The sequence below is a fragment of the Nansenia antarctica genome (genome assembly GCF_963989245.1).
Source record: "Nansenia antarctica genome assembly, chromosome: 4".
Taxonomy (NCBI): Eukaryota; Metazoa; Chordata; class Actinopteri; order Argentiniformes; family Microstomatidae; genus Nansenia; species Nansenia antarctica.
Window position 1 is genome coordinate 64,650,440 of NC_137689.1, and position 72,089 is coordinate 64,722,528.

The 72,089-nt window shown below is 45.1% G+C and overlaps 1 protein-coding gene across 2 annotated transcripts; it reads left to right on the forward strand.

Annotated features, from left to right (window-relative positions):
• Positions 1-25,068: 25,068 nt before the first annotated feature.
• tmem38b (transmembrane protein 38B) lies at positions 25,069-35,951 on the forward strand. Of its 2 annotated transcripts, none has more exons than XM_080527885.1 (6): positions 25,069-25,444; positions 30,860-31,016; positions 32,451-32,635; positions 32,817-32,904; positions 34,340-34,457; positions 35,180-35,951. In XM_080527885.1, exons 1-6 carry the CDS (start codon positions 25,321-25,323, stop codon positions 35,465-35,467), a joined length of 960 nt encoding a protein of 319 aa, XP_080384011.1. In that variant the 5' UTR covers positions 25,069-25,320; the 3' UTR covers positions 35,468-35,951. The 2 variants fall into 2 exon arrangements, with proteins under 2 accessions (XP_080384011.1, XP_080384012.1); XM_080527886.1 differs by lacking the exon at positions 25,069-25,444 and adding an exon at positions 30,633-30,702.
• Positions 35,952-72,089: the final 36,138 nt, after the last annotated feature.

The window sequence follows — 72,089 nt, forward strand, 5'->3', positions numbered from 1 at the left end:
ACCCTAGGGACTGGTGTGTTTTCTCAACTGCCACCCTCCTCCAAAGTGATTTACAATCATCACAATCTTCACATTCTTCAAACAGGACATGGATTTGTTTTATCAAAACGATTCCAACGAGTCTCGTCTTTCTCCACAATCTGATATCCTATCAGCTTTCGGCTTCCTTATTTGTCCATAGAGGTTGAAATGACTGCAGCATACAGTACTGTAAGTCTAGTGTCAGGAGGTTGGGCCTCCACACGTCTTTCTATTAGTTTGCTAATGTTTTCACCTGACTATGTTGCTAACATAGCGCTTTTGAAAGGGTATGTTTTTTTTTAGGGTTTGAGGAGGGTACACAGTACAGTGTATGTCATAATTTCTTGTATAGAACGGGTCAATCTAAAACATATGAATGGAAGCATACTAGACATCCGGTCTGGATCAATATCTTAGATATTCCATAGTGAATGTGTCATATTGATGTTGACAACAGAGGAGGGTGTATATTTGAACATATTGAGTTTTTGAGGAGGGAATATCTCATAATATTTTACGCACTATTAACATAATATGTGAACACTATAATCACTGTGTTTTACAGAACACAGTGATTATAGTGTTCACATATTATGTTAATAGTGTGTTTGCTTGGAGACGCTTCGCTTGTGTTGCCTCACACAGGTGTAGCTCATTCACTGACATTCACTGATTCTCACTGATAATGTTATTTACTAAAATTAGCATTTTTACAATCCTAATGCATACTAATACTGCTTCTTGTTCTTTGTTGGGTCTTAATTAGCTGCGTGTGTGTGTAGTAGCCTGCGGCGCTACATGCTGTTCCCCCTCGGGTCTGTCTCTGCCCTGGTCGGAGAAGCCCTGAATCATCACCATCTGGTACTGGGCCTCTGGAATTACACATGACCTTGGAATAACGCTGAGGTGGTAGATACAGCCCTCATAGGGAATACATACACCAGTCAGTGTATACAGTACATACATTATACACATATATTGTATACATCAGTGGAGGCTGGTGGAGGGAGAAATGTACGGAGGGGCTCATTGTACGGAACGGAATGAGGAATGGTATCAATCGCACACGTTTGACACCATTCCTCATTCCTGCCTACACACTTTGCTAGGTGATTGTGTAGAAATAGAGGTGGAAATCGCAGGACGTAGTTCATTGTAATGCATGAACCGTTGTGATCGATACCGTTCCTCCTTCCGTCCCATGCATAACAATGAGCCTGTCCTCCGATTTCTACCTCCTCCAGTCTCCATCGGTATACATCAGATAATGATCTGTTATTAACTTCCCTCAGGTCTCAGCTTTACTTACAGAAGACCCTCCTCTGCTCATTAAACAGCCAGAGCATGATATGCTTGGATTATTAAAGTATTGAGTGCATGCAGTGGTGCATATACTGCACCCTAAAGAGCTTTCCTGTTTGTTTGAGAAAGCAGCACCTCTCAAATAGCTGATTCTGACTACTGAGCATCAAAACTTTGAATTATTCAAACCATCTTCTGCAAAAATTAATATTTCTCTGAGCAAGCGTGAAACTGTCACCTGGGGGAGTCAGGATTTTGATATAGATGGCTGTGGAGGTCTACTCCCAGGAGGGGCGGGTTTATATCCATCCTCCCTCTATTTCTCTAGTCTAGTTTAATTTCATAGAGGTCGTCTTCTTTTCCAAGTGAAGTTATATAATAACTTCTGCGGTGAGTTTGTGCTGAACGTTTTATAGGCTCCTTCTAGAGGTGATGATTACCTCTACATTCCGTTCTGATGATGTCACTGGGAGAAATGCCGGAAAATAGGATGATGCTCCACAATGTTTTTCTATACACAGAAACAACAAAAGCATCCCGCCCCGACTGGCCACTCACATGAAAGCAATGCACGAGAGGCATGCAGTCAGTGGTCAAAGATGAAGCCGTGTAAGCAGTATCTTTCACAGTGTCAGAGTTGAGGATGAGTCACATCTTTGTCATATTGACCATCCAACAACAACATGGGGGTCAACCCTTGTCTGGGAGATAAAAGGGAATGAGTTTTAGGGGCGCCACGGCCCTTGGGGGGGGGGGGGGTCAAACCCATGTGACATGTGACTTCTGACCCCCTCTTTATACGAGGGGTCAGGAGACTCACAGTCATGTTATAGATAACTCCATCATCACTTAACTTTGATCTGTTTCCCTACTCTTTATGTGTGATTTACTACCTGGATATCAACCAATACCAACAGCCATGAATGGAATAACAATTACCGTACATATCAGCATGGATTCAACTTGCTTTTTCACACTGTGATAAACAAATAGTAAACCTTCAGATGAATCACCAACACCTAACTCTTTCATCTCCGAGCAGAGTATCCTGAGGTCTTAATAAATCAACAAAACAAACCAGAGATGAAAGAGAAAGAGAGAGAGAGAGAGAGAAGGGAGAGAGGTAGAGAGAGAGAGATAGAGTGAGTGAGAGAGAGTGAGAAAGAGAGTGAGAGAGACACGCCGCACACAAAGAGGGAGAGAGACATTGCAAGTTATGATATCAAAAACAGACATCTATACAACATGTCCTTGTGAGCCGTGCAATTATGTTTCATGCATGCTGGGACGGCTGTGAGCTGCAGGCAGACAGCCAGCCAGGCACATGAAACGCAGGCCTTAAGGGGGCCTCTGGGGGTCTGTGGGGTCGACTGGCAGGGGACCAGGGCATGGAGGTGAGCCGCAGCCCCAGAACCCTGCTCCTCAAAGCCCCAGCCCCAACCACCAATGGAAGCCCCAGAGATGCATTCCTAGGGATCATGGGGCTTATTCAAACTATCCCCGGTCATCCCTCGTACTCATTATTGTACTGTAGGGGCTTTATTTTGGACGTTTTTTAAAAGTACATAATGCTCAAAGATATGTGCAGCTCTAAGCCGACGCGGATAGGATACTCATCTGCCTGTCTGTCTGTCTGTGCTCTTCGCTGTGCCAGTGTCTGCTCTCCCCACCTTTTGAAGACTGAAGACTTTTTGAAGTTTTCTCTGAAGTGTTCATTAAAAAGTGATGGTGATGCTTTTCCCAGGGCACGTGAAAGGATCGTGCGGAGGAACAGTGAACCTATAGTAGACGGAAAAGGGGGGGGAAGAGGGGGAGAATTATGTGATGGGATTGACAGCATAATCTCAGGTTCTCTCTCTCTCTCTCTCTCTCTCTCTCTCTCTCTCTCGTTGTAATGTACAACACCTCTCTCCCTTCCTTTGTTTCACATCTTTCTCTCTCTCTCTCTCTCTCTCTCATAGCTTTTTTACAAGTGTTAGAAACTTGTATATAGTTCATAACCAACCTCATCTGTACACAGTGATGCTCTCAGCTCTACTTGATGAGAAACCAAACATCCTTCTTCTCCTCCCCAGGAATGGCCTGGCCTGCAACCTGATTCACTGACTGGTCCCCCATGCCGCCCCCCCCCCACCCCCCAACACACACACACACACACACACACACACACACACACACACACACTCCTCCGTGCTCCTTGTGTGTCACAAATAATATATGCAGGAATTCTCCGGGAGAGATAAAGAGATTCCAGGGACTTCTCTCTCCCTTCCTTTGTTTCACATCAGATTTTTTCCCACATATGCTCGCTGTTGTGTTGTCCTCAAAGGGCCTGAATGATTGTTTGGAAAGACATGGTATCTTCCTCTATTATTCTGTGGGTCTATGAGTCAGCCATGCCTGGGTTCTCTCTCTCTCTCTCTCTCTCTCTCTCTCTCTCTCTCTCTCTCTCTCTCTCTCTCTCTCTCTGTCTTTCTCTCTCTGTCTTTCTCTCTCTCTCTGTCTTTCTCTCTCTCTCTCTCTCTCTCTCTCTCTCTCTCTCTCTTTCTGTCTGATCCCCTCTCTCTGTCTCTACCTCTGCCTCTCTCTCTCTCTCTCTCTCTCTCTGCAGTTTAATGAGGTAATTACTGTGCTCTTTCGGTGCATTATTCCAGTGTGCGGTGGTGAATATGTTTCTGTCTGAGTGGTTGAGCTCCCTACCTCATTCTCTTTCCTCCTCTCCCTCCCCCTCTCTCTCTTTACGTCTCTCTCTCTCTCTCTCTCTCTTATTACATCCCACTCTCTCTCTCCACCCCCCTCACTCTCTCATACATGACCAATTCCCATACATACATTCATGACATACAGGTCTCATCCCTTCATGCCTTACTTCCTTAATGGAGGTATGACTCACCCTGATCACTCCCTCTGGAGAGACTCTCACTCAGACCATTATGGTGGGAAGACACGTTTAAACGTGAAGTGATATTATAGAACAGTACTTCGTCAGATATATAGGAAGAAACCTGACGGCGCTTTGATATTTTAACACATTCGATTTCCAGTATGACACTCGTATGTATAAACGTCTGACCTCTGTGGAATTGGATGTTTCCCAGAGTAGCACAGAGATCGACGACTCACTCTATTCTATGGATGCGGGGAATGTGGGGCCGTATGGGGTGCATTGCTTGCTAATCCTTTTATATACATCACTGTATGTGTGTGGGGTCACAGACATAACCCCTCTGACAATAGCCTTTTGTGTGCTTCCAGTAACACCAAGCGCTGGTGGTGAGTTAACTTAATTGGCTATGCTCTGTGTGAGTGTGGCTCAATGCATGGCTCACTAGGGTGGTTGAGCCATGGATTAGTCATATAGCCACATGTCTCGCCCTTCGGGGATAACAGGGCCAGTGGAGAGCTCTGTAGGGCTTCAGAAGTGTGTGGTCGCACAAAATCACTAGGCCTTTATCCCCTCCCCAATTTTTATTTTTTATGGGGGTAGGGTGTTGTTGTGACTAATGGTGCCACAAACCCATAGAGGAGAACAGTAGTGAATGCGATTTGATACACGCCGTTTATGTCTCAGTTACGGTTATATCCATATGGCCATGATGTCAATACTGTGTAACAATCCAGTACAAACTAGCAATCTGTCATGAAGGCCTGTGGCAACAGGTCCTAAAGTAAACACACTCTTCACACCATCAGCATTTCATATCAACCGGTAGCGCTTAAACAAACACTCACTCAATGTGATCTAGAGATGTTTTCACATCAAAGGCGGAAGAAGTAGCTTGCCGGGCGTCGTTCAAACATTGCCCTATGCAGAATGACAGAGGGGCCACTATCTCTGCCTCCTCTCCTCCTGAGGCCCAGAAATAGCAGTTAGAGCACTTAAGACCCCCTGAAGGAAGCAGTCAGTATCAGACAGGACGTGCTTGACTGTGGGCCTCCTCTTCCATCTTTCCCCCCAAGACACAAACGGTCCAACTGACGCTGGAATGTAACTAAGAAGAGTCCCCGCTGTTTATTGTTTTTTAACGTGAAGCAGCTCAGCTCAGACGACAGGACAGGGGGAAGAAGACACAGGTAGACAGTGAGAACGACCCCCCCACCCCCCGTCCTCTGTCTGAGAGGTGGAGCTCCCTCCCTCTTTCTCTTTCTGTCTCCCTCTCTCCCTTTCTCACTTTCTATCTCCACCTTTCTCTCACCCTTCTCTCTCGCCATTTTGTTTGTTTTCAAACTAATTTTGGTCTTCTTCACACAGCAAAAAAACTGAACATTTGGACACATTTAACCTTCGTCGTGGATTCTGTTTTCCTAATCGACTCTGCAATGCCACAGATGTTCTCCAGAGATGTCTGGCGGAGGCCAGTGCTTTTGACAGTCCTTGTTCTTAGTTGAAAGGACTGTTGACATGCCAACCCCTTGCTCATTATGTTCCCTTCCTGTTTGTGTGGCACTTAGGAGGACACAAGCGGAATGAGCAACTGACCCTGTCCCTATGTGTGTGCTGGCACACTGCACTGGTACTCAGGGGAGGCTGGTGGAGGTAGAGATCGGAGGACGGGCTCATTGTAATGCGTGGAATGTAATAAGGAATGGTATCAAACACAGCATTCCATGCATTACAATGATCAAATACGCGCCATTGTAATGCATGGAACAGAATGCTTGATACCATACCTGATTCTGTTCCAGGCATTACAATGAGCCTGTCCTCCGATTTCTACCTCCACTAGCCTCCCCTGCTGCTACTGGACGCCAGTGGTCCTCTCAGCTCAACTGACAAAGCTGCTCCACCAATAGGTGGACCAGTTTAGGTGACCAGTTTCAGTCCCTAGTCTCAAGATAGCCATCAGATGATGTTGGCAAGGCAGCAAAAATAATATTCCATGGTATTAACTGCCTCCTCAGATTTTGCCACATTAATGGAACTAAGGGCTCAGCAAGAGTATTTCCTGTCTATTTGTGTGTGTGTTTGTGTGTGTGTGTGTGTGTGTGTGTGTACATGAGTGCGAACGTGTGTGTTTGTGTGTGTTTGTGTGTGTTTGTGTGTGTGTGTGTGTTAGTGTGTGTGTGTATGCAAGAAGAGTGAGGATATCCTCATGCATGCACAACATGATACACCACGACACACACTTAGGTGTGAACATGTCAGGAAGCGACAGTCCTGAGGATGCTTCCAGTGATCTCCAGCAATGTCTCTCTTTGGAAGTTTCAGCGAGTCTTTTCATAAAACATAAAACGTTGCCAGTACTTAACAACATAATTCCATGCGGCGCCGTTGTTCCTGATGAATACTGCATTCCATTGTGTAAACCCTCCTGTTCTGGTACTGCCAAGACCCAGATATGATAGGAATGTGCACGTGAGAGAGCAACCCTCTAGGGGGAAAACTCTCCTTGTCTCCTTCATGCTTAAAGGTCTACATGACTGAGTCATGGCATGAGATGGAGAACCATGAAGGGAAAGGCAAGTACACACAGAGACAAAATGGCTGCCAGTGCCAATCTACCACCCTCAGCTATGCCCTGGAGGTCTCACCTGCACAGTATGTCAGCCTGTTAGCGTGTAGCGATGCCTAGCAGACAGCTGTTTCTCTACCTGTTAGAGTGCAGTCATCACGCGCACCTGAACATGAACAACCATCTCCCCCTATCAAAACTGGTGAATAATTGCAGGGTTGGTTGTGGTTGGTAGTCTCTCTGTGACTTACAGTAGGGCCACTGGGTGCTGATGGAGTGGTTACCCGACCGTCAATCTTCAGGTTGACGAGGTGTGATGTGCTGGCGTGTGTTGATGGTGTTTCAACGTGGATGAGGCTTAGGGGTGTGGACACCTGTAGGAAAATACTGAAAGATATCAGTTTACAAAACTTGTGTTTGAAGGAGTGTGTGCTAATGTGAAACTGCTGAAGGCGGTATGAACTGTATGTTTCTGCCTGCTAACATAACATTATTGCCCTGACTCAAAGCCTGGCATTGACAAACTGGGGCCAAGCCTGACATGTGAGGGGCCAAGCCTGATATGTGATTGGCCATGCCTGAGATAGGTAAGACAGACAATACCTGGGAGGTTTCACCAGAACATTGTACAGTACAGAGACACGTTGCACTGAGCGTGTGCAGATGACATTGTTTTCTTTAAAAGCTCCTTGTCTGGCCTGCGGAGTTAGCGGGTGTGATAGGCAAAATCACTCTTCACTCTCTCTCTCTCTCTCTCTCTCTCTCTCTCTCTCTCTCTCTCTCTCTCTCTCTCTCTTTCTCTCTCTTTCTCTCTCCATGTGATACACAGCAGAAGAAGCATATGACCCTCCAGGGAGGAAAAGAGCATATGTCATGAAAGTGCCATAAATCATTTATTGTCTCTGACAAATAATAATAGAAGGCTCTCACCTCCTGAGGGTGCCGGATGATGTCAGCCAGTTTACCTGATTTTGTTTGTTTTCCCAAGGCAGGAGACACTGACAGAGTCACTGACAGAGAGAAAGAAAGAGAGAGAGGGGGGGGGGGGGGGGAGAGGGAGAGATGAAGAGGTAGAGAGAGAGAGAGAAAGAGAAAGGGAGAGAGAGGGGGTAGAGAGAGAGAGCAAGAAAGAGAGAGAGAGTGTGAGAGAGAGTCAGAAAGAGAGCAAGAGAGAGAGAGCAAGAAAATGAGAGAGAGAGAGAGAGAGAGATTTTATTTTTATTTTTTAAATAAGAGATAATGCCTGATAAGTGACAACAACAAAACAAGGCCAGGGAAGAAGGAGCTCTGTTCATTCCCAATCAGCCTTGACATGGAGGGGGCTGTTACGCAACCAAACAGGAGGCACAGGATGTCTCTCCGTTTCATTGTCAGCTGGCCGACCTTTACAGAGAGAAGCACTGTACCGTTTCGTAGGGGCCGACTCCTTTTACATCTTATATGAGGAGATTGTATGGGTTGCAGGATTAAGCTGCAGCTGAAGACACGTACTATGGATAGAGAAGCCTTGGATGTGATTGGCCAAGCCTGACATGTGATTGGCCAAGCCTGACATGTGATGGTCCAAGCCTGACATGTGATTGGCCGAGCCTGAGATGTGATTGGCCAAGCTTGACATATGATGGAGATTATTTGAGACAAAAAGATGAGTTCTGCAGTTGCAGCATACTAAATGTGGTGGAAATCACGTATAAAGCACATTGAAGGCTGATTGAATAGCTGCAACAGTATAGTCATTATGCACTTTAAGCTCTAGATGTTATCAATGATATAGGAAAATAACATGAACAACCTTCTTTTTTACGGGAAGAGATAAGGGCTCTCTCTTACCAAATGAACATTATCAGCCCTTCTAAGAAATGGAACCCTCCCTAGATTGCTCCAGATCCTGGCCCACAACTTCCTGTTTCCCTGTGTGTAACAAACAAAGGCCTGAGGCTGTGGCGGCATGACTGCAGGGCCTCTTCGTTAGAGCTCACGACGCTCTTCCTGCCATTCATAGGCCTGCACAGACCTTTACCCACTTCCTTCCTCCCAGCAATTAGACGCCAGCGCTGCTCAGGCCCTCCAGTTCCGCTCAGCTCACCACTCTCAGCTCTCATCAGACCTCTCAGTGTTTCTATGAGATGTCTTGATGACACCCCTGAATGTTTCCATTGTCTAAGCCTTGAGAGAGGACTGGCTGAGAGGCAACTGGAGTGAAGTAGGGGCTAGGGTAGGTTGGACAGTGTTGGAGTGAGGTAGCTAGGATAGGTTAGACAGTGTTGGAGTGAGGTAGCTAGGATAGGTTGGACAGTGTTGGAGTGAGGTAGCTAGGGTAGGTTGGACAGTGTTGGAGTGAGGTAGCTAGGATAGGTTGGACAGTGTTGGAGTGAGGTAGCTAGGATAGGTTAGACAGTGTTGGAGTGAGGTAGCTAGGGTAGGTTGGACAGTGTTGGAGTGAGGTATGGGCTAGGGTAGGTTGGACAGTTTTGGAGTGAGGTAGCTAGGATAGGTTAGACAGTGTTAGAGTGAGGTAGCTAGGATAGGTTGGACAGTGTTGGAGTGAGGTAGCTAGGATAAGGTTAGACAGTGTTGGAGTGAGGTAGCTAGGGTAGGTTGGACAGTGTTGGAGTGAGGTAGCTAGGATAGGTTGGACAGTGTTGGAGTGAGGTAGCTAGGATAGGTTGGACAGTTTTGGAGTGAGGTAGCTAGGATAGGTTGGACAGTTTTGGAGTGAGGTATGGGCTAGGGTAGGTTGGACAGTGTTGGAGTGAGGTAAGGGCTAGGGTAGGTTGGACAGTGTTGGAGTGAGGTAGCTAGGATAGGTTAGACAGTGTTGGAGTGAGGTAGCTAGGATAGGTTAGACAGTGTTGGAGTGAGGTAGCTAGGGTAGGTTGGACAGTGTTGGAGTGAGGTAGCTAGGGTAGGTTGGACAGTGTTGGAGTGAGGTATGGGCTAGGGTAGGTTGGACAGTTTTGGAGTGAGGTATGGGCTAGGGTAGGTTGGACAGTGTTGGAGTGAGGTAGCTAGGATAGGTTAGACAGTGTTGGAGTGAGGTAGCTAGGATAGGTTAGACAGTGTTGGAGTGAGGTATGGGCTAGGGTAGGTTGGACAGTTTTGGAGTGAGGTAGCTAGGATAGGTTAGACAGTGTTGGAGTGAGGTAGCTAGGATAGGTTAGACAGTGTTGGAGTGAGGTAGCTAGGGTAGGTTAGACAGTGTTGAAGTGAGTTATGGGCTAGGGTAGGTTGGACAGTTTTGGAGTGAGGTAAGGGCTAGGGTAGGTTGGACAGTGTTGGAGTGAAGGGGGGTGAGGACGCTTTGTGGGTTTAAAATGAACTTGAAAACACTAGAAATGGCTGAACTTGACTGAATTACTTTATGACCTCCAATTGGACCAAGGGTAAAATTGTGAAACTTGCATCTGATATCCACATAGATAATGATATCCACATAGATAATGATATCCACATAGATAATAAAAAACGATAATAATGATATGTTGGCCTTCATCACAATGTTGTGGTTTATATGCATGTTGTCAGGTGATACTGATACATATTGATGATATATCAATATGTAAATAAGGCCATGTAAATCAAGGATAAATATAGGACATATACAGTCATCAATGCTGCCCTCTTAGTGGACTCATAGTGTGTCCCATACACCCCATCTGTGTGTATGCCCATGTGTGATAGCCTTCCTATGAATTTGTCCCAGTTACAGTATACTGTATGTATTATGTTACGGTACATGTGGGAATATGGTACATGTGGGAAAGACTAGGGTTAGGGTTAGGTGCTACGTCGACTTGGTACATGCTGGCATGTCTAACCCTAACCCTAACCTTAACCCTAACCCTAACCCTACCCCTAACCCTAACTCTAACCTTAACCCTAGCACCCTAGCACCTAACCCTAACCCTAGTTTTCCCACATGTACCGTATTCCCACATTTACCGTAACATATATATATAAGGGCTGATATTATTATATATACAGTATAACTATGGAGCCTTGAGTCTGTGGAAATGCCCCAGAGAGAGTTGTTGGAGTCTCCCATGAGCGCTGACTCAGCCTTTCCTGATCTCTCTCCTGATTGGCCCAAAGTGTGTGACACTGTGAATATACTGTTAAAGATATCCTGAATCACAACATCAGACCGGAACGTGGGGTTGGGGGGGGGGGGAGAACTACTCAGGTGGTGCAGCCAACTTCCCTTTGGTGTTTATAGATTGGATGGGATTTCAGTAGGGCCTTGAACCTGATACCCAAGGTCTGGCTGGCTGGGGAAGACAGCAGGGGAGGCTCTGCTGTATCATGCATTCTTCAGAGTCACCCTATATGTCACACTATATGTTGTCTCGTCTAAGCCATTGCACCAAAACAAAATATCTTCTTCTGTATCAAAGCGTATCTATTACTCCTATGCTAGTAGGAACATTTGTATTTGAATACCCAATCAATATTAGTTGTTGGTCAGAGTGGTGTGTACCCGATAAAGTTGCCCCTCATTTATGCCAGTTCTCCCCAAAAGAACGATAGAACCGAGAAACTCAGTTTAGATTGAAGAAGAAGAGATTGGAAGAGGCATTATGGGAGCAGGATAGGCACAGAGATTTGTCTCAGAGGCTTTATCTCCATCGTTCAGGACTTTATGGGCTGGCTAAGTAGTAAAATCCACTCAGGGACCCATTTGTTCTGACATCCCAGCCCAGTGCAGCCAGCCACCTGCAAGACATAAATCAAGGCCTGTATCCTGCAACCAACCAGGCCAGACCAGGGAGGGAGGGAGGCCCTTCTGCCCTGCCCTGTACCCCCTGTCAGCTGCCAGCCAGAGGGGGATCCTCCTCTACCCTACCCCCAGGTCCCGTTCGGCCTACCCAGGGGTTCCAGTTTCAAACCGCCAAGGCAGATATGCTTTGATATATGGGATATGGGAGCACTGAGGCTTCCGAGGCTAAGAAGCGAGGAGACCCTCTGCCTCTCTCTCTTTCTCTCTCTCTCTCTCTCTCTCCCTCTCTCTCTCTCACTCCCTCTCGCTCTCCGTGTTGTGATTTACGCCTGGCTGCTGGGGATGTCAGAGATGAGAATCAGCCGTCCACAGAGTAGAGACAGAGCAGAAATAGACAAACGGGCCGCTGTCTCATCTCTGTGTCCGAGAGCTCTTCTGTCTGGGAGGGGGAGACTGATGACATCTATTTTGGAGCGAGAGGGTACAAGCATGTCACGCATGTGTCACAATTTTTGGGAACAGTTCATCTGCAATAATACTGGGATTATCTGGGCTATTTTACAGCTTTGTCTGTCGCTGCCCTCCTAAAGCTGTCAAGACTCCCTGAAGGGGAGGCCTTTGGGGGTATGCAGCCTTTTAGTGTGTAACTCTATGTGTCTTTCCCATTTGATTGATTTGAATGGACATTTGCACACGAATGGACACACGCACACGCACACGTACACACACTCGCATACGCATTCGCAGACACACACGCACACGCACACGCACACGCACACGCACACACACACACACACACACACACACACACACATACTCAGACAAGTCTGTGAGAAAATGTGTGGAGCACTGATGTTCTGACATGTCTGGACATGTCTGAGGGGAATGTGTAGTATGGAGAGAGAGTGCTCTGTCTATCACAACATGAGCCTCTACCTTGGCCCCATCACCGTGGGAAACAACACCCTGAGGGGGGGTTTCACCAGGCAGACATCAGTCCAGATCAACAACCCCGGAGGGTCACGGTGACCCTGTCCACAGGTATGCATCTGGACAGATAAGGCGTGGGGGCGGGAGGGGTGTATGTGTGGAGAGGGTGGGGGGCTGAGGGCCAATAAGTGGTGCTTTGTGTCTAACGTTCCTCATCAGTGAGCTCACACACAGTGAAAGTGCGTAATCAGGAGTAATTATCCTCAAACACAAAGAGTCAAGATCAACATTCCAACTCAGCAGGACACCTGGTCGACTCAATGGATGGAACGGAGGAATCACTCTTGGCAGGATATGCGCCAGAGGCTTCACCTAATTGTCCTCCCGCAGTTATTACAAACAACAGACAACAAGCAATATAAACAAAGCCTTTTGAGCCTGGAGAAGAGTGGGAACTAAAAGTGGAATCAACAAGCATTTCATTTGAACGTACCATTTGATTGTGTTTATTGTAAGCCATCAATCCACATGCAATACACATCCGACATTCCTGAGTCAACCCTTTCAGGCATTTCTAGGACAACCGATTCAGCTATGCCAGATATGCATCAGTTAGCCCTTGGTTTCAGATGGTGCCCGTATCTTTCCAGGAAGTACCAAACAAACCCCCTAGTTTTCCCAGCACTCTTTCTCTCCCCTCCTGTGAACCAGCTAGCTTCATGGGTATTTCATTCCCTCAGTCAAGGCCAGAGACAGAGTAGCCAACAGATCTGGCAAGCTCGGAGAGGATTTGGATGTTTCAGCTGACCTTTGGTCTTCTACCTCTTTGCAAATCTGGACGAGAGAAAAAGGGAGCGAATGCGGGTCCAAAACTGTCTCTCAAGGGAAAGTGGACAGAATGACAGAGAGAAAACTGAGAGGGGGAGAGAGAGAGAGAGAGAGAGAGAGAGAGAGAGAGAGAGAGAGAGAGAGAGAGAGAGAGAGAGAGAGGGGGGGAGAGAAAGATGGAGAGAGAGAAAGAGAGACGGTGGGAGACGGAGAGAGAGAGATAGAGTTCGAGAGAGAGAGAGAGAGAGATCAAGGAAACACTACTCTGAGGAGTGAAAGAATGCGCAGTTCCCTCTCAGCTCAGTAGCCCCCCGGGCCCCAGGGACTTTCAAAGGGACACATTCACAGGACGGTTTATCTGATTCTCAAAGCAATTTCTCCAACCCGATCCTTTCAACCCTGCGCAAGCACAGCAAATCCTGGGATCTATTCAAGAGGAATTCATAAATTAAAAACCCAGAGCCGCTCGTTTAATCAATAGAGGGAAAGACTACTGTCTTTTGGATTTGGCTAGCTCTCCATCCTAAATCTAAACCAACAGTTGTAGAAAAGAAGAAAAAACAAAAATAAGTCAGAAGGATATTGGTTAAATCAGATATAAAGGTCCTAACAATTTACTTTCACATTACAGAGGCCTGTCATCTATTTCAAAGTTGCAAACATACAACTGCTAAAACAGCAAGCTAAAACAATCACAAAAACAATTATACATTCTACATTCACTCTTATACCTGTCTAGTACCATTGTTTTTAATCAATAAACCATAAAACATCTATTTTTGGTATTGTCCATCAGTGCTCACTTTTAGATTTAGGTCCAGGAATGGTTGTTACGGCAGAATATCATATTATATACAAATAGACCCACTAATAGGGAAATATGATTGTAATTGCAAGGGGAAATAGTCATGGTAATATACTGGGAAAGGTGGGTTGATCTGTGGACATTGAACGTTTGGAATGAATATGGAATAGATAGTCAATTGGCCGATTCACTTGTGAACCCTATACAAGCAGTGATGGGAATTTGTATCTATATATATGCGTTGTAAGTGTATTTACCATGCCAAGTGAACAGCTGTGCATTAAGTAGAATTCATAGGATTTTTGGTCAGGGACTTTTTGAGCTATTTGACCAAAGTCAGGAAAAGAAGAAGAAGAAGAAGTAAGCCACCAATAACAATACTGTTCCTACTAAAGTGGCAAGAACAAAGACGTGCATCTTTATGCAGTTAGGTTCGTCCACATGCATCTTCCCACTGCTTCCTCCTCTTCCGCTCATTCACTGACCTTGTCATTGCTTCTATGCTGTATATTGATTCCATTCAGCTTAACATTATATATCGTTCACAAATAGCCTACACAGACAACTTTACTCTGGTTCATATCACTTAACATACTCTATAAATATATTGAAAACATATAACTCCCATGTCTGATTAACAATGCATCTTAGCACTACAATGTGTTACCATGTTGAAGCATTTCCAGATATCTAAAAAAAAACAGGCCTTAGCTTAAAGCTAAGGCTAATGCTAATATAGCACTTTAAAACTCATCTTCTCATGGCCGCTTTACCTGATTCAGTCAGATGGGGGTGGCATACTATGCTAGGCTTGCAGAATACAGTGTAAGCACATGGTAGTGAAATGATTGACATAAACTATACAACATGGTCATTAACTGGGGAAGGTTAATCCACAATGCATTTTCGTATTTACGCTTAGTGTATATTATCATCATAGCATAGTAGTGCTAATGTATATCAGGCCATAATTAGGTGACTGGTACCTTACAAGCCTGTGGTACTAGGGTACTTCATAATATCATAGCTTAGTATATCATGAGTTCAACTTGGCCCATATTAGGTCTACCCCCCTGTCTGTAGGTCTACCCCCTATCTGTCAATCTACAACTTGTCTGTAGGTCTACCCTGTGTCTGTCAATCTCACCCCATTTATGGTTATGGGGCATATCTGTAGGAACACGCCCCATTGTCGCTTGCGGTTATATTTTTGGTTGTTATTTTATTTTTCATGTCCTCCATTGAGGGGAGAGTTGGGGGAATTAAATAACACATTGTTTTTAATTAATTAAAAGTTACTCTCTGTCATTACCCAGGTGGAAGACAGACCATTACTCCACGTGCGTAAGGACAGAAACGGTATGTTGTTATGTAATTACAACACAATTTCTATATAACAACGTGGTGTTACTTGCGTGATCACAGCGTTAATAAAAACCAGAGCTGGATCCCTGTTGTAGGAGGCATCTGGTCTCACATGAGAACCGACCATGAGCTCAGGGAGGGGCATAGTCAACATAGGATTCACCTTCTCTTTCTGAGGACCTACAGGTTAAAGGTCACAGCATACTTGACCTCTCTGCTGCTTGAGTGCATAAACTTTGCCCCCCCCCCCTCCCGTTCTCCTCTCGCTTCATCAGCACCTCAAGTGTAAAGTGGGGTTTATTTATGGAGCTGTGCTCTGGGTTCATGAGGACTCAGAGACAGCAGTAAGTGTTAAAGGGAAATCTGGGCCCTCTGTGGCCGTGAAAACCCCCAATGGAAACCCCACTTCCATACCCCAGTAGAGAGCTGTGAAATGTCACGCTGTGAGTATCTATTACATTGAGCTGTTTGTGCTAGTTAATAGCTATCTTCCGTGGCATACTTGGCTATCCAGACCACTAAAATAGGATTCTGAGATGTAAAGTGAACAGGTGATAACTGATATTTGCTTCGATTAGTTTTGATCTGTCTGTCCTGCTTACTGCTACGACCTGACAACAAGATGGTAATGAATCAGAATCAGAATTGCTTTTATTACATCAATGTACGGGTACACAGAGTAACATTCTTAGGTTCAGGTTCTTCGACATTGGCATTGCAGCAGAATACAAAATCAACAATAATAGAATAAAGCAGAATACAAAATCAACAAAGTCAACAGTCAACAATAGCAGCAATAGGAGCAATAGCAGCAGAATACAAAATCAGCAATAATATAATAAAGTAAAATAAGTAAGGTAAGGTAATAAAAAATGTTTAACGAGGTAGTAAGGTGATGGGTAACATCTCCTGTAACGACCAAGAGAAATCAATACACAAATACCACGGCCAAACGGAACATGAGTGGGAAGCTATTGCTTTGAAACACTTAACCCACAAAGCAGATTTTCTCAAGGCCATTATGCGCCGTAGTACTGTGAACATGTTCTGTGTAGCTCCTTTAATGTCATGTTAATAACAGACATTCATCAATGGCCTCCAGTGTGAGATATATAGTACAGTACAATGAACTAGGGTGAGGGTTAGAGTTAAGGTTAGGGTTGGGGTGGGACTAAGCAAAGAAAGGGGGGCTTCACATTAAAACAACAGTAGCATGCGAGGGTTTGGTGCTCTTGAGGGCTTATTGAAGAGTGCTTCCCCCAGTCCCCCCACCCTCTGGCTATGACAGGAGCCACCACCTCCGGACCTCAGGCTGTGTGTCATTAAACTGGCCTGGTTGTCATTAAGGCTCTGTCCACTAACAGCCCCTCTCCTCCACCACAGTATTCCCCCTGTGGTTGACTGCTCCCCTCCCTGGCCCAAAGACCAGGGCTCCACCCAAGACTGGAGACACTGGTCGCTGCTCTGCCCCCCACTGCCTGCACCATAATAGGACCCTGTGGAGGCTGGCAGAGAAAGAGAGAGAGCAAGAGCAAGAGAGAGAGAGAGAGAGAGAGAGAGAGAGAGAGAGAGAGAGAGAGAGAGAGAGAGAGCAAGAGCAAGAGCAAGAGAGAGAGCAAGAGAGAGAGAGAGAGAGAGAGAGAGAGAGAGAGAGAGAGAGAGAGAGAGAGAGAGAGAGAGAGAGAGAGAGAGCAAGAGCAAGAGCAAGAGAGAGAGCGAGAGAGAGAGAGAGAGAGAGAGAGAGAGAGAGAGAGCAAGAGCAAGAGCAAGAGAGAGAGCGAGAGAGAGAGAGAGAGAGAGAGAGAGAGAGAGAGAGAGAGAGAGAGAGAGCAAGAGCAAGAGCAAGAGAGAGAGCGAGAGAGAGAGAGAGAGAGAGAGAGAGCAAGAGCAAGAGCAAGAGAGAGAGCGAGAGAGAGAGAGAGAGAGAGAGAGAGAGAGAGAGAGAGACAGAGAGAGAGAGAGGGAGAGAGAGACAGAGAGAGAGAATCAGAGAGAGAGAGAGAGAGAGAGAGAGGCAAAAAAAACATTCTTCTTCTATCACAACGACTGCCAATGGCCGCTGGCCTGAACTAGATTACTTTACCTGCTACGACTGACTGGTGGATTGATGATTCAAGTACTTAGCCAAATGTATTGATTGTAAGTCGCTTTGGAATAAGGTGTAAATGTAGAGAGAGAGAGAGAGAGAGAGAGAGAGAGAGAGAGAGAGAGAGAGAGAGAGAGAGAGAGAGAAAGAGAGGGAGATAGAGAGAGAGAAAGAAAGAGAGAGAGACAGTGAGCCAACTTTGTGAGTCGACAGTTCCTGGTGGTGACACCCACACACACACCGGAATTCCTCAGCATTCCCAGCTTTTCCTGATTCCGCCCAGCAACAGCCTCTGCATCCGGAGCGGGAAGCATCTCCTGCCGCCTCAGACGATAAGATATAGAACAATCACAACACTTACAGACTGTTCCCAACAGCTTTTCCCATTGCAATTACTGGGAGAAAAATAATAGTTGTTCGTGTGGAGATTGGAAACATACTATTCCATGGTACATGTATTACAGTAACTGTAATCGTTTTCCAAATCTACAGCGGTCCGTTTCTCTACTCCATCTTGTAATTAGTGGAGGCTGACGACGTCAGTCGCAGGGACCCGTGCGTTCGCTGTGTGGTTTGGCTGAGGGTGGGAGGGTGTGGAGGAGAGCCACCACACACACTCCTGTGGGTCTGGTGTCGTGGCGGAGGTTACAGTATGTCTGTGTGTGTGTGTGTGTGTGTGTGTGTGTGTGTGTGTGTGTGAGTGTGTGAATGTGTGTATGTGTGTGTGTGTGAGTGTGTGAATGTGTGTGTGTGCATATGTGTGTTTGTGTGTGTGTGTGTGTGTGTGTGTGTGTGTGTATATGGGTGGCACCGGGCATGAAGGAACATGGGTGATTGCTTTTTCGCCCTTTTTTTGCTGAAGCCGAGCCCCACATCCACATTCCTGTAACGGAGGAACAACACTGAGTCATGCGTGTGACCTCTACGTCTCCTCCAACCCCCCCCAGGGTCATGTGGGGCTGCTGGGGGAGGGCAGAGCAGGATGCTGGACTCTCTGACATGGACAGACTCATGGAGCAGGAAGGGCCCCCAAAGGAATCTGCATCTGCTGGCTGCTAGCTTTAAGTCAATTAAAGCTCATCAGATGAGTGGAACTTGGCTGAGAATTATGGGTGTTAATCAGGGAGGGGGAGTGAGAGAGGGGGAGAGAACGAAAGAGAGAGAAAGAGAGAGAGAGAGAGAGAGAGAGGGGGGGGGGTAACTGAACCTGAACCCTCTCAACCTTTGCTCATCATTAGGGCAGCAGTGATGTTTTTATATAAACAGGGCTTTAAAGCAGAAAAACCTTTTGTGTGGACCCTGTTGCGTAGCTATGTTAAGGAAGCGTGCTGTGCCTGAGAGCTATTCATAGGCCGGTATGAGTAAGGTCTGTTTCAGCCACCCGTTTTAAGCCCTACTTTTCCATGGCTTGTCGTATTCGGTCTTCTTAACCACGAAAAGGGACGTTGGTCTGAGAGAGTTTGAGGTCAGGTTTTGTTTTAACCTTGCTCTTTGTAGGGATTAGTGTGAAGGGAGCGTGTGACAGGGCATGAGTCACCAGGCTGGTGCAGCAAGCAAATAACTGGCTGTAGGCTATTTGTAATGCTCTCATTGGAGAGAGGTGGAGTGCTTTTTTATAGTCTGCCGAGAAGCCTTCTGGGGCGGAAACCACCGTAACACTCGCTATCTAAACGTTGTGTACCCTAAGATACAGAGAGCAAATATGAAGACATGAGAAATGGCCATAGAAGTGGGTTTCGTGAGTTCAGTGACCATTGGCGTATTATAAGTGCCTAGTTACTTCACGTTTCAATGTCAAGCCATAGGACATGTGCTTTCATGTTATGACGTGCAGTAATTGCTTTTTCGAGCTTGCTTTTCGTCAAAGATTTTCTCTGGCCTGCTCGGATATTGAAGTTTAAATTGGTTGCAGAAATATAAACAGACAAAATTGCGTTTCGGGATTATGGTTTTAGAGCTATAATTACAGACATCTCAATGTCAGCTCTTCACAGAGTTACAACATTTCACAGTGATGAAATCCACCGCAGCTATAGACCAGTGATGGGCTGTTTAATAAACACACACTGAGCCTGAGCCTCCAGAGGAACTGAGGGCAACAGCAGAAACTGGGGATATTAAGAAAGCTCAAAGGCCCACATTAGTAGTTTTTGACGGTTTTTAGATGAGACTCTATATGACATCCTGGTGCTGCACAATGTTATTGCACAATGACGTTAGAAAATTGCCATTTAGGTCAAAGTATGTGTATTTCGGGCAGTACATTCTATTTTCTTAGCTTGGTCCTAAAATGATTTCCCACGTGCCATGACATATGACCTTTCATACAGCTCAGAGCTCCGACGTGTGACGTGGCTAAGATGTTTGTAAAGTTAGAGTCAAATATAACCCCCCGAACCCACTTTCCTGACTTTTTTGCAACTGCGTCTAACAACCTTTTGACACGTTATTGAGAATGTCTCCTAGCTATCAGGCCTGGCCCTAGGACGTTGGCGGCCCTAAACAAGATTTTGATTGTAGCCCCTCCTGGCACGTTTTGTTGACGGGGCAGGGGGGCAGGGGGGCAGGGGGGGATTGGGGATGTGGTGTTAGCGGACTTTTTGATAGAAGGGTGTTTTGTCGACCGGGGGGTGTTGATTGATGGGTGGTAGCTTGCGCTAAATCGACAGTGCAAGTGTGGCCCCCTCTAGCGGTTGTGGCCCTAAACAACCACTTTGGCTGCACTCGTAAATTCGCTCTAGAAATCTGATCAGCACTCGTGGAATGCCTCTTGTCCAATCAAATTACTTGGTTCCTTTATGATGTTGAACCCAGTGTGCGCTCCGGTGCTCTCAGAACGCATTTACGAACGCAGCCATAGAGTGTTTATGCCAGCGGCTGGCCCTGCTAGCTATGGCGTTACTTTCCCAAATAGCTCAATAAATGACGAAAGCCGTCACTTAGTGTCTCCATTCCTTGAGTAAGAAAAGCCAGGAATCAAAATTGGTAGGAGTCAGCATTTAAAACATACCTTTTTAATCTTGCTTTTGCTTCTACTACTACTACTACTACTACTACTACTACTACTACTACTACTACTACTACTACTACTACTACTACTACTACTACTACTACTACTACTACTACTACTACTACTACTACTACTACTACTACTACTACTACTACTACTACTACTACTACTACTACTGTATGTGACCTTCTAAGAGGCCTCCTGACAATGGGTAGGTAATGGCTTAGATCCATCCACAATCCGAACAGAACAGTTTTACATCAACATAGAGATAATTTCGTGCACTAAATTGTATGAAGGCTCCGACACTTGGGAGAAAGAGAGAGAGAGAGAGAGAGAGAGAGAGAGAGAGAGAGAGAGAGAGACAGAGATAGTCAGAGAGAGAGGGAGAAAGCAGGGAGATGGTGGGGCAGCATGGTGGTTCCATGGTGATTTATAACTCTCTGCCTCCCCTGCCAGGCGGCTCAACCCAGGCATTAGTCATCTGGTGTGGCTGTGACACTGCCTGAGGTCCCCTGACACGACCACTGCTCTGGGGAACCCAGCGCGTCCACACCCAGCCTGCCTGCCTCCCTGTCTGACAGCACAGTGGAGACTAATCTCCATGGGTGATATACTGTACACAGAGGTGTTGATAACTGCACTATTGCAACTCAGCGGAGGGTGTGTGTATGTGTGTGTGTGTGTGTGTGCGTGCTCGCGCATGTGTGTGTGTACCTTTGTGTGTGTGGTTGTGTGTGTCTGTGTGCACGCGTGTATGTGTGTGTGGGGGGGAGGGGGGGGGTGTGAGGGCGAGGGAGGGGGGCCATCCATCGAATCACCAGAATTGCCTCACACGTTTTCCCACAGGGGTGGAGAGATGGACGAGGCACAGCTGCCCATGGAGGGCTACGGAGCTAATAGACTACATCATTCAGAGGAGAACAGTCACTCAGAGATTTGCGGGTGACATGCGTTAATGGGTATAGGAATGTTGTGTCACCACCGTAAAGAAACAACGTTAATCTGACTGGGCTGTGAGAGCAGAGGCCTTGGTTTATGGGAGAGTTATGTTCCCTCTCTTATTTCATATACTTGTAAATGTTCTAAGTGCTTTTCTACCCACAACACAGGACGAAACAAGAGCTGCAGCAGCAGAAACCTCAGTGTCCTACACTTATGTGCAGAGCACTGTCATTTTGTGGCGTCCATCACTGAAGCAAATGGGTTGGGACACAAATTCCTTCAATTCCTCAGACTTAGTGATGATCGTCGTATATTTATCATTCTCTCCCTCACCAGTATTTTACTTGCATATGAATGTCATCTATTATATTTAGAATATCATAGGATATCATATCATATCCATGCAGGCCTGTTTCCCCAACAGGGATTTGAGGGTTTAAATGACAGTGACAAGGCACACAGTCACAGACAGAATGGAATACAAATTCCATCGGTTCTTAAATCCCCCCGGTCCTCAGATGCTGCCCTTTGTGACACGGGCCCTAGGAAATCCCCGGAATTAAAGGCTGTCCCTCCTCTCCTCCTCTGCCGGTGCTGTGGACATGGCTTTGATCCGGCACCGCAGGGGGAATACTGATGAGGCTGCTGCTGGAGGCTCCCTGGGGGATCCGGGGGGTCTGGGTCTGAGAGGGTGGGGGGGGGGGGGGGGGGGGGGCTATACCATCACAAGGTATGACAGATGGAGCATTCTCAGGCTCATTAGGAGCATAAACACAGATGTTGTCCTGGTTACCTTACCTGGTGAGCGTCTTGCTTCAACACGCCAACCACTACCTCATCACCTGGCTAGGTGATGACATCTCCTCCTACTTTGCTTGGGAGAAGCTATGCACTCAGTATTTCTCTCTTCCTCTCTGTCGCTCTCTCTCTCTCTCATACTCCCACTCCCTCTTTCCCTCTCTCTCTCTCTCTGTTTCTCTATCCCAAAAAGCTATGCCCTCCAGACTTCACCTCACTGACAGTTTTGGTGTGCTTTGCCATCACCCAAGGGGACTTCCAGTTCCCACCAGTGGAGGCTGGTGGAGGTAAAAAAGGACAACCTCATTGTAATGCATGGGAACACACAATGGACTGAAGCTTCCTCCCTCTCCTCTGTTTTCATTCTCCTTGACCTGTCTGCTGCCTTTGTTAAGTAAACTAATTTTAATTTAATTTTAAATGTTTGCCATTTAGCAGAAGCTTTTAATCCAAAGCGATTTACAATTACAAATTACAGGGACATTCCCCCTGGAGTAACTGAGGGCTAAGTGCCTTACTCAAGGGCACACTAGTAGTGGTGTGGTTTCAGGCGGGATTTTAACTCACAACCTTCCAATCACAAGTCCAACTCACTATCCACTACTAGACCACCACTACCCTTTACTAAACCACCTGACACTTCTCTCCTCCCTCTCAGAACTGGGCATCTTTGGCTCTGCACGCTCCTCGTCTGCATCCTACCTGGCTAATCACTCTTACCAGGTGCCAGGATTGTTGTCCTCTCCACGAGCCCTCACCACCGGTGTCCCCCAGGGCTCCGTCCTTGGGCCTTTACTGTTCTCCCTCTACACCAAATCTCTTGGCTCAGTAATCTCCTCACATGGTTTCTCCTACCACTGCTATGCAGACGACACTCAACTCTTCCTGTCTTGACTCTTTCCCCCCTTCCGACTCACAGGTGACATGTGTCTCTGCGTGTCTTGTAGCCATTTCTGTGTGGACGTCAGCCCACCACCTCAAGCTCAACCTGAACAAGACTGAGCTACTCGTCATCCCTGGAAATGCCTGTCCTCGCCAAGACTTCTCCATCTACAGTGACTTCCTATCAGTCAGCCAAGAACCTTGGGGGTGATTCTCGACAATGACTTATCGTGTGCGGCAGACATCACAGTGACAGCACGCTGCTGCAGATTCGTCCTAGTCTACAACATCAGAAGGATATGCCCATTCCTCACCAGAGAAGCAGCTCAACTTCTGGTCCAGACACGGGTCATCTCCCGCCTACTGTAATGCACTCCTGGCTGGGTTCCCCCGCTTCCACCATCGGACCTCTGCAGCTCATCCAGAATGCTGCCGCCTATCTGGTATTCAACCTCCCCAAATTCTCCCATGTCACTCCTCCCCTCCGCACCCTTCACTGGCTCCCGATAGTAGCTCGCATTAGGTTTAAGACCCTTGTGCTCGCCTACCAGGCGGCTAAGGGAACTGCTCCTTCCTACATGCAGGCAATGATCTGCCCCTATACACCTGCCTGTTCACTACGCTCCTCCACCTCTGCTGGCCGACTGGCACCACCGCCTCTGTGGGGCTGCAGCGGTTGTGCTGCCTGGTCACGGCTTTTCACTGTCCTGGAACAAGTTCCCCACCACTGTCACAACTGCAGAGTCACTCCCTGTCTTCCATCGTACACTGAAGTAAGTAAGTAAAGCTTTATTTATATAGCGCCTTTCGTACATGAAATGCAACTCAAAGCGCTGAAGACCCATCTCTTCGGGCTGCACCTTAGCTGTCCCTCCTGAAGCTTCCCTTTCCTCCTGTCTGTTGTGTTTATACACTTTATTTTGTCAGGTCTTATAGCCTATGTTTTAATATGTTACTGTTGTTTTATCTTGACTGAGTACTAGTTTATAGTTTATTTACTAGTTTTACTAGTTAAAAAAAAAAAAAAATGGTATCAAGCCTGTCCTCTGATTTCTACCTCCACCAGCCTCTGCTGGTTCCCACCTAATTACAACAATCTCCCTTTCTTGCGACCGAGACGTTATGGATGTTTGAATGTACAGTAAATGATCTGCTGTCTCCACCTAGTGGTTGTTGTCCCATATTACCCCTGTCAGTAATGCTCCAAATCATCATTTACCCCATATCAATGCACTGAATGGTTAGAACTGGGGAAGTTGTTTTATTGAACAGGTTTGAGGAAGAGTAACATACAAAAGTATTAATTCTATTAAAGCTCTATCTTTGAGTATCTGAAATTAAAGATACAGTTGTCTCACTTCTGACTGACTGACGCTACAGAGATTGAGAGACCAACTTGCTTGAATAAATAGTACATTTAGATGCATGATGATACTGCATGAAAGTCAGATAGAAAGCCACATTGAAAGTCTTCTGCTGCTTTAAGAGATGTCAGGAAAATGCAATGCTGCCCCCTGGTGGACAAGCTTAGATGAACTTCCCAGTCAGTCATTACACACACACACACACACACACACACACACACACACACACACACACACACACACACACACACACACACACGCACACACACACACACACACGCACACGATACAGTAGTAGAACATTCATACCGTGAACCATCATTGTGTGTGTGTGTGTGTGTGTGTGTGTGTGTGTGTGTGTGTGTGCGCGCGCGCGCGTGCGTGTGTGCGTGCGCGTGCGTGTGTGTGTGTGCATCTGCTACTGACCAATAGCATCACTTAATTCGCCACACACACAAATCTGATTGGTGAGTTTTCTTACCCCCTAACCAATCGCACAGCCCCACCCACAGACACACCACAGGAATGGCGGGTGACGAGGCTGAGATCCAGGTTGACGTGACGGCAGCTTTCGCCTGGGCCTATCCGGTACCGATACACATCCGTTGCTGAGCAACCGAAGGGAAGTCCCGGGCAGAGAGAAGAGGTCCACGTCCAGCTGTTGTGACAGCGGTTTCTCTGAGACACGTATCCGGGATAATAAACCTCCGGGACTTCTCTCTGATGCTCAGAGTTGGACGGCTGCCGCGAATTGAACACCTCGCCGAATAGAAGACACTAGCTCGGGACGGGACGGGGGTAGTATAGAGAAAATATGGATCTTTTGGGGCTTCTGAATGTGGACGAGCTGTCCCACGGACTGGCCGGGCTCTCCATGTTTCCGTATTTTGACACGGCGCATTATATCGTGTCAGTCATGGCCCTGAGGGAACAGCCAGGTAAGCAGTTTGCACGTTGGTTACCTGTTGTTACCTGGTCTGTCCATGTTTCATAATCTATTTGATACACTGACTGTACACTGGTTATATTTGGCATTTAGGTACCAACTGTCATTAACAAGAAGAAGGCTAAATATCCAGGTCTTTTCGATTATAGGCTATGCTACTCTAGATAGATTATTGCATAACACAGCCATCTAGCCGTGGAGATTATTTTGTATGATAGATTTATTTTATTTTATTTTTTTCAAAATCCCTGGGGTTTGATGACATAATCTAACGGATTGCTGCACATATATGGGTTTTTGCCATTACTAAGATTAAAAATATCAAATAGTAGGCTATACAGATTCTTTGAGTTTTACACACAATTGATCATTGACAATGACACGACTGCACCATTCCACTGATACATTCCATGTGTTTCACCTAGGCTGTACTAGGGTGTGGCAGATCATTACAGATCTAGGCTACAACTGTTGCTGTAGCTGTGCAGTGATAAGATAATCCCTTTGATTCCAGGCCCAGAAAAGGAGAGGGAGGCCCATCAATAATTAAACAGGCCCTCTCTCTATTTCTGTCACCAGGAATGTCTCAAGATACTGATAAAGGACATGACCTAAATGTAGAATAATCACATCAGAGATCACACACACACACACACACACACACACACACACACACACACACACACACACACACACACACACAGACACACACACACACACACACACACACACACACACACACACACACACACACACACACATACACACACACACACACACACACACACTTACCTACAATGATCAACGTTTTAGAAAGTCAAAGAAAGTCAACAACAAAAAGAATGGCATTAAACAGTTAATTAGGCTAATTAACTAATTAGTGCTGCCCATGCTTCTATAGAGGCACTGCGCGCCTGGAGTTAGTTCACTGGGTCTGAGCCAAGCCCGTTATGTCACTTTAATCGTCACTCTTGAGACAGGTGGCACATTTACTGCTACAGCTTTGACCTTTTCCCTATACAAACCCTCATTGTGGTCCAGGGGGGGTGCTGTGCTGTAAACAAGCTATTTTAGAACATGCCTTGTGAAGCATCCCTGGCCTCCTAGCCCCTCAACCTCCTGTCCTCTGTTCCGATCTGTCTCACACTGACTGGCTCAGTGGGAGCGGGTGAGGAGTGGGGGAGTGAGGGAGTGCCTGCTAGAGCTTCCCCCCTGTCAACCACCTCAAATATCAGGGGTCAGCCCCCCACAACATACGAGTCCTTGTATCACCTTTCTCTGTATGTAGACTAGGCCTATATACAGTGTGGGGGAGAGGTCTAGTAGTGTGTGAAGTGACGAGAATGGTTTGAGTTTACTCCAAGGGGATCCTGTTCAAAAGAAAGAGGATTGGCCGACAACAGTGTTTCGCAGGAGTGTCTTTAATTCGTTCTAATGCAAGATGCAATGTGACCTTGGAATCCTTCTTGTTTATACAAATCTCATATCATAAGAATGTACTTAAGACACAAAGCACATTGGAGAATGGAGATTTTACGCCAGCGGATCTTTTTCCCTTAAAAGGAAATGCCTGTTCAGAAAGAATGTCCCATAACTGGTTCTTAAGTACTCTCCATATAGCTCACAGCTGAATCTGGTCAGGAATCCTACAAATCACTCTGACTTTGCATTTTGAAAGGAAATGTAGGCTAGACTCTTGCTCCTTAAGAGAACTTTACTGGATGTTCTCCCTTCATCTGCATGTACGTAACTGCTACACTGTCATTTTGTGTGTAGACTATAGAGTTAGCCTGTCTCAATCCTAACTATCACTATGTAGCCTAAATTGTGGGGAATGGAAGGTCTGACATGGAAAGTAGAGTAGCATTAAGGCCTAGCCTTAGCACTTAGCATCATTATGTAAACACTGTAATCTAAAAATAAGTCAGCTATCCCATCCTTTAACAAGGCTCTCAGAGGAGACCTAGTCTGTCCCTGTGAGAGAGATAAAGAATCTCCTTGTGTCTTCTCAGAAGTTGAAGGAGATAATGGCCGGTGTGATGTAACAGTGTTTTGACAGGGTGACATCAAACAGTGTTTAGTTACAAGCAGCAGCACTGCTGCTACGGCAAAGCATGGCACTGAGTCGAGGTGAACTGCAGAGAGAGAGAAAAGACGGATGCTGCTCCCCCCCAATCTGCTTCTTACTTCCTGTTTACAGAGAGAGCCTGTGAAATATTGCCGTCTAGGGCCTATTCCCCAAGCAGTTGTCAACTATCTATGTTGTAGCTGTGTTGCTGTTGTCTCTCTGCTCTGCTCCTCTCCCTCTCCCACTGAGCCCAGAGATTTGACTTGTAAATGCCCTCCGAACGCAAATCCAAGGGGGGCGACCATTTTCTCGAGGTCTGATGTTGATGTATTACCCCACCTGCTAACCAGCCAAGCCTGCGATGCTGTCGCCAGACTCTGTTCCTGTTCACATGAGATTGGATGTTCCCCTTTTTGGCCTCATTCATATCTGTCAAGATGCAGCTCTCTTGTGCCCCATAAAAACGTCACGTTGTAAAACACCGCCCTATCTTTTTGTAATCCACTGGGCAGATATGGCAAATCCCTAAAGGAAGAGGAGGAGCGGAGAGCCAGTTTCCATGACGCACTCTTCCGTAGGTTCTGGAAAATCCTTCTGGCTACACAGCAAGTTTACAGTCCATTCAATGAATGTCCCCTGGCAGCAAATCTAGCTCACCCATTCTCTAGAGATTCCCTGTATCTAGGACTAGCCTAGCCTTGTCCTTGAACAAGTCTAACTGATTAAGGATGACCTAAGCTGCATGCTTTTGCCCTGGACCTGAAGCTGTGTTGACAAAGCAACTGCTGTTTATGCTGAACTACTGTGCTTGCCTTATTAGTTTCTGTTGCTCGTGTGGCAGTGTTCGCTGTTGCCAAGTCCCCAGGCATTAACTGATTAACTGACCAACAGCTAGAAGTTCATCACAGCTCATTTCACTGCTGTGGCCAAATAAACCACTCTGTTCCTCCACTGAATACTTTGTCTGATCTGTTCTCACAAGATAACACAAACAGTGGCTGCATACTGTACTATTGACTTACCGTGGCCTGCAAACAGCGGCTGGGTCAATGACGGATAAGGATTTCAGGAGTGCAAAAAGTGAAAAAGTTAAATGATGCATAACACATTTTCCATTAATAATATATTTTATATTTTGCACCCAAAGATGTGTAAATAGGACTAACATAGATTGTCATCATTCGGTACAACAATTATCTACAGTAGACAGCCTGTATTGTTTGATTGCCTACATGCGGAACGTTTAAACTTCGAGAAATATTTTGCATGATCCTAACCTTTTTCACGATTGCCATTAACTTCTTGCGTACCTCTAGTCATTAATGCTCTGCTTTTGATGACGTTGCAGGTTATTATGTCTCCCAAAAGAAAGGTATGTTACTACTATTCACTGTTTACTTCGTCCTGGCTGTGCCCACTCCATCCACCCCTTATACTGTATTTGCATCCAGCATCTGGGATCCTTTGGAAAGACTTTGTCTTGGATCCTACGCATGCCTACCGCTGTCTGTGCATCCAAGCCCATACCATTCCCATCTCCCCTGTGTTTTACCGTCACAGTGAAATCATTTTCATTTTGTTTTGTAATTGTGGCTGCTTAATGCAGGTAAACTTAAGACTGTTATTTTTGTATAGCTGGCTTGTCAAATGACTAGCCTGTAACATGCTTTCAATTGATGGTTTGCATGAGGGCTGTTGGATTAGGGATTTCACTGTCTCGATGTGTTTTTATTTGATGGGTGCCGTTACGTAAGTTGTAGGCTATCTATATTGTAAACACACGATTTAATAATCTATTGTGCAAATGTTGATTCAGAGACACTTCACATTTTGTATTGTGACTTCATATTAAGAGAGTGTGTGTGTGTGTGTGTGTGTGTGTGAGTGTGAGTGTGAGTGTGAGTGTGAGTGTGGGTGTGGGTGTGAGTGTGAGTGTGAGTGTGAGTGTGAGTGTGAGTGTGAGTGTGAGTGTGAGTGTGAGTGTGAGTGTGAGTGTGAGTGTGAGTGTGAGTGTGTGTGTGCGCGTGTGCGTGTGCGTGTGCTGTACACCCTGTCTCTTTCAGCAAAGGTAGTATTCTTATGTAAACCGACTATCTCAGATGTCCAGGTAATTTATCATTTCCCAAAAAGAAATGTCACGTCATGTTCTCCCCCCTCCCCATCCCCCCATCCCTTTTTTATCAAAAAGGTTCTGGTGGTAACAGTACACAGTAGACACTCATGTTGTTGAATTATTGAAGAAACAAAGTGAGCTAGGTCTCCAGTGTGTGGACCTCGTGGTGCCCTGGAGCGATTCAACAACTCTACCGCATTGCTCACCTCCCTCTCCACGAGTCTAATCTTCATTTTAATCCCACAGATTACAAGGGTTGCCTTGCAGGACCTGGCTACAGTAGCATATGGCTTACCTTGTAGAACCTGCCAATTGAGACCAAGATGGTCATGTGGCTGGTCGCCATGGTGACCACCACTTCCTGTACTTCCTGGTACGCTATTGAATGAGATGCGTAGGCTGATTTAGTATTCACAGCGGCATGGAAATGCGTTTCTCAAAGGAGGTGGGGTTGATTAGATTAGTCTAGCCAAATGTTAGGCTTATGTGGTGCAGGGTGGTTGACATTTAGGTGCCCTAACCCCATCTTCCTGTTGTAATACACAGCACAGTAGAAATCTTTCTTACCACTTTAATCAAATCAATCCTAAAGCCCTTCTCTGTGGCGTTGTACATATTCAGGCTGTGAGTAATTGTGGCTATTATGTTGGTATCAGTATTGAGCTGTGCTGAAATGCTTGGGATTTTGGGAAACATTTGTGAGCAGATACCAGTGTCACCATGAAGCTTTTGAGCTCTAAAGCTTTTGAGCTCTAAATAAATGCAAACTGAGCCTCCTATCTTTAGCACATTCTAGCTGTGAGAGTGACCAAGGTTCTCACTCATCTGGCTGCTGTGGTTAATGATTAAACAGAAAACATGGAGGAAGTAGCAGCGGATACACCCATCATGTCAAACGTTGACCTTTGACCCTGTCAAGTTAACTATGAACGATTTCAGATGTAGTTTAACATGCTAGCCTAGCACCACTGACAACATAGACAACAACAATACCAGAATGTTCTCCAGGACTATTCTCTTTCTTGTCATTATTTTAGTTAACCATGACTTTCCTTGTGGTGGACACAAGGTGACAGCAGTGAGGATGATGATGATGATGATAGCTATAATGATGATGCTTGCTTGCAGGAGCCTTGGAGGCTGATGAAGATTGTGATCACAATAATGATGATAGTGATTACGATGGTGATCATAGTAATTATGACATATGATGATGATGCTTCCAGGAGTCCAGGAGGTGGCGAGGCGGAGTCCGTTTGCCTGCTGGTTCAGCTCCATGCTGTACTGCTTCGGAGGGGCCGTCCTGTCAGGCCTCATGATGGCCGAGCCCGCCGTGGCTCCGCTCTCCAACGGAACCAACGTCCTCATCGCCACCCTCATCTGGTGAGTCCTCTTGAGGAAGGGGGTGGGGGTGAGAGGGAGAGAGAGAGGGTGGGAGGGAGGGAGGGAGGGAGGGAGGGAGGGAGGAAGGGAAGGAGGGAAGGAAAGAGGGAGAGATGGAGAAGGAGGGAGGAAAGAGGAGTAGAGAGAGAGGGAGAGATGAGATGGGGGAGTGGGAGGGAAGGGGTGGGGGGAGGCAAAGGGGGAGAGGTGTGAGAAGGGGAACTACCTGCAATGGAATAACAAGCGCTGGGCATCTGGCATTGTCTGTTTACATAACGGAAAACATCACAAGGGCTTACAAATATGACGTTCCCCATTATTATGTTTGGTAAAAGAGACAGAACTCAGCCGAATGACAGGAGGACAGCATGCAGCGTCTTGTACATCAAAGTCAGCGGACCCTGAACATCACCACAAGGCTCTCGCAGTCAAAACAAACAGGAAGAGACAGATTCAGATATGTTCATGTTAATGTTAATGTTTGAACGAATATCATGTTACTCATCAGGTTCCGTCCTGGCAGTGTAGAGAAGGGGGATTTGGATGAATGAGAACAGCATGTGTGTTCTCAGAGAACATTCTTAAAAGAGATTTTAGACAACAAGAAAACATTAACATTATTACCCACGTTACATCTTTATTATATGCTTTGCTGCCCTCTACTGGGATAAAACGGACATCTTTTTTGTTCTGAAGCTCTCTTGACTTTAGCATTCTGGCTGTTATAATGAGTGGATGCTTTAGCCATTATGTGCAGTTACAGTGCATTATACTTTGCAAAATGATAATTTAAGGTTCTTCAAATATGTTATTTAGACAAGAATATGATAACTAAAACCTGACTAATATATATATATGTTTATGTACTTAAGTACATATGTAAGTAAATGTAGGGATGTTTTCATAGCACACATGTTTAATGAGAGTGTCAGTGGTTGTGGGCTAGTAGAGCCTGACAGGAGGAGTATGCGTATATGAGTGGATAATTAATCAGCAGAGGGATGGACAATTAGCTAATCAGTCAATGAGTCAATTAGTCATGCATTAGCCCGATTACAAATGTCAACGCACACTGTTATGTATTTCATAATGGAATAAAGTTTTGTCTTTTTGTCCTCCTCTCCAATACACAGTAATAAGGATATGGAAAAACAAAGCTGTTGTTTTGCTGGAAACTGCACAATTTGTTATTCTGTCAGCTATGCAATACTGCTGAGATAGTGACAGATTGTTTTGGTCCCCAGTGGGACGCTGGATATGATTTTTATTCAGCTCAGTACCACCTTCTTCTTTTGCAAGGTTGTGAAGAAGCATTGTGTAAGATAGTGCCCTCTGCTGACAGAATATAATACTTGCAGAAACTTGGTGTTTACAGTAAACGTAATGTGTATAGCTAAACCATTCTTTTATATTGTGTGTGTGTTTGTTCCACAGGTACCTGGTGTTCTACTGCCCTCAGGACATGGTGTACTGCTGCACGGCGGTCCTCCCCCTGCGGCTGGTCCTGACAGGGATGAAGGAGGTGACGCGCACATGGAAGGTTCTGGGAGGAGTCCTTCAGGCCCACAACAAGTACAACAACAGTCTGATGGTGATGGTCGCTGTGGGCTGGGCTAAAGGTAACACTGTGTGTTTGTGTTACAAAGATGTATTCAGAAATGGGCACACTACAGTCACTTTGTGCACATGCGTGGAAACACCCACACACACACACACACACACACACACACACACACACACACACACACACACGCACACGTGTCCATGACAGTGCCATTGTTTGTCTCTCTCCCTCCTTAGGGGCTGGGGGAGGACTGATTGGTAACTTTGAGCAACTGGTTCGAGGAGTCTGGAAGCCAGAGACCAATGAACTTCTCAAGATGTCCTAGTAAGTCTTCCACTGCTCTTAGGATTAGGGCCAGGAGTTTTTCCTGACCATGTGAAAGTAAACATGTGGGGACCTAGTTACCAGTAGCCTATTACTGCACTAGGTCCTGGGACTTTTTTTATTCTCTTCAGTTCATGTGATCATGAAAACAAAACATCCTGGCCCCACTTATGATCACAGGGTCCGAGGGAGAATAGAGCATTATGATTGGCTGTGTGTTTTCGTACAGAACTCCAGTGATGCAATTAGAGTTTGAGTGGCGGCAGGTCTGTGTGTGGTTGTTACCTCACTTTGATCTCCAAGCCATTGTTGCTTGATGCCTGTCTCCAGGAGCTTTTTATTCTCCTACAATAGTAACGAGAGCGCCCGCTTCATAAAGGAAGAATGCGGTAGGTGAACTAATTGCTTTCGGTATTGATTGGTCTGGTGTCATGGTCTGTGTTTCTATTGCTGTTTGAAGAGGTGCTGTCAGGGAATGCGCTCTTCTGATAACAGTCTTCACCAAAAAACTGATGTCTTCAAACCACGAACACACACACACACACACACACACACACAAAAGTCTCTGCCATCCAGAACCTTTGTTTTTCCCCTCTAATGATTTACATATTTGGTGTCAAACAGAAGAAAGAAAAAAAATAAGAATGAAGGAAATTCTCAGGGACAGAAAAACCAACAGCAAGACTGCTTTAAAAAGATGCTGAGTCTCTGAGATATGTGACGGTCTGGTGAAAAGGTCCGCAAGGTGACAATTGACAATGTTCATATTTCGAAAGTTTAAGTGTTGAAGAGTCCACTCAATAACAACAGTTTTAGGATCACTAAATACTTAAGTAATCATTTGTGAATCGGACTCACTGTATCGCGTCCTGTCCTGCTTCTGGCTACTGGGTTAGTGATACATCGCTTGTAAACAAACATATTTTTAGGACGTGTTCAAAAGCAAGGACTGTGTGATCATCTAATTATGTGTAGTAGTTATGTATTTTTAGCATGTTGATGTTCTATCAGCATGTTGCGATGAGCTAAACATGCAGTTAGATGTTCATAATGACGTTCCTTCTTGGCTGCTTGCTAGCTACCAACGCGATGGTAGCAAACACGTCTGTTTTGATTCAGAGCGAGTTTCTACGGTATTTGGTTTGAGGTGTATCAACATTCAAATAAACACATCTTCTTCAACTATTTTCAGATTTCAATGTATGACACATCACGCATCACAATCTTCACTTTCATAATCTGTAAAAAAGTAAAAGAAAACAGAAAAATGACCGTGCCCGACTTGAGGACCTTTTCATCAGACCCTGCCACATAATATGTGGACCTGTTCGGACAAACACGGGTGGGCACCACCCAAAGGCTCACCCAAGGCCACCAAGAACAACCCTGACTTGCCTGAGTTGACCTCTGACCTTTGACCCTTGTGTTTGTGCAGCCCTACCAAGATCACCCTCATAGGCGCGGTCCTGTTCGCCCTGCAGCAGAACCAGTACCTCCCGGTCCAGAAGCATCACCTCATGTTGCTCTATACCATCTTCACTGTGGTCAACAAGGTCAGTCACACAGCCTCTGGACAATCCTGACACCATTCCTCATTCCATTACAATGAGCCCCGTCCTCCCCTTTCTGCCTCCACCAGCCTCCCTTGGCCCGTATTCATGAAGAGACTCAGAGTGGTAACCCTAACCCTGACCGTTTAGATCATAATGAACGACATTACATGGACAGGTGGAGGACCTGGTCCCAGATCAGCACTCCTCAGCAGTGTCTTTATGAATATTGGCCCAGGGTCGGAATAATATTTATTTTCTTTCAGAATGTGTTGGGATGCTTGAGCTAGCTAGAAAAAAACAAACGGTGTTTTGACCCAGGTCAAGTAAAATGGAGTCTTACACAATCCACCAAAATGTGTCTCTGATGTTTTCTTCTATCATGGAACAAGAATGACCTACCTTAGTTTCTACGTTAGTGATGACTCACATTAGTCTAGTATTGCCCGTAGCAGGAGGTTTTTGCATCATTTTCATCTCATTGCATCATTCCTCTATGTACTGAGAGAAGCCCCCTGTCTTTGACTTGATAGATTTACCACAGGTTCTCAGAACTCTCCACAGTTAGCTACCAAAACTCTGATCCGTCACCACAACACCACCGCATTTCATCTCTTCCAATTCTAATATGTGCCTTTATTCTTATTTATTCTGTCAAATATTCTCAGTTCTCCTCCTCCCTGTTCTCTCTCCACTTACATTGATCTGATTTCTCTTTTATCCAGACGAGGATGATGCTGACTGGATCCTCCTCCTCGCCCTTCGCTCTCATAGAGTCAGCCGTGTACAGCATGTTCTTCGCCGGACCATCGCCGTATTCGGCCCTCACCTCAGAGACCAAGACCCCTGTGAAGCAGGCATGGTCCGATAATGGTGTGCCCACTATGAAGACCACAAATGGTGCAGCGGTCCCAGAGACCCCAAACTCCCCCTCGAAGACGTCAAGGAAGGGGAAGGGGTCCCCCAAGAGCTCCCCCAAGGCCAAAGAGCAGACAGAGAAGAAGACTGACTAGTGACTAGCGTTTCTACTGTTCGCTAGCACGTCATTAAGATTATCTACTGTACCTTTCACCTGACGATTTGTCTCTTCAATGAGAGAAAACGAGTGCTGTATCTGAGCTGATTGAATCCATCCAATAATTTAGCTATATTTTGATATTTATAATGAAAGCAAATTGATAATCTTTTTCTAATGATGCATTGACGCATCCTTTTGTAGGGGTTGGGTGAAGGTATTGTACCTGCTGATTGGTGAGTGTTTTTTGTCAACTTTATCTGTATATTCTGATGTATCTGTACATTTCCTACTCTGAAATGGTTCCGGTATTTTTTTGTATGATTATATGAGATATGAGATTATACTCAGATGTTAATATATTTCTACTCAAGCAATTACACACGTGAATGTAAGAATTTGCAATGGAATGCTTTTTTGCTGTTTCTTTTGTGAATGTTTAATATTCTATTGAACACATGAAAGTAAAAAAAATCACTTGCACTTTAATTTGAAGTCTTGTAGTTCTTACTTACTGCAACTGATGCAAAGTTGTAAACACTCGGACTATGGTATATCAACCATTTAACTTAATGCAAACAATACTTATCTTCTCATACAGGCTTCTTCTCAATATATATAAGTTGTTATATGAGTCTAGTATGGAGTGGCTGTGGCGGAGGAGGTAGAGCCGCCGTCTAATGATTGCAAGGTTGGCAGATCGGCGGTTCGAGCCCTGGCTGGCAACATGTCGAAGTGTCCTTGGGCAAGACACTGAACCCCAAATTGCTCGCAGTGAGTCCAGGCCTTGCATGGTAGCTTGCCGCCATTGGTGTGTGAATGTGTGTGTGAATGGGTGAATGAGAGGCCGTTGTAAAGCGCTTTGGATAAAGGCGCTATATAAGTGCAGTCCATTTAGTATGAATTGCCAAATTTGACATCTTGTGTGACTTTTAAAATATAAAAAGAATTATATATAGCCATTGATTCTTGTAGACTATAACTGCGTCATGAGCCTAGTGCAATTGCCACCAGAACCCAACATAAAAGCAAACAATACATAGCTTCAAAATATTTTAAAAACAATACTTTTAATCTCATGGATGGTCAATACTACGTCCATAGGTCTGTCAATGAAATTGAGAGTGGTTACGTTCCCGATTACAAGCCTCACCCCTCAGCTGTTTACCAAAATGTGGGTGGGAGCCCGCCTTGTTGTTGTTTTCACTACAGATTGCACCTTTAAGAGTTGTCATGTAGTATTATGTTGTTAACACTGCCGAAGACTGCTGCGAGGAAACCCAGTTTCAGTAGGCAGAATGACAGATGGTGTGTAGAGAGTAGAGACACTCAATATAATCTACAATAACACCTTTTATCCAGCGTCTCAGGGACATGTACAGACTTATGGAAGGGCAGGTGCTTTTTCCCCCCAAAAAAGGGAACTTTGTGAGTGTGCCCATCACGGTAGAATCTTACGTCAGGTTGTGTATTCAATGCTGCCCCACTTCAATTCAATGAAATCCAATGTTATTTGTCCCCCCCTAGGGCAATTAGAGTTCAGGGACTACAGCAGAGTCTCATTGTGTTATGTTGACCAGCCTGCTCTCATAGCGAAAGCAGAGCCAGAGTGGACCCTCTGTCTGTCAGAGTACAACAGCTCCCACCAGGTTGTCCTGTTTGGATCACTTCTGCAGTGAAACAGGAGAAATCAGAAAAGGTGATTGGAATGAGAAAAGGCCTATTTCTCATATTTCTGCTAGATATATACATCTCTCTGGTGTGCTTATTTCGTCAAATGTGGGCATTAATTGGTGGAAAGTGTCTCTGGCTATTGTGTGTGATACTGTCGGTGTAATGATGTCTTAATTGCACATGTGGAGGAGTCAAAATAGACAGAGCTCAGAGAGAGAGTAACCTTTTTCCTCATGGAAAAGGCAGTGAAACATTGCATCATTGTAGCATCAGAACTTGATTGATACCTCACCCACTTCACTGCCGTAGGAAAGAAATCCCGAAATCCCGAAATCCCTTAAGTTCACAACGTAACCTCTGAGAGTTTGAGAAGGACTCCCACAGGAATATAAATTAAGAACAGAGGTGCGGTTCAAAGACTTAAACAAGTCTCTAATGCACATGGTCTATAGAGACGCAACCTCCGCATGTCAATTAGAGTACCATCTCTCTGGGGTGTGTGGGCATTGGTGGGCGTGTGTCTGTGTACAGTATGTGTGTGTGTATGAGACTCAGGGTGAACTCTGAGACCTGGTAAGTTGCCGGCACATGTACAGGCAGGGATTATGTTCCGCTAGCTCTCTATAGAATGATGCAGGTGGATGACAGCTCGCGGCGAAGTCTTCCAGACAATTCGTTTAATGAGGTCCAGGCCAGCCCCCCCTGGCCCCCGGCAAGAGGCCTGTGTAGAGGTCAGTGGATAAGCCAAGGGCATAGCAGGCTATGCATTAGGCCTGTCAGAAACGCAGAGGAAAGATTAAGGGGACTGGCAGCTCGGTTAAATACTGGGAAAACTCAGCTATCTGGGAATATTTGACAGTGACAGCAGCAATTACAATGAGGGTTGTTTTTACGGCGAGATCAACTTCTCTTAGCAGCCCCATCTGCAACAACTATTGCTACCGTCTGTCTGTGTTGAATGATGAGGATCCTGTAAAATCAATGCATATTTATTGCCCGCAAATTATGACTTTTTGATTATGTTAGTATTATATTTACATAAGAAGCCTACTGCCTAACTTTGAGGCAGGGAGAATAATACTGACAAAAGCTTTTTGAGCTGACAACAACAAAATACTAAATGCTCATTAACATATGGGTAATTATCTTAATCTGAAAATAGCCCCTCTCTCACTTAGAGCCCATGTTCATCCTACTCTAATCTAATGACATCACAACTTGCCCGCCTGCCAAGTGGGTCCTCCACCTGTTACCGTGCCAACAGAGTGCTGCGGGAGATATGCAATCCCTCCCACCTGGCCTTGGCCTCTGTGATGTCGTCACATGGTGTGTCTTTGACACTGATTCTCATCCAGACCTAGTGACAATCACCCTGGCGAGGCAATGCAGGCACCACCAACATCAGTGTCCGTAGCAGACCAGCCGTGTTCAGGCCAGAGTGCAGGTACGGATGTCATCCACCAGGGGGAGTGGGGCACCTCCTCCTCCTCGGAGCAGACAGACAGGCGAGGCAGGGCAGGCAGCTGCTGGGTGGACGGCTGGGGACCCCTCTCCCAGAGAGGGAATGGTATCTGCCCACAGACACCGAGTGGCACGTCGCTAACAAAGGCAGAGTCCATCAAAAAGACACAAAGAGCCCTCAGCCACACTCACGCCCCCCTGAAGCCCTCCAACGACTAGCCAGACCCAGCTCTCTTTGTGTTTCTCTTTCTCCACACGGGGAAACCAACAGAGGCCACACACACACACACACACACACACACACACACACACACAAGCACGCCTTTACTGCACTGTACACACACCATATCTCTATTTAACCTTGAGATTCTGAGGATTTGTTTTTTTGCATCATTGAAGGACACGGGTCACTGTGTTATGGAACCCGAGGTTTCTATCACAAGTGGCCCTTTGCTTGTGGTGATGTGCACCTGTGACCATTCTGTGGTTAGTTTGGCCATTGTGTGACTGTGGTCCATCCCTCAGCCTCATGCGGTGGACAGTGACATGCTTATCCCTGGACAGACTGAGGAGCCTTTCTCCTCCGCACTGCGTCGGACAGCAGACATGAACATAAAGACCCTTCTGATGTCCCGTAACGCTCACTAAGCCCTGCAGACTGAGGTCCTATAGGGCAGGACAAAGACAGAGAGAGAGAGAGAGAGATTGAGAGAAAGACAGAGAGAGAGTGAAAAAGAAAGAGAGATATAGAGAGAGAGACAGAGAGAGAGAAAGAGAGAGCGCAAGAGAGAGCGCAAGAGAGAGCAGGAGGGAGAGAGAGACAGCACAAGGAGATCTATGCTTGTATATCTTTGAATAGGAGTTGAATGGACAGAATGGTATTTCAGATATGTAATTAGTTTTTTTCTATCTCGAATTATTCAGTCTCGAGGTTGAATGAATGAAACTGTGTGTATACTGCGTGTCCTAACCTTGGGCTACTCTCTTCCTAAGATTGTATTTCTACTTCAATCTTTTGATACATCTTCTTTCATGCTAGTAAACACTATTAAAATAGCTGACATAGTCTGGCCACAGTCAGATCTGTTCAAACACTACAGGGTCGCCAGTTGAGAGAGAGAGAGCATGAGCGAAATGGAGAGATGGACAGATGGAGGGAAAGAAAGAGCGAGAGAGCGAGAGAGCGATAAAGACAGAGTTCAAGGCTTTCAGTGCGGAGTCACGTCAGGCCATCATGACAGAGCAGCAGTGATGCACACAGCCTCTTTTGAGCGTTGCACCACTGAATGCCAAAGCAACCCGCTGTCTGAGGCCATTCAAGATCTGACTTGTAAGGAACAGCTGCAAGGAGAATGCCAAAAATGGAAGCTTGCTAGATTTTCTCCTCGGATGCAGGAGAGAGCGAGGTCTACCAACCATAAAATGTTCTCTTGTAGTTCAATTTGCCAGAGAAGATATTGTACAATCTAGAGGGTCACCGCAGTGTGGAGAGAAAAATAACTGCCTTCTTCAGAGCTCCATCATCTGGAGTTCATGTCAGCTTGATCTCCTTGCCAAAGTCGATGCTCGATGCTATATTGGGATCCAACTGTACTGTAGGTAGCAAGCTATAGCCTTTGAGGGACATGTCTATTCACATGAATGGCCAACGGTTGGAACACTGTGTGCCTGCATGTGCCTGCCCCCCCCCCCTCCCTCTCTCCCTCCCTCCCTCCTTCCCTCCTCTTCCCCTTTCATCAAGGAAGCAGATGGCTTATGGTCAAACGTGGCTCTCTCCCTCTCATTCTGGGTCCTTTTCATCAAGTCCTACTCAGACAGTGGAGAAGGAGGAGGAGGAGTGGAGGATCTTACAGGAGCTGAGACATAAGGACAGCTAACAAACACCATGTCTGAGACAGCAGATATTCTGTATCTTAGGTCTATGAAGGTCTATGGTTCTGTCTCTCAAAAAATGACAAAATGGCAAAAGTGATCCATTCTGTCTGTCTGTCTGTCTCTCTCTCTCCCCCCCTCTTTCTTTATTTCATTCCCTTTCTCTTTCTTTCCCTCCTGTGTGTGCCCCTCTCTCTCCCTAGGGGACAACAACACTAGAAGCCCCTCCCCTCTCCACAGCTCCTGTATGCAAAGCAGGTGACAGGGATGGCGTCTACCTCACAAAGGCGACCGGGTCCGGGGGTGCGTCCCACCACCTGTCTCTCTCTCTCTCTCTCTCCCTCTCTCTCCCTCTCTCTCTCTCTCTCTCTCTCTCTCTCTCTCTCTCTCTCTCTCTCTCTCTCCCTCTCTCTCTCTCTTTCTCTTCTTCTTCTCCTCCTTCTCTCTCTCTCTCCATCATTCTCTCTCTCTCTCTCTTCTTCTTCTCCTCCTTCTCTCTCTCTCCATCATTCTCTCTCCCTCTCTCTATCTCTTCTCTCTCTCTCTCATTCTCTCTCTCTCTCTCATTCTCTCTCCCTCTCTCTATCTCTTCTCTCTCTATCATTCTCTCTCTCTCTCTCTCCCTCTCTCTCTCTCTCCCTCCATCTGACGGACAGGATCTGTCATTAGTATTCCAGCAGGAGGCAGTGGCCCAGGCGAGACATCTGAGTGGAGCAGCCGCAGCAGATAAAAAAGAAGCCATTAATCCACGAAAGATTACCAGCAGTGATACTTTATCCCGCAGTAATACAGCAATACAACCAGACTCATTCCATTTACAATGCCTTCAGTTGAAAAGACAGGCTCTCACCTTCACCCACACAGCAAGGCTGGGCAGACAAGACAGACAGACAAGACAAGACAGACAGACAGACAGACAGACAGACAGACAGACAGACAGGCAGGCAGACAGACAGGCAGGCAGGCAGGCAGGCTGACAGCAGACTGCTAACATCCATTCATTGGCGGCTCATTTGCATGTTCTTTGACTGTCAGCGGTTGGACGGTGGTTTGTTGTGGTGTGATTTGTAGATCTATATTCAGGATGGGCCGTCCGACCGCTGGAGCAGCACAGATGTCCACCGTGTCTGTACATCAAATATCTGTGTCTGCCCACAGGACAGCTGGCTGTCTTTAATGCACCATGCTGTGCCTACTCTAATCTAATATCTTATGTGTGTGTGTGTGTGTGTGTGTGTGTGTGTGTGTGCGTGTGTGTGTGTGTGTGATGTCCCATCTTTGCATAAGCTTGAGAGGTCTTGTCCTGTACAGATGTATCCCTCAAAAAACCTCAACCTAGTTTTGAGGGTATTCAACCTAAATCCATGTTGGTGATATCAATGATGTTGTCACAGTGATGCTGTTGTTGTTGAAACTATCAGTAGATGTCATTATATCGTTTCGTAAGAACATCTAGGCTGGGGAGTATGATCTACTGTAGGAGTGGAGCCGTACTAGTGGTTTGAAGGAACAATAGAACAAAGAGAGATGAAACAATACCACAGCAGATGCAAGATTAGATAACACATAGGAAAAATAACTGCTGAAGGATAAACCCTTGCCATGGTGAATTTAAGTACCTGAATCTTGAAATTATTCACAACAATAGACAGAGAGATTGGGGGGACTATTTACTCAACAAAGCCATGAGGGGCAAGAGGAGGAGCTACTAAAAAGAGAGGGGAGAGCATGAGGCACAGACAAAGAGAAAGAAGGAAGAGAGAGAGAGAGGGAGAGAGAGAGAGAGAGGGGGAGAGAGAGAGAGAGAGAGAGAGAGAGGGAGAGAGGGAGAGAGAGAGAGACAGAGAGAGAGGCTAAAGAGACGGCTGCAGCTCACATGTCCTGAAGAAAATTAAATCCTTCAGACTTGGCAGATAGTGTTACCATGAGAACAGCAGATCCATCCATTGTGCGGACGGAGAGCCCAGACTTGCTCAAGCAACCATCTGTTACACCCATTTTAAAGCTTACAGTGGCATGGACCATCCCGCCTCTGGAATGCTTGCAAGTCCAATCCAGGACGGGATAGAGGAGAAGAAGAAACAGCCCACAGCTTGAGACCACAACTGAATAAAGTGTCAGTCAGGCCAAAGGTGGATCATTGGTGGATCTAAAATAATACAAATACAACACAGTAGCCCGTAATCTCAGAGATGAAATCAGAAGCTTGACTTGATCAGAAGTGTCTTTAATCAGAAGACCTCTGTGTTGTTTTGTAGACCAACTCCACTCTCCTCTTACAGTACGATGGGTGCAAAGGTTTCGTGATGGCTTCACTTCAGAGTGATCTAGTTTCTCCGGTCTCGAGGGAGGGAGTTTGATTCCCTATCCATCTGTGGGCTCAACAATTAATTCAGCAGGCAATCAGAGCATGGTGAAAGTGGATCTGAGCCATGGTGCTCTAGAGACATAAGGTCCTCAATATCTCCATCAATCTAGGGAACTGTTACTAGGGAGAAATAATTAAAAAATGATGGAACGATGGAACACGAAAATGCTTTGAACAACTCTGTACTTGTTAAGATAAAAGTTTCTTTGTTATATAATACATCTCTGTCTGGATTATGTGATATCAAATATATTGGATCTTTGATCAGACAGTGAAGTATAGGCAGCCTCCCTCAGCTATAATATACAGTATCTCCTCAGGGTTCTTATCATGTCAGGTGGTTTGGACCGTAGGTTCAAGAGCTCTACAACATTCAGCATGTGTAGTGGAGGTGGTTTGTGAACCCCTTGCCTGAGACCCTGAACACATATGTGTAATCTCCCCAAGCTAATGCCTAGGCTTAAGCTTAATGGGCTAAGGCACATGTCTTCCATGCAGGAGTCCTGAGTCCAAATCCCAGTTGGTCACACATGTTTACTGTGTGCTTACACACAAACAGAGGTTCTCTAGGGATACAACTGGTGTTGAGATTGGATCAGATCAGGTCACGTTTGATGTCACGGAATATTATGAAAACATCCTCATCATGGCCACTTTGTATGGGATCACTAGTCCTGGAATACATGAAAGGAAAACAGCATGAAATCAGGATAAATGCACCATCTGAAACTCTGTTCCGGGCTAAGAAATACCATACAACGTCAACAGAACTGCCATAATGCAGGTACACAGACATCGACACATGTAGTAAGCAGATCTATTGTGAATGAGCGTGATCTTTTTCTCTTTTTTTCATCAATTTAATCCAATCATTTTGTCCTCAAATGCACTTCCTGCTACGGCCTTCACAACTCTCTAAGCTGAGAACATCTCAGGGTTACTTTGAAAATGGGGAAATCAAAGACAGTTTCACATTGGGTCCAGGGTGTGTGTATGTGCTGTATGATAAAGGTTGCATAGCTACGATGGGGGAAAACAGTGAGGGCTTATTCCCATTGGCTGAGACTTCCTGTGGAATAAAGCTCCCACTGAATGATCGGCATGTCTGTTTTTGACAGGCTGGAGATAAGGAAGTGCCCTCAGGTATTAGATGTCATTCCTTTTCACCGGGAAAGCGGTTCTAGTACCTTTGCAGAGGCACCTTCTGTGAATAGAGAAATTCACAACAACAAAGCCTTTCTCTCTCATTAAGTCAGCCGCAAAGCCATCGCCGCCGAGGAGCACAATATCTGAAGCAGATGAGTAATCCCTTGCTCAATCTAGCGCTGGCAGAGAATTTCAAATGTCCATAATAACTGGGGTTGGAATTGAAGGACACACACGCACACACGTGCACAGCCATGCACACACACACACACACACACACACACGCCAACACATGAAAAATGAATCTGAATGTCATAGTGGCTAAAATCATGGAGATGGAAAGCATTGCCATTGTGTGTGTCTGTCTGTGTGTGTGTGTGTGTGTGTGTGTGTGTGTGTGTGTGTGTGTGTCTGTGTGTGTGTGTGTATACAACCCAACCTGGAGGTCCAAGTGGATTCTTAGTTCCATTAGAACCATGATGGTTGTAGGAGGAGAGGAGAGAGGCAGCCACAGCAGAAGGAGAAGGAGAAGAAGAAGAAGAAGCCTGTATTGGTAAAGCCATTTAGCTCCTGCTTTGAAAATATGGTCGGAGATGCAGAGATGAGTCAGCAGTTTGCTTGGGGAATGAATCATTCATCATGGCCACTGGGGTGGAGGGAGGTCGATCACGGTCTGATGCCACATCCTCTGCTGACTCCACACACACTCACACACACACACACGTACGCACGGACACACACACACACACACACACACACACACACACACACTCACACACGCACACACACGTACGCACGCACGCACGCACACACACACACACACACACACACACACACTCACACACTCACACACACACACACGCACGGACACACGCACGCACACACACACACACACACGCACACACACACACACACACTCACACACTCACACACACACACACGCACGGACACACACACGCACACACACACACACACACACACACACACACACACACACACTGACACTGTCTCTGTCTCTGGCCTGGGTGGCTTGGTCCAGCTCAGGCCTCTGTGGGAGAACACAGTCAGGACAGGAGGTCGGGGGCGAGAGAGGTGGGGTTGGGTGGGGTTGGGTGGGGTATTGGAGACATGTCCAGCAATGGAGGCTGGTGGAGGGAGAAATTGGAGGGCAGGCTCTCGTAATGAATAAAACACAATGAGGAATGGTGTCGAGCACGTATAGTCACATGTTTGATACCATTCCTCACACCATTCCACGCATTACAATGAGCCCATCCTCCGATTTCTACCTCCACCAGCCTCCTCTGTCTGTCCAATGGCCAGACTCCAACCTTAACAGGAGACCAGTGAAGGCTGGAGGAGGTAGAAACCAGAGGATGGGTTCGTTGTACAGTAACGTATGGAATGGAATGAGGAGTACTATCAAACACTTATTTGAAACCTACTGTATGTACCTCCACCTCCTCAGTAGGCCACACTAGGTGGGTGTTGATAAAACCTGCTGGAGATGCCGAGATGTTATGCTGCTGATGAATGAAATGTTGGCTGACTTGTGAGACAGGTTTCTTCTGATACTGAAGATAGAGTTACAGAAAGCACTCCCTTGTGCTGATTTGCATCTGACGCAGGGTATCTGTACTACATGATTTTCAGGCTCATTCTAAACTGCTATCTCTTCAAAGATGGCATAACTATACTATTCTACCATTCTATTCCAAGGTCACCATGTATTTCTATATACAGTAGATTTTAAATGGATTTGTAACATCTCCTTCTAATGTTAACAGCCCATAATTCACTCCACACACTACAGTTTCTTGTTATGGGGCATTCAGGTACCCACGTCCTGGTAGTGGTTACCGTATGATTTGGGGGATTTTTAAAGGAGGAAGAGGAAGTCACCACTGCTCTATGTGGAACCTGAGGCATTCCCGAGGTTCCTCCTTCTCTCTAGTGAGAGCAGTGCCGCCCAGGGGGGTGGAAAGAGTGGAGAGGCCTTGACCTCCTCCCCATTGTTAAACTGCACCAGAGCCTGTGTGGCTGGAGGCCACTGTAGGGGGAAGAGAATACATTAGCCAGGGAGGGATCCAACTGAAAACTAACCCCACAAAACTAAGAGGGGGGGGGGGAAAGAGAGAGAGAGTGAGAGAGAGTGAGAGAGAGAGAGAGAAAGAGAGAGAGAGCTTTGTCCACTTGGCGTGACCAAGGAGGAACAGAACCGTTGACGAATGTTGCAACGTTGTCTGTGGAGAAAAGTGGGTTCCTGTATCTTCAAAGAGTGTGTTCAGTGAGAGAGCATGTGAGAGAGGATTAGATTATGATTCATGATTGGGACAGGAAGTGGAGAATAACAGGAAGGAAGTGGCTGCCTGATTGGGGAACATGTGGTGCAACACTAAGGGAAGTAAACACAACGTCTCTCAACCACTGAGGACAGACTGTCTTCTAGTCTGTCCTCAGTGGTAGAGAGACGTTGTGACTCAGTGGTAGTGAGACCAGGAAAGACAGACACCAAGGGCAAAATTCAGCGACAATGTTTATTTGAAAACACATACAACTACTTACTCTCTGAATATCTGAATATTAGTGAACTGAATCATCTGAAATCATCTTCAAAATACCATTGATCTCCAAACACATCTTCTACTGTAAAGTGATTACTTTTTTTCATGTACGAGACCTGTTTGTTTTCACCCTAGGGTGTTGTCTGAGAGTTCACAGTTGTGTTGTGTCTCTCCTTGCTTCTCCCTATAAATCAGTCTATGATTATGATGATACATCCGACAGCATCAAGGTAACTGCCATTACAGAGAGATGATGAAAGAGGAAGCGCTCAGCCATGTTTATTCTGCCTCCCTGGTGTAAGGGGCTGTATAATACCTTCCAGGTCATTACATTCAGAAGGTCAAGGGCATTACATCCACTCATGTTCCATAAGGATTAATAGTCGATAAAAACAACATTTACTCATCTCAACTTGTAAAGTGAAGATCTTCTGTGGTGGTGGGAAAACAACAAAAGGAAGAAACCAAAACAAACCAAAGTAACACAGCAAACAACCGAGGCTCGTTTAGTTTGGCTCGCTGACTTTAGCAGAACAGAGTGACTTTGTGGACTTTTCAGCGGGACTGGCGTGACTCTGTTGTGGAAACAGACAGTAGGCGTTAAGGGCAGATAGTATCTGTGGCAGAGGGGACAGAAGAACCAGCGTCTCCAGTTCAGTGTCTGCCTGGCTATCTGGCTTGGCAAGGTTTTCAGGATTTGCAAGGTGAACGTGTGTGTTTGTTGAACACAAGCTCCCTGTTGCTTCAGGCAGTGGGTACTGGGAGTGACTGGTGAGGTGTTGGCAGGGTATTAGAGCCCATTGTCCTCTCGAGTTCAGTCACGTTGCTCAGGTCCCAAAGCCAAGCCTAATGAGTTTGAACATCACACCTGTTCTTCATTATGCTCAGCAAGCCTTCTCAACACTGGTACTGAGTGGTATAGCGCTCACTTAGCCACTCACCTCTCTCCACTGCAAACTAACAGGACTACTCTGTCAGGGCCAAGCAGATCAACAGCCTGTCAGTACACCTGCCTTTACAGCAGCCACACCACAGCTGTAAGGGGAGAGAGTTTGGTTTTCCATATCAACGGGAGGAGCCTGCTCATGGCATGGCGAGATGATTCCTTGACAATGAGATGAACAAAGAGGAGCAGTGTGTCCATATCTGTGTGTCTGTGATGTTTGATCTTAGCAGTCCTACCTGAATATCGGAGATTGTTTGTTGTTGAATGAGGAGGTGGGGGGGGGGGGGTGATGATGATGGGGGGGTGATGGGAGAGATGGGGGGGGGGTGACTTATGCCGTCTTTGAGATTGTCTGTGTTTGACAGTAAGATAATAAATCACTGAGTTGGCTCACTAGGGCTTTGAGCAATATTGACTTAAAGCAACGCTACTGTGTATGATTGTCTCTCACTCTGCCAGTCAATTCATCATGCAGAGAGCATCTACAACTATGGCATTAGTGATCAGGAATATCAAAGCATTTTGAGCTCAGACAGATAGACAGATAGACAGACACTCAGACAGACAGACAGACAGACAGACAGACAGACACAGCTGAGCACCAAGGTGTTTGTGATAAGACAAGAAGGCGTGTGGGTGTGGAAACATTCCTCTTTGGCGTGGCTTCATGGGTCAGGGTAGACTCCTTCCGTGAGCACATTCATTAGCAGACAAGGAGAAGACATGGGATCCTGATGAGGGTGAAAAATTCATGAGACGGTATCACCCAAAGGTTGTGATGTGATACAGTCGATTGAGTGAAGATGTTTAATCTTTTCAGACTTTTTCAGTTTTTGTACTACAGTATCCACTATGAGATGGTTAACCTTGTTGTTTAACCTTTGTGCACTAGTATGGATACAGTAATACAGCACATAAGATCCAATGCAGAGACAGGCAAAATACTATTCTTTAACGTTCTTTATAAAAGCCATATTTCCCAAAACGTTTTTTTATCAAAAATGGTGGGAGAGGAATAGAGAGTTAAGCTGAAAAATGCTTTTATGGAAGACTTATGAAGAAACAAAAACCATGACTGGGCTCCTTGGCCTGGCTCTGAGGTAAAGTCCTCCTCCCTCCTCTGCTTTCAGAGGAATGCCTTGTCATGATGCTTGTTTGATGCTGCCGAGTCCATTATGACAGCACGAGATTGGAAAAGTGATTGGTTAATCCAGGGAAATGAAAAGAGCAATGCTTTGAATCTCAGGTAAACTTAGTTGAGGACGGGGAGTTAATTGAAGTGTCACTCCGCCCGGGTTGTGAATGACACCTCATACAAATACTATCCCTGTTTCTCTCTCCCCGACATGGCCGCACATAAATCTGTGTTTAGAGGTCATTTTGACTCAGTTAGTTAGTTACGTCTCTAGCTGCGTTAGAGGTTCATTCATGCTTTATCGATCGACAGAAATGACGTCTTGTCAACAGTTTTGAGTGTCCCCGAGGGGTGTCACACACCTCCTGAACTTTCTTATGTCGCTGACGGCGTCATAGGTCGTCTATGCCAAGGCCTTGTTCTGTCAGCTACAATTGTCTGTTTAGCTACGGGAACTGGCCATCCATATTTTATCTGCTGAAAGACATCTGATTGACACTCTTATTACTTTCTTTTCCCAAGGCTGCAAAACACATCATACATTTTCCATCCCTCATTTTTTTTTATTCAGATTGCGGCCGTATTTAATGTCTTTGTTGAATACCAATTGTGAGTAGCAGTTCTCTGAGAACCCGTGGAGGAATTTCTAAAGGAACCAACTATTTTTCATCGTCTCCTGTATAGGCGCATTCCAGGTGTGTTCCTGAATAGCTGGAAAATCATCCGCCTGGGAGATCCAGTTGAGATCAAAACATTGTCCGTCTTGTGTGAAATGTAATTGTTCTGGGAGAACTCTTGTTGCGGAACGCAGTGAACAGAGACTTCCTCTGTACCCACAAGACCCGTCTCTGTTCTACTGTAGCTCTGTGGTGACATCACAGGCCAGTTCCTCAATTCAAATTCCATTATAATCACCTGCTTTTGTTTTTCAATTAATCTGCAGTCTTGTTTTGCCCCTTGAGGAAATCAGCGAGTCCTCTGATGCATCTTCCCCAACCTTCACGCTTCCTTTGTTCCTGCATTTTGATTTCTCCATGCGACAGGAGCGGGAGCTATGCTATTTCCTGCTTGAGGAGAAAGAGGATCACAGTGGGAGTCTGGAGTCTTTTTTTGTGGCAATGGAATGTGCCTCTGTCTCTCTCTCACTCTCTCTCTCTCTCTCTCTCTCTCTCTCTCTGGAGGCTTTTCCTCCCAATAATGAAATGCAGGAGTGACATGCAGAGCCATTACAGCGAGGATGATGCTTCCCAGGTAACAGATGCCTGAAGGAAATGTGGTGGCAGAGGCACCAGCCACAAGGTTATTAGTTGTTATTGAGGATCTGGGGTGAAGGGGTGGGGGGGTGAAGGGGTGGGGGTGTGAAGGGGTGGGGGGGGGGGGGTGAAGGGGTGGGGGAGTGAAGGGGTGGGGGTGTGAAGGGGTGGGTGGGTGAAGGGGTGGTGGGTGAAGGGGTGGGGGGTGAAGGGGTGGGGGAGTGGAGGGGTGGTGGGTGAAGGGGTGGGGGGGTGAAGGGGTGGGGGTGTGAAGGGGTGGGGGAGTGAAGGGGTGGGGGGGTGAAGGGGTGGGGGGGTGAAGGGGTGGGGGGGTGAAGGGGTGGTGGGTGAAGGGGTGGTGGGTGAAGGGGTGGTGGGTGAAGGGGTGGAGGGGTGAAGGGGTGGGGGGGTGAAGGGGTGGGGGGGTGAAGGGGTGGTGGGTGAAGGGGTGGGGGAGTGAAGGGGTGGGGGGGTGAAGGGGTGGGGGGGTGAAGGGGTGGGGGGGTGAAGGGGTGGGGGGGTGAAGGGGTGGTGGGTGAAGGGGTGAAGGGGTGGGGGGGTGAAAGGGTGGTGGGTGAAGGGGTGGTGGGTGAAGGGGTGGGGGGTGATGGGTGAAGGGGTGGGGGGGTGAAGGGGTGGTGGGTGAAGGGGTGGGGGGTGAAGGGGTGGGGGGGTGAAGGGGTGGTGGGTGAAGGGGTGGGGGGTGAAGGGGTGGTGGGTGAAGGGTGAAGGGGTGGTGGGGTGGGGGCTGGAGGGTGGGGGGGTGATTGGGGGCATTTGGTCATTTTGGAGGATAAATACTAAGAGGCTTTTGGAGGAACAAACAAGATTGGGGAAGAATCCAGAGTGGTATGAGAAAACATTGGGAAGACCTTGAGATTGTTTTGCTCCATATGCAGAGGTGTGTGTGTGTGTGTGTGTGTGTGTGTGTGTGTGCGTGTGCGTGTGCGTGTGTGTGTGTGTGCGTGTGTGTGTGTGTGTGTGTGTGTGTGTGCGTGTGTGTGTGTGTGTGTGTGTGTGTGTGTGTGTGTGTGTGCGTGTGCGTGTGTGTGTGTGTGTGTGTGTGTGTGTGTGTGTGTGATAAAACATGGGTTGAACTAGCCTGGTTGTTTGAGAAAGTATGAGTAACATAATGGTATGTGTCAGAGCCAGAGGATACATGAGTGGCTCTGGCACAAGAGATGGCTGCAGTGACACGCAACGCAGATATGCATACACAGATAGAGACAGAGACAGACAGACAGACAGACAGACAGACAGACAGGCAGGCAGGCAGGAATGCAGGAGCACACACACACACACACACACACACACACACACACACACACACACACACACACACACACACACACACACCTATCCTCTGACACAGATGTCTGCCAGGTGCAAGAAGTTTCAAACTTGTCAGAAGAGCAATGGAGCTAGATATGAATATTTATTATGTAAACTAAATCAATGGCATTATTATGCTAAAATGATGGTGTCCTTCTGGAGGAGTTTGATACTACCATATCAATACTTCACAGTTGATCTCATTTAGGGTCATAAAAGTTTAATATTCAATTACCTCAATCAAACTCTTTTCTTATTTAGCGAAGCAGACCTGTTTGACTTCTGGACTCTCTTTGTGAACTCTAGCCTGCAGACACGTGCCCGACACATTTGACAAAGTAAATCTCTCAGCAAAATGAATGAAGAGTAAATCTGGCCATCAATAAGCAGCTTGGGTGCATGCCAGGGGGGCATGCTTTCCTACAGATGTAGGTCCATCTGAAAAAAACAACAACAACCCATCCCCAGACAGGGAAGGTGGGAGGGGGGGATTTTTTCCTCTATTTGGGGCAGTGATTGGACGACCCATGAGGGTTTTAATCATGTTTTTTTTAAAGGTGCCAAGTAGCAAGGCTCGCTACGTATCTAAACAGCTTAGCAGCTCCTCTTCTAACCGAAGATGAACTCTTGCTGACGCATGGTATACAGGCCAACCAAGGCTGAGATTTGAACAGGAAACAGGAAACAGGGTGCTTCCACCTGTTTAGGACTTTTGCTGCATCTGTACGTCCAGGAATACCACAAGGCTATGGAGAATCCTGTCCATGAGAAGTGTGAGAACGTTCAAGTCCTTCATCTCCAAATATAGGTTAGGCGACGCTAGTCTATGCTAGGTTAGGCTAGCCTAGGAGAGGCAGCATGGTCTTCTACTATGAAGACAATATTTGTGTACAGGAGTTTGTTTTGGGCTTCTTAAGAAGGCCTTGTTTTAATGACCTCATGAACTCATTACATATAATCTATTTGAATATAAACTTCAAAGCACGTCAACAAGGTCCCATCTACTAGCCGTGCTACAGTTATCCGCTGCAGGCTTTGGGGCTGGCATAAAGGCACAAGCCCACCAACCTACCCACCATGTAATAGAAACATGTTTTCCATCAGTAGTACTACTGCAGAGGAGGCTGGTGGAGGTAGATATAAAAGGACGGGCTCAATGTAATGAATAGAATGGAACATTCCTCATTCTGTTCCACGCATTACAATGAGCCCGTCCTCCGATTTCCACCTAAACCAGCCTCCCCTGCAGTAGTACTACTGATGGAAAACATGTTTCTATTACATGGTGGCTGCACCAAAAGCTTACTGATTGTCTCCTAAAAAAAGAAAGTAATCTGCCCTTTTAGCGTTTATTGAGTGACAAAGGCCACTGAGTGATAAACCTTTAGACAGTGGAAAAAAGGGTTTCAGGGACATTTTCGATGGGATTTGTCTATCTCTTGGTAGCCAAAAAGTTACCGCTGTGGGCAATCATTGGGGAGTGCACAACAAGATTGGCAACGACTCTCTTGATTTGCTCCTTCAGGATTACCCCCCGACACCAGTCCTCTATTGAGTAGGGCAGGTATCAGATGGTTGATGCACTGGTAATATCCATCCAAGTATACACAGATGAATGCTAGTGCTACTATGTCAAATGCAATGTGTAAGATAAAAATAAAAAAAGGCAGTACATTTCATTCACCCCACCCATTTATTTAGCCTTATAACAACTATGATAGCCTAGCAAATATGTATCGGTATCTCAAGCATCCCCCTTTGTTCTGGAGGGAGTCATTACTTGGGTAGGAGGTATCTAATACAGTATGCAAAGGGGCATAATACAAATCCAAGCCATTCTGTTCAACAGAGAATTGACAACTAAAAAAGTCCTCTGAACTAGTTCTGTAGAATGAATCTATCAGTAGAATTAACTTCTGAAATCAGCAATCATTTGCCATCAAAAAAGTCCGCCCACACTTTCAAAAAATGTTGCTCATTAATATCAGAGATATTATAAGCTTGCTGCACAAAATCAGATCTCCTGAGGTAAAGCCTTTGATTATGTATTCAGATGTATTTACAGATAACTGAAAGTGTGTTGAAAGCATCACACTTTTTAAGACGTTCTCTATTTTAGAGAACTTCATTAACTATGACACGAGTTCACTTGCATGATGGATGTCGATCTGCGTTATTTTATGGCTACTGGTTTCTATTCTCTTGAGGGTACATTCGAGGGGTCCAGATCCAGCATGTATGAATTGAAGAGCTCCCCCATGTTGCTTGATAGTCTGTGATGCGGATGAATGTTGACTAGAAATGACACACAATTGTGGATGAGAAATGATGCAAGACCTCCTCCACAGACAAGAAGGTACTGTACCACACATTATTTTGATAAATGTGTGCACAATGCTGCATTTAAAATACAGAAATTACAAATCTAATTTACTGTACAGTATGTGCAAAGATAATAAAGTACAAGCTAGAATTTCAGCATCGGTTGGTTATGAATGTTTCACTGTGCCTAATACATAATGAAAACAATAGAACTTCATTACTCAAAGGGTATATACATCAAACACTTTATTAGAAAAACTATACTAATACTAGGTAGGGTCTCCCTTTGCTGTCAAAACAACAATACTCAAATAGGCTGTGGCCTTCAAGTGATGATTGATTGGTATTAACAGGCCCAAGAAAACATTCCCCACGCCATTACATCACCTCCACCAGCTTGGACTGTTGACAGGTGTACAGGTGTTCCTAGTAAAGTGTTCGGTGAGTGTATATTAATTTAGAATGGGTGTGTTTAGGCCTTAGTACTGTCCTTTTGTACAGTATTGTATCTCCATGGTTCTTGCAGGTTCAGTATCCATATCATTATTATCATAATGAAGTCCTATGAGAGTCCTATGAGAGTGCTGGGGAACACATGATCCGACTGTAACAAGGTTCCACTCTGATTACAGTACATCTCTGTCATACAGCCTATAGGTAACCAGATTCAGGGGCAGTTACTGATGTGTTTATTCGGGGCTTCCGTAGTTGAATCTCAACCACCACCAGCCACTTCGTTTACTCAGGGTTACATCATCTTCATCAGGTCTGTCTCAGGTTCAAAACGTGGGAAGGGGTTGCCATTCAGGAATGCGAAATTAAAACTTTTTAATGATTAAAGGGTTGGTGTGGTAGTCTCCTGAGGAATACAGACAGGATTCATTGAGAATGACAAGCGGTAGAGGGATTATCATGGTATTACTGCCTCTCTCTAATGAGCAGCAACCAAAACCAATACCTGTCAACTGTAAATCCTAGCCCTTGCTCACCTCACCAAATGCAAACTATATGGACTGTGCCCCGACAGTGCAATGTTTTATTACCGCGCTGTCTTATATACGCACGCACAGAAGCACACACACACACACACACACACACACACACACACACACACACACACACACACACACACACACTCACACACACACACACACACACACACACACACACACACACACCACAAAGATAGTGTATCTGTCAAGCCATGAGAAATATCTTCCAATGGGACGTTCTCTTTGAAATCCCTCCTTGTGGAGGTGCCAGACAGGCAGCTTTATTTGTCCTTATAATTTTTGCTTGGTGAGGCTGACAAGTGTGATGTCCTTTAATACAACGGCAGAGGGAAAGTGCTGACACGGACACTTGTCCCGTGAATTCTGAGCTGGCGGGAATCTGCTGACACCAAGGCCTGTCTCCGGAATCTCAACAAAGAACTCAAATTAAATGGCAACTTCTTCTGTTGTTTCTCCCCGGCTGGCCCTAATATTTATTCTCCACTTTCATATCTTTTATTGAACAATTTGACTTGTTACAACCTCTGGGATTTTTTTTTTGGGGGTTCTCTTAAAACTATATTACATTTGATAGTGTTTTGGCAGTTATTCTTTCATGGTGTTATACATTCTGGGTCAGGTTCTGGGAAACTGGCCCCCAATGATCTAACATCAGGGTTAAACAAATATAAGGTTAAATAGAGATATAGATATACACTCACTGAACACTTTATTAGGAACATCTGTACACCTTCTCATTCATGCAATTATCTAATCAGCCAATCATGTGGCAGCAGCACAATGCATACAATCCTGCAGATATGGGCCAGCAGCTTCAGGTAATGTTCACATCAACCATCAGAAAGGAGGAAAAAATGTGATGTCAATGATTTGTACTGTGGCATGATTGTTGGTGCCAGACCAACCAGGTTTGAGTATTTCCAAAACTGCTGATCTCCTGAGATTTTCACGCGCAACAATCTCTAGAGTTTACTCAGAATGGTATAAGAAGAAAAAACAAGCAGTTTTGCGCACGGAAACGCTTTGTTGACGAGAGAGGTCAATGGAGAATGGGCAGACTGGTTCTAGCTGACAGAAAGGCTACGGTAACTCAGATAACCACTCTGTACAATTGTGGTGAGCAGAAAACATCTCAGAATGCACAACCTGTCGAACCTTGAGGCGGATGGCCTACAGCAGCAGAAGGCCATGTCGGTTTCCACTTTTGTCAGCTAAGAACAGAAAGCTGAGGCTGCAGTGGGGTGGGCACAGGCTCACCAAAACTTGACAGTTGAAGACTGGAAGAATGTAGCCTGGTCTGATGAATCTCGATTTCTGCTGAGGCACACAGATGGTTGGGTCAGAATTTGACGCCAACAACATGAAACCATGGACCCAACCGGCCTTGTGTAAACAGTCCAAGCTGGTGGAGGTGGTATAACGGTGTGGGGAATGTTTTCTTGGTACACTTTGGGCCTGTTAATACCAATCAATCATCGTTTGAATGCCACAACCTATTTGAGTATTGTTGCTGACCATGAGCATCCCTTCATGGCCACAATGTATCCATCTTCTGATGGCTACTTCCAGCATGATAATGCACCATGTCAGGAAAAAAAAGCAAAAGTCATCTCAAACTGGTTTCATGAACATGACAATGAGTTCAGTGTTCTTAATTTTGCCATTTAGCAGACACTTTTTAATCCAAAGCGATTTACAATTAGGAATTACAGGGACATTCCCCCTGGAGTAACTGAGGGCTAAGTGCCTTACTCAAGGGCACACTAGTAGTGGTGTGGTTTCAGGCGGGATTTGAACTCACAACCTTCCGATCACAAGTCCAACTCACTATCCACTAGACCACCACTACCCCACAGGATTCTTCAATGGCCTTCCCATTCACCAGATCTGAATCCAACAGAACACCTTTGGGATGTGGTAGAAGGGGAGATTCACAGCTTGAAAGTGCACCTGAAAAGTGTGCAGGAATTGCGTGATGCAATCATGTCATCATGGACCAGAATCTCAAAGGAATGTTTCCAACATCTTATGGAATGAATGCCATGGAGAATTAAGCGTTTGGTGAGTGTATAGTGTACATGGTTATACAGTGTATATGGTTATATAGACATTATCTCTCTCAATAATAAATATATGGTTATATAGACTGTATCTCTCTAATAATAACAATAACTAATAATTGCCTGAGTTTGGTACTGTAACTTCTTATTATAATGTCGTATTTGCCTTGACATCATGGTGATGAGGTAAGGGGTTGACTTGCGGTTTAGTTTGATCGAGATTTTGTCTTGATTGCCACATAAGGAGCAGGAGACCAATAAGAGGTTGTAAATTAAGTTTTGTGCCCTCCTGAAGACCCTTGAAGAGGTTCAATGTAATGTACTACAAGTTTCACTGCAAATGCAACAACCTTGGGCTAATGGATTATACACAATGTTGCAGGTATTATAAAGCCACTTAAAAGAGATGTTAAAATGAACTCAATGAACATAATTAACTGTTTCATAAACAGAATTCAGTCGGTGGAATGGAGATAGGACCTTTTGTGTTATATAAGATGGCAATGAGCCAAACACTCATCTGGAAAATCTTGTATTAAATGTATTAAAGTAACTTCACATTTTAGCCTATCACAGTGAAGGTCAGTACAGTATACCCTTCTAAAGTAGTAGCTTATAGTGTGATGGTACAGTATCGCGCAATGCATCTAATGATTCGACATGGAGATCCAAAGTGTTAGTCCACAAGTGCCTGGCACTGGGACTCTGTGTGAGCTGAATGTTATAATGAGGGGAGACGGAGGGAGGAGATCTCATTTTCCAAGGCAAAGCCTGCAGTGGTTTGTGAAGGAGCCAGTATCTAGGACACAGTCCTCCTAAATACATATATCTGTAGCTCAAGCCCTTTCGTTTTGGTCAGGAAGACATTTGTATGCAGAACACCTATGCTCAGATTTGTCCTATTTCAGTGGTCTTCATTAAACTAACAGCAGGAGCAAAGCAACGTCCTTCCAACGTGCCTGAAATGTACATCAATTACCAACCTGCTATGTGTACTTGCACAACAGGGACCTATTCAAACCCTAGGAACCATTCCTAATTTGTTTTCAATTAAACCACAACTGATTCATGTTTGTCTTTAGCCAGCCGGCAGGATTGCAATGATAGAACACAAACATACTCACATTTTGTCGATGGGCGGTTGGGGTTGTTACATGGCTGTTATTTTCTATAGTATGTCTGTTTTCTTTCCCTCTAAACTCTGTCTCATTTGAGGTGCTTTTAAAGGGCCCTGACAGCAAAATGGATTAAATGGGGTTTGCTGACGGAATACATATCAAATCTGCGCCGTGCAATTGTGGCTGCAGCATTTGCAAGGCTTATGACTTCTGCTGAAGCTTTGGATCAATCACTCCTTCCTTCCTCTCCCAGTGCTTGGGCGAGGAGAGAGAGAGCTCTTGATCACCTGCTTTGTCTGAAGTGAGTCACCTTGCAAATATATGAATAGCAAATACGGGGAATGTAATCTGGTGGCTGACTGCTACATCCTCCTATTTGCATACCTGCCAGCCCCTGTTGTTAACTACTGCATCTCAGGCCCCGCACCCAGAATGCGCAAAGGCATGCATATATTCCTCTCTCTCTCTTCTCTCTTCTCTCTCTCTCTCTCTCTCTCTCTCTCTCTCTCTCTCTCTCTCTCTCTCTCTCTCTCTCTCTCTCTCTCTCTCTCTCTCTCTCTCCCTCTCTCTCTCTCTCAGATGTCAGATGCTGTTTTTTTCCACCAGGCTGCATGACAGGGGAGCAGGTGGAACGGAGAGCAAATGACACATCTCTCACTGTCCTGCCAGAGGCCAACTCAAGCCCCCTCAGCCCCTGCCTCCTCTCTCACCGCACAGACCCCCCTGGCACATTGATATTCAAATCTACCCAGCATTCCTACCTCCCTCCCTCCCTCCATCTCGTCCTCCCTCCGCCCGCCACCACAAATGCCTCTCTCTGCATCTCCACCAAGGGAGAGGGTTAATTTCTGTCCTGGTTTCTCCCCTTTCTTCAACAAGCTCAGAGAGTGGAACAGGGGAGCTGATCTGACAGAGGTCTCCTCTGAAGTGGAATAAGCCCCTTTGGTAATCTGTTGTGCCGTTTTTATTGTCACCCATATTTAAACAACAAGCTTTTGTGTTTTTTTTCCAGTTCGTAACATTATTGCATTAATGATTTTTATTATTGCGCTCTCTAAGGTAAACGCTTGGTGACAGTTTGTGTACTGTAGGCCAAACTGTAATGTGCTGTGTATATAAATGCAATATCTTGATATTTTGGGACTCCATGATAGTATTTTGTATGTATTTCCATGGTCAGATTTTCTGCTTATTATGATTAAATCACATTCAAATCCCACAATGGATTAGCATTTTTTTCCTAAGGGCATTGCTTTATCATGAGCATTGTGTTACATTAAGACCTACAACACCTAAACGTTTCAACCACAGAAACACATTAAGATGAACCAACCACAAAACAACATTGCATAATAACACAATAACAATAAAGGTCACAACACCACCTCTTCTTGCTTGTCAATGTGAGGCATACTTGGTTGTGGCTTGTGGATGGGGGTGGGCACTGCTGCTGAGGGGTTCTTGGGGAGAGAGGGAGAAAGAGAGGGGGAGAAGGTGGGGGTAAAGGCCATGTTATTATTGACAGGGTCCCCTGTGGCAGGGCAACGGAGCAAATGTCTCACATCTGGCCATGAGCTATCATTATCTTTGACTTCCCTCTTTGATGAATCTGCCTGGGTCTTGGCGGAGGAGCTGGGTGTATTTAATGGGCTCTTTCAGCCATGGTCCGCTCGGCGGAAGCCTCTTACAAACCCATTTAAGCAGGGTCTATGGATTTCATGGCTCCCCAGGCACTTTCTCCTATTTCAATAAGGTAAAGTCCAAGGCTTTATCCATCCGTCAATAGACCAGGGGAACAGTAGATGCAGCACTTTCTTAATCCTCCGACGATAGTGTCCACTGTACGCTTGGTCGTTCTCTGATTGGAGGCCTCCTCGCTCGTACCCTCACCTGGGACCTCTTTGCCTCCGTGAAGGATCACATTTATTGTACACACCAGATGGATCTGAAGATTAGACACCAGGCTTGGCTTGGCTGGGGGGCTGCTGCACAACGCAATGTAATACAGAGTGAGAGAGACCACCGCAGCTTGTACTTCTACTGTCTAACCTCTCTATTCCTCCATCTTGTAATCTCCCAAACCTGAGGGAGGGACAGCTTCAGAAACTAGACCAACAACAAACAACGAAGAACCAGGTGACCTGGAACACACACTGCCTGCGAGGAGCCTACATATTATTATTCAATATAAGATGAATGACCTCAAAACAGTACATACAGTATACAGTGTTCATTTGGTTTTTTCATTAGAGTAAATAATTGTATATTCATGTTAGATATTGTTGTTTATATAAAGAACAATGTATAACAAGTATTTGATATTGTCCTTTGTTAGATAATCAAAGTCAAAATCACTAGGCATCAGAACTATTGCTCCTTTTTACACGCACATCTTACACATACACAATAGATGAGGTGTTGATCATGACACCAGCCAAAATATGAAAAATGTGTTTCATTCATGGAATCTTTATATTCATCAAGTCCATCTTGTCTTCCATTTCTCACCATCGACCGGAAAATATTGACTCAGTCAGTGTTGATAATTATCTTCACAGTGTAACCATGAAATATGTGTGCCAGATACATAACAGTACCACAAAACCAGAAATGTCCATTAACAACACATGTTCTTCTCTATCAAAATCGTTAGTGCAACCACATTGAACACAGTGAACGAGTTGAGTACAGTAACACAGTCTGTTATGCATCATCATAGAACATTGAGTTTGGTGAATAATATCCCATTGTAGTGTAAGTACATGGATCATCACAAATATGATGCTACTGAATAGCAAAGTCGAGACAAACACATCTTTCGAGCCAGCTTATCCAGTATAAAAAACTTCCTTGCAGTTGCCCAAGGAATATACATTTTATCACTTAAATGACTTACTGTCTGCCACTTTTTACAGTAATTATATCACGACGGAGGGAAGGGCAACCACAGGGACATTGGTTAAATGGAGAAATCAACCAAACAAAAGGCTGTTTCACTGGGTTCACAAAGCATTTGTCCATCAATTTTCTGTTAATGCTTTTGGTGTCCTTGTTCTCTCTCTCTCCGCTCACAGCATACGAATGGAAGGCTTATTAGGTGTGAGTCAATCAATGTGTGATTCAGTAATTCAGATGCAAATTAAATGTAGCCATTTTTTTCCTTTGATACATGGTGGAGAAATTCCCATCTAACTATACATCTGGGATCTGAACGGGCACCAGCAGTAGCTAATGACATTATCAGGAGCCATCTTTTCATTGAGGTCAGGATATTACACTTAAAAGAAATGTAATTTCTTATAAACAGAATACTACCAGGCACCACAGAAGCTCCTAATTGCTTCACATATCATACAGCTATTGATTGACTCACTTCAGAGATTAGTTAAGGAGATGGTTATGGGCGCTGTGCGAAACACTATTAACAGCCAGTCTTAATGCCCACATAGCACTACCATATGATTGATAATAAATCCCCACTCAGCCACCAGTGAGAAAACAATTATCTTTACAGTGTCATTGTGAAATGTGTGCCATGTAATATGCGCCACAAAACCAGACCTTTTCCATTAGAAACACATGTTAGCGCAACAACAAGTTAGTGTCCATTTGTAATTTGTGCAACACATGTGGGTGTGACATCTATTACCTCAGATGAAACTAAACCATCCAACTGTATCACTTGGTGTTGGTTTCACCGTGCTTAGCTCGGTAATAAACATGTTGTTACTCATTAGTAACATGTTGTGACCAAAGTAATGTCAGGGTTGCTGCACAAGCATAGATAGGAGGTACTGTACAGTGTAACTAAGCACCATGAGGGTTGAGTCGTGCTCTCGGCCAGCAGCACAAGACAGTCATGAGGGAGAAGAGAGATAAACAAGAGTGGCAGGCCCATCCTTCAGGCCAGGAGAGACATGGTGGGGGTGACAACACCTCCTGATTAAAATATCATAGCCAAATGAGGTGTGTGAGGGCTATGCAAATGTGGAGCTCAGGCAGGTTCTGAGAAAGAGGGTGGGGAAGGAGAAGGCTCATTCTTAAGCATGAGGCACTGTATCTGATGCACATAATTAGAACCGCTGGGCCAGGGTTATACTGACCACTTCATGACTAGGAATTTATTTTCTCAGGTGGTTGCAGCAAACCATGCATACCATAGCCTACTATGAATCTGCATGTAAACTCACAGTTTTACACTTGTGGTGAGATTGGTGGGATATGATTGTTTGTGAGATGTGTTATACCCACTGTTCGGTGTACATTCTGGTTGACCCTCTCAAATATTCTTTGTCATATCATTGATCTTCCTACTATTAATGTTGGCCATTTCATTACATTTTTCCTGCTTGCCTTTTCGTGCACTTAAAATGGGTGATTTGGAAAAATGTATTGATTATGTTTGTAAAGAGTCTTTTATTTAAAATCTTTATCAGGTATTAAAGCCTGCATTTTTGGGGGGCTTTTGGAGCCTGCTCCAACTGTCCTTGCCTAGCCTGGGGCTTTTTGTGTTCGTCAGTCATATGAAAAGCTACGGCTCAAAAAGTAATGTATTTTTTTTTATTCGAAAGATTTTAAAATTGCATTTAAATTGCACAACAGACATTGCCATTGTTCGGTCCACAATTCCCTTTTTTGTGTGCCCCTAAACGTGTTTTGTCTGTTTATTTTTGATTGGGCCAACAATTTCACTTGAAATTACTTGAAGGCAAAACCTCCAATCACAACCAGAGGCTTTGAGCACCCTGAATGTCCAGAGTGATCATAAGAAACTACACATCTTTTATTCCTATTCATCTAAAAAGTCCTGTTTCAGGTGATATTCACATGGTATTTATTTACTCAGAAAGTATGTTGTAAGAATTGAATGCTTTTTGGTACTTTCTTTTGATTATTTACGACAATTGGTAACTACATTACCATGACATTTATTAGTAAGAACTAGGTAAATAGAGAATATTTATTTTTATGAAATAAAGTGTCAGTTTTTGTTCATATTCTATTGTAGGACAATCAGCATGGCACAACTAATGATTCAGGGGTGTCACCTCTCCAAGTTTGAGAAGGAACACACAGGACTTAAGTAAGGGAGTTGATGATGTTGTTCTTATGACAGTGATGATGATGATGATGATAATGATTCTTGTCTTAAAGGTCAAAACAAACTGTACCTCAAGTCTTCCATTTGGTAAGCAGCTCTCTAAACTCTTTCAGATGAGACTGAGATGCTCCTTAACACTGTCAGAATTTGCACAAGTTCTGAACAGCCTCACAGTTTTCATTCTGGGGTCTGTCTTGACAGCCCAAATGTTTTACTTGTTACAACAGTTCATTGATTCCTACATTCGTAGCTCATCCCTGACTTTGCCCTGAATCTGAGCTCCATCACACTTTGACATGTGGATGTCCTGTGGACCAAAACCTGCCACACTGGCAGTCTGCACACATGCATACATACACACATACACACACACACACACACACACACACACACACACACACACTCACTCACACACCTAATGAAAAAAAACTTCATGGAATGGTGAGCAATGCAAGTTTAAGCCGTTTGAAATTTGAATTGTTCATCATGTCAAGGTACTGTAGTCATACTGTTGTCCAGAGTTTCTCAACTCGACTCATAGGGACCCCCAAAAGATTGAATATGTTAATAATATATAATATATCCAGCCGAGCACTATCACAACCACGCATGATTCAACTAAATGATGGGCCGGTTGACTCAGGAATCAGGAGTGCTTGTTTTCATGGGATTTTACACTAAGACCAAGTGATTATATTGACCACTGCGCTCCTCAGAGTTCCCAGGTCATCTTCTAAATCTGTACCGTCCCTGTCTCCATCCCACCCTCCCCTCCCCTCCCCTCCTACGGTTGGACCATCTGAATCCCTGACGTCTATTTGTCTGTTTATAGCCGCGCTCGAGGAAGGCCTGGCATGGAGCTACATGGAAACGCTGGGGTTGTCCCGGTGCAGTCTGTCCTGGCCCTCCCATATTAATCACATTTGCCTCAGAAGCCATATGCCATAGCAGCATGATAAACCCAAGCTCCCCGGCACCCCAGAGACTCATACTCAACCTGCGTGTTTCACAAGGATCTTCCAGGCACATTCCTTCACTCACAGGCCAAACGCACAGGAGTTGCATGCACTGTCTGTCACTGTACACTCGGTGTGCTCTGTGTTAAAGCTGGATATTCTGTTAAAGAAAGTCCACTCAAGAACTTTAAAACAGGGGCGCTTATGAATGAATGAATGGTCTTTATTGTCATTGCTATAGTACAGGTACCAAACAACGACATTTGGGAGGGGTGGCTCCCCTGGTGCTAGGAAAGAAAGAAAAAAAACAAAAAAAACAAGAAGGGAAAGGAGCTGGTTTACATAAATAAAGGCTATGTACACTATCCACTATACTATACTGTACAGATAAAACGACTAGGGTTGTCATATTGCACATAGTGTTATTGCACATTCATTTAAAGTGTCGCAGTTTGCAGGCTTGAAATGTACACATTTGTGCCTCAGCACTACACCTGATTTTTTCAATCCAGCAGCTGCCATCAATCCGTCCAGACTGTCCAGGGCCCAGAACCTAGGTCTTTGCTGTGTTCAGGGCCTGGATGACCCTGGGGTAGAAGCTGAGCTTCAGTCTGTTTGTCCTTGCGGCCATGGTCCTGTACCGCCTTTTCGAGGGCAGCCGGGCAAAGTGTTCGTACCCAGTGTGGGATGGGTCTCTGGAGATCTTGGAGGCCTTCCTGAGGCAGCGTGTGTTGTACAGCTCTTCCAGAGAGGGGAGGGGGGCGCCGGTGATCTTCTGGGCTGTTCTCACGACTCTCTGTAGCGCATTTCTCTCTGCGGCTTAGGTGGCGTAGCGGGTTAAGCGTCGACCACGTAACCGCAGGGTCCCCGGTTCGATTCCGGCCGGGGACATATCCTGCATGTCATCCCTCCTCTCTGTCTAATTCTCCACTGTATCTATCAATAAAATGAAAAATATGAGTGGGACTGCCCCACTCAGAAAAAAGAACTTTAAAATAGAAAATGTGGAAGTGTTTCGAGGGTTGCGTGCCAGGTTATAATGCTCACTCACTTCATAAGTCAGAGCGATCGCGTTGGCCACTATGGAGGTAAAGGGAAGTACATGGAGTGACTTTATTATGTGATGTGTTACGCATCCGGGATCCCATCTGCCATCTGATGTGGTTTTACTCCACAGATATGAGATAACAATATGTAATACACTCGATTGCCTGATTCAGCTGCCAAAGTGTCATTTATTAGCCAATCTTATGGCATCACTAGGAAATATTCCAGTCAGGAATTGTAACAGGACATGAATATCATTTCTACTCTGAATCCTTCAATTAAATTCCACAAAAATACATTTGGTGTGATTCATTACTCCGCATGGTGAGAAATGACTAAAAACATGTCAGTTATGATTAATGAATGTAGATTCATATGTATCACACATTTTACATGTTCTATTAATCATAGAATAATCAATATAACAACCCTTCAAACGGATTGAAGGAGTAATGTCAGATTTCATTACTATAAAAAGAATCAATTTAGGGGCTTTTAATAGTTTCTCCTGAATAACTGGCTACCTCACACTATTTGCTTGCTTGGTAAAGAAAATAGTTGTTGGTTTAGTTTATTTAGTTTAGTTTACAAATAGTTTATTCACTTATTTGTTCAAATATAACTGGTGACACTGTATGATTATTTCGTTAATGAATAAGCATTAATAACCTATTTCTAATCATATGTGCTATTTGTACATTTGCGTATTCCAGCATTAAATTCACAAATATGTATAATAAGAATGGAGCAATAAGCTTCATATGTTTGGTTGTACCTGTGTGGGGGCTCTATGATATTGCAACATAGAAATGAACGAGGACGAGTATGATGTGTCCTAACTGTCCATTATGCCCCCTTGATCTGGCATGGTAGTTCCCCCTCCCTCCCTCTCTCTCTCTCCCTCTCTCTCTGCCCCAATACATCAAAACAGGATGTCCTATTCATTTTGTCCTGGGCTCCCCTGTGTCACTGTCCTGATGGGGGCAGTGACTGGAGCAGACTGAGTAGCCTAGAAAATGGACTTCATTAGTCTTACTCAATCTGCAGTGACCCCCCCCCTCCCCCCCTTAATCTAACATTAACATTAATACCACAATAAGAGCCACAGAGGGAAACCCAGATGCAGTTTTGCAGAGATCCATCATCCCAACTATCATAAAAAAATAAATAAAAATATTTGTATATAGATATATATTTTTTATTTAAAAAATTGGGATAAATCTATGTATGTATGCATGTATGTATGTCTGTCTGCCTGTCTCCCTGCCTCTCTGTTTGTCTGTCTGTCAGGTTGGATGTATGTATGCAGCTTCAGTACCACCAAGCTGAGTTAGAAGTGAACTGAGAATAACCCTAATGACGTGGACGTATGGATAATAATAATCCTACATCCATGCATGCACTAGATTCCTCTGACTGTTAACGACCTCCTCCATTCAGGCTGGCTGGGTTAATTTGCCTCCATGAAGGATGAGTTGCTTTCAAGAAGATACACACGTAGACCATCCTGCTGCTGCTCTGCCGTCTCATCGCAAACTCTTGTGCACCCTCTGGTGCTTGCTGGTCTCCAAAACTTCTTTGTGTTGCCTGCTTTGCAGATTGTCTTCCTTGTCTCTGTGGTTGCTCATTATTCAGAGACAGACGGATCTCAGGTCATCTGCAGCTGCAGCAAAGGAGAAGCAGGAAAGATGGCGATCATCCATTAGACCGGGCACACGCATGAAATACTGGACAACTTTTGCGAAGATCGCTTCACCACAAGACATACCTGTGAGTTTTTTTTAACCAAATTTCCAGTTTGTTCAAGATCACGGCTGTGGGTTCATGAGCTCATGAGAACGTCGTTATGGTTGGTAGATGGAATAATTTGGAGAGCGCCTCGTGAATGACCTGGAAAGAGCTTATCCCCTTTTCTTAGTTTAGCAGGACCAGCCGTGGTGACTTGAGAGCCAGGGCGAGACTGTACGGGAGACTGAATGCTTGGGCTGGCACCATGGTATTCAAAGTCAACCAGGTCTTCTGCCCAATATTATTCTACCAACCTTCACATTTGTGTGTCTATCGTATCGCTATTTGTTGTCAAACTGGCACAAGGAAATTGACATGGTGAGAGGTTGTGTGCCTGCGTGTTTCAGCACCAGGGTGAGGGTTATTATGGCATGTCTGGTCAGGGATTTAGCGTCAGTCCCCCCTGGCTGGGTTGTGCGTTTTGCTTCAAGGAGAAGCCATTGCACGGATTGCTCTCCTCTCCCAGCCAGGCAGCGCTGAGAGCTCGAGCCTCCATTAGCGACAGTAGTCTGGCTGGCATTGCCGCTGGTCCAGGTCCAGACACTCAGTAAAAAAGCCATGTCCAGTGTGTGCTCCCGATGGCTTCCCTTCCCTCAATTAAAATCTAATCTGGTGGGATTTAATGTGGTTCTTCCACAGGATTGGACCTATACCTAGCTTTTATGGATGAGACCTTTTATTTCAGTTTGACTTTTTTGTGATTCTCTTGTGATTCACTCACCCTGGCTGTTCAGCGAGCTGTTTTGGATGCGTATGCTGTCAGTGCTCTGAAGTCAGGTATGTCATTGTGGGGCTTCACCATAAAATGGAGGAAGGCAGATCAGATGAGTCTCTCAGGAGAGCCCAGAGTCAGACAGGAGCCCTCACGGAAGAACAAAGGTTCTCTGACTTTCTTCTTCTGCTTTATGAGCCAGTTTTGGTTCTATTTCAAAGTCTGCATGGATGGAGAACTCAAAGTGTGGTCAGTTAATTTCCAGTTGCTTTTTTGAAAAGCAGTCAAGGTGAAGTGTTTTTATTATCTCCAAATTATCTATTAATTTCTATTTCATTTCCATTCCACCACCTATTGTTTCTACTATGTTATTGAGTTTTGTAGGAAATTGAGGTTGTTTGGACTCCAAGTAGCAGGAGCATGCTGTGTCTTATGGAGCACACAGTCAGTGATGGGGTGAGAAGGACACATGGAGGAGATGGGAATTGTAATGCTGAATAATGCAGCGGTTTGAGGCTGCAGGTTGTTAATGTTCTACAAAGTTTGTCCCCCCACACACTGAGAGGAGTGCGCTCCTAAAGAAGTTTACACTTGGAACTTCCTCAGATTATTTGGAGTTTGTTATGATTTGGTATGACCCATTGTGGTTACGATAGCAGGTGTCAAAAGTGATCTATATGGGGGTCAAAAGTTATTTACAGGGGTTATGAAATGAATGCCATATCATTTCAACATCTAATGATGCCTCTAAAATTCTGTTGAACTTATTTTTTATTATTTTTTGTCTGTCTGCCTTATTCAAGTTAGAAGACAATTTCAAAAGCAGTTTGTTACACCACCCATCCCACCATGCAGCAATCATTAGGCTACATGTTGTTATTTATATATATATTTGTTATATTCTCTAATTCAATTAGGTTTTGAGATTCAGTTCAGAGATGTTCTTGAAAATGTGCATAATGTTTTTAGGAGTTAGCTAATGTAGTTTATTCTGTAAATTGTGCTACTCTACATTCGGCTACATCAACCTGTGTCACTGTGAAGTTATTGAGCATCTGTCAGTTGAATGAAAGGTGTGTTTGTGTATGCTTGTGCGTGTGCTTCTGCAGTTCCTCTGGCCACAGTGAAATCTTGCTGACAAGGAGACTGGGCTAGACACACTCTGCGACAACTGTGGGCTAGGAGCAATCAAAATGGTGGCTCTACTCTCATGTCAAGGCAAACAGGTTCCCAAAGATGAGCTGCCCTGGGATGGCTGGACAGAAATATGCTGTGGTTGACAAATGACCTGTTTCTAAGATGACTTCACGGTGCTGCTGGTGAATGATGATCCTCAGATATCGTAGAATTTTTTGACTTCATAGTTCCTGCTCTTTTAAGGATAGGTCCTATGTACCGGTAATGCAAATAGCCTACTCAATGAAGGATCCTATGATCATAATTCACCACCACTATGCATTCCTTTGTGCTAATCAGCCCAACATTTCTATATTTTTTTCTTAGTTTTTCTCCTCTGCCAGGTTCTTCCTGGGTTTTCACTATATTGAAAACTATAACTCAACAACCAAACATATTTATTGCCTTCATAACATCCCTTGGGCTTTAAAGAATAGCCAAACTAATCAAACATCTCTGTGAACCTCATGACTAATTTTGTGGTCGCTTGTCCAGAGAAGAATTCTCCTGCCATACAAATTACTTTTAGAATTCTTGAAGACCTCAACTAGTAGGCTAAATGTGTTGACAGCGGAGGGTCAGAGGGCATCTCATTATTGAAGTGGTTATGGTTTAGTTTTTTTCTTAATTATTTAGTATTAATGCCACAATGTCTGTTTCTGTATCAAACTTACCTCAACCTTGAATACACACATGTTTATATTCAAATTTTGTCCACAAGTGTAGGACTGAACTAGCCTAGCTGAAAATAGACACATTTTGCACAGCGAGCTATGCACACAATGGTTTAGGAACCCACCTTTCCTCATTCTACACTCTCATGTAAGCAGTCCATTTCTGAGCTGGTACATTGGTTCTCACATGTTTGTATTTGCATTAGCTTGAGTCATCTCGTTCCTTGCTCCTTTCGTTGGACCGAAAGTGATGGCATGGTTATTGAAACCAACATACCGCCATGGTTCGTTCAGTTAAAAAAAGGTCCAAGATAATAATACAGGGGGTACACCAACCAGCGTAGGGAACAGCCCCTTCATTATCCACTCACCATGCCGACAACATCAAAGGGCCTCCTGAGACACTGAAGTCAGGTATGGAGTACCACAGACTTTGAGTTGCGCTTTAGCTAGGCTAGGATTAAGCCATAGAAAGTGCTACAAAGTCTCTTTAAACGAAACAAGTTGACTTCTACCACTGCCCGCCCACATATTGATACTAGAATTTTACATTCTCATTCAGTTGTAAGAAAACAGCTTGCATAACAGGGTTTTTGTAAGGTATTTGCAGGATTAAGTAAAAAAAAAAAGCATCAATTCTGAAAGGGGTGGGGATGGGGATGGGGGGGGCGAGGGGGGTAAACAACAGAATGGATCTCTCTGTTCGGGATGTGTAGGAAATGGTACTGGAGCTCTCACAAGTGGTGATGCACTCTCCTTTACCTGAGGCAGTGGCAGAGACTGGAGAGACACACAAAAGCCAATTGGAATGCTCCAGTGAGTGCTTTCTTGACATGATGCATCGGCTCATGAGATGTATCCTTCTGCTGCACCCTTTCAGGTCGGCCTGTGGCCTATTTCATAAGTCCCCGTTCCCTTATACTCTACGTATGTCTGTATTGGACAGCTAGACGTTGTTACCTCCTCTCTAGTTAACTTACATTAGTGTCTAATCAAACCTAACCCCCACATGTCTTATAGCAGTATTCTAACACTATAACACAGGTTTTAGACAATTCCTGATACCAGATATAAACGATTTTGATATTACAGCCATGCATGCAAAATGCTTTCTGTAGTGGAGTTTGATGAGGGTGAGGAAGAGGCAGTCTTGGAAGTGTCAGGGTTGTAGTGGTTCACCACAGTCATAATGGTTGTGTGTGGCAGGCAGCTGGCTCCTATTCATAATGCATTCTAGTCTATTTAGAAGTGAGTGTGTTGTTTCTTCCTATTGAGAACAAATGCGCAGCTCAATGTTCTGGGTCATTGAGAGTATGCTTTCAACATGCCTTCCCTGTGGATGTCTAGTACATCCCAAATGGAAGAGGGTCCATGTACATGCTGCCAAGTTGTCTAATTACCGTATTTAATCACACTGATCAAGCAGCTTCGCCATAGGTTAGCTTTAGCTGGACCTTGCCATAGGTTAGCCTTAGCATCCACCCTTCGTACTCTTCTCAAACGAGATGCAGTAAACGTAACTCTGTCAGCCACTGGGCCGCCGTGGAAAAATTCAAAATTCTTTGGAGACGCCTGTTCCTCAGGCAGTCTGGTGGTGCTGGACAAGGCTCTCATTGAGAAGGAACAGGAGTGGTCTTGTGGAGGGATCCAAAGCCTCAGCCTTCGAGCAATGAAGCTGTCCAAGGACGATTAAATATTTAAGGACTTGGAAAGGAGGTCTCACTGGTAAGTTAATATTAATGGGTCTCTCATCTTTCCGTCACAACTTGTGTTGCCTGAAGAGGGTGGTTTGGCTCACCTGAGGAGAGGACCTTACTTCTCCTCAGAGTAGGAGAGACTCAGTAGGACAGACCGCTGAACGTTTTGAAAGTTAAAATCCATAAAGGTATACTTTTGTTTCGCTTTCTGCCACAGTCAGCCACAACGTCCCCTCTTTCTCTTAGGTCATTTTAAGTCCTCCTGACCAACTGGTAACCTCAGCCACCCACTGTAACTGTAGTAACTGCTATGTCAGGGTTGCAAGGAAGACAGTAATGCCGAATTCGTTGGCAGATGTCCAGAGAACGTCATTTTGACAAATCTGGTCTGTGCCTTCTTAAGAGCATTATCAGTCATACTTTCTTTTTTTTATTTGAATATAGTTTGATGTCAGAATATGTTTTGGAAGGGGTGTTTGTAAAGGGAACAGGAGACAGACTTTTCACACTTTTGACCCAGGTCTGAAAATAGAGGAGAGCCTTCAAAATACTTACAGCTTTAGTGTCCAGCTTAAAGTGTACAGCCACGTGGTAGCTCAAAGAGGACTGAGATGAGTGGTTATGTTTATTACACTAGTGGATTAGAGGCTGTTCTGATTTTCACTCTAACAATACAAACAATACTCAAGTATTTTAATACGTAAAAGACGATCACTAAATTACCATGTGAGAACTATGTTAGTATAATTGTGGTGCTAGAGTAATTACACTGTTACAGGTAGAGGCTAGTAAGTATAGGCCTAGAGCAACTTCATGTTAAGTGTTACTTAGTATTCTGGCTACAATTTGGTTTTAACTTCAATATAATTTCACACCTTGTTACAGCCTTAATATTGTTACACACCTAATTGGGTTTATCTCACCTGTGACCAAGTGATAATGGTATCATGCTTTCTAAATTATATCTGATCCCTCAAGGAAAATAATCAATGGGCTTCAATCTAATTTGCATTGGACCCATTGGCAGGTTTGCTTTGTAACTTTAGGAAATGGGTGCCAAACAGAGATAGACCGCATGGTTGCGTGGAATGCATGGTTTCCTGAGGTAATTGTCTGTGTGGAAAAACACTTCCTGGTTTCTCTCCAAGACTGTCCTTGGACATCCTTCAGTTCTCTTTTCTTTCTCTACTTATTAACCCTTGACC

What these genes read in the sequence shown, in the direction of transcription:
- tmem38b (XM_080527885.1), top strand. Translation starts at nt 25,321, where the DNA reads ATGGATCTTTTGGGGCTTCTGAATGTGGACGAGCTGTCCCACGGACTG. An exon ending in CTCATCGCCACCCTCATCTG is followed by an intron (nt 31,017 to 32,450) that starts GTGAGTCCTCTT and finishes TTTGTTCCACAG; the next exon opens with GTACCTGGTGTTCTACTGCC. An exon ending in TCTTCACTGTGGTCAACAAG is followed by an intron (nt 34,458 to 35,179) that starts GTCAGTCACACA and finishes TCTTTTATCCAG; the next exon opens with ACGAGGATGATGCTGACTGG.